Raw genomic sequence first — 72089 nt, forward strand, 5'->3', positions numbered from 1 at the left:
AATGTACAGTTTGCACATTAACAGCACTTTTCAATCTTTTTTTCCCCTTTTAAAATGAGTGAATATGAGTTATCGCTGTATTTAGTCCGAATCTGAGATATTGAATGTGACAAATGAGTTCATCATTAACTACATCCAACAACCTGACTTTTCACCTAAAGTGAATTCCAACAGATTTCCCTCCAAAACAAAAACTTAAGAGCAGCCTTCCTCCCACCAGAATGAACACATCAGTGCAGGCGTCCAGGCCAGATGCTGCAATCTGAGTTGGAAGGAGATGGCACGAGTTGGATGTAACTACAAGTAGATTATCATGGTTATTGAAAACAGGAGCATTAGTTTGACATAATAAAGAGACAGGAAAGATCTTTTTGTCTATCTTCTAGCCAGCCACATGTTATCGTTCTTTCCTGGATTAAACATCAAACTAGCAGATGCTGAGAGATTACTAATCCTCCACAAAACATGTATTTTTATTATTATTTAGTGATTGATTTTGAGTTTGATTCTCATGTCATGGGTGCGGCGCGGCTCTATGGGATAGAAAGCGGTTCTCCCTTTGGTCCTAAATGAAATATCTCAACAGTCATTGGATGGATTGCCATGAAATTCGTTCCCTTCAGGATGAATTGTGAGAATTTGGGTGATCTTGGACTTTTCATCTTGCGCCATCATTGGGATCAAATCAGATTTGCACAATAGTTTGGTTTATGCCAACAGTAAGGAGATTCAGCTGTAGTTGTTTTGAGCATCTTAACATTGCGAAAATGGTAAACATACCAATGAAACGTCAGCGTGTTAATATTGCATGCTAGCGTGCTGACAGAGTAAACCCTCAACCCTCATAGGGCTGCATGTCCATCATATAATCAATTCAGCTTTAGAAAAAAAAAAAGATTTCTCACAGACTACATAAGCTTTATCAGACAAATGACTTCAGGTGCATTCATTTGCATTCAGTCTTAACAGCAAGGAGGATTGAAGAAGTCTAATTTATAATCTATGTTTTTTTTTTGTAAAGAAATTGAATCGTTGCTGTTGATTTCATCTGAAGTTATGACAGTTATGCACAGCCACGTCTTCAGTTCATGTAATGCAGAGTGAAGAATGCAGTAAAATACTTTTCAAAAGCCTTCAGGGAAAAACTAAAACTTAAAGACATTTTTCTAAAGTTTACAAGTATAACCAAAATGTGTGGAATCAATCTGGAATTTTTTGTTTTTAGTGTTGTCTCTGTCTACCCATCTGCCAGTGTCTATGTGTTTGATTGTTTGCCTGTTTTTCCTTTCTGGCTCCCTAACTGTTTTTTCTTTGCCTCTTGTTTTCAGACTGTCAGCAGCAGGGAGTAACACAAGTACAAGAACCATAAAAACCAGGATCTGTCTCTGGTGGCATGCTTCAGTGATGCTCAACAATGCGATGAAGAGCTGAAGCCTGACAACAAGTGTGTGTAACGCTGAACACACACGCAGAAGAGCTGCAGACGCCAGTGTTATAGCTTAGTTCTGTGCGTGGCTGGACCTGTGTGTGTGTGTGTGTGTGTGTGTGTTTGTGTGCGTGTGCGTGCGTGCGTGTGTGTGCGTGCGTGTGTGTATAGACTTACTGTGCTCAGTTTAAAGTACTGTGGAGCAGAGGATTTAAGCCCAAGAGTATGGTCCAACTGTCCACTTCAGTCTGCCTGCTGGGAAGCCTTTTTGGTAAGAGACATCTGCGTGTGTTTTGTCTGTGTGTGTGTGTGTGTGTGTTCATATGTGTGTGTATGTGTGCGCTGGCCCTTGCAGGGATTGGCCCTTGTGCAAAGATGGTTTCTTGTTTGTATCACAGAACAGTGTGAAAATGTTTTATTATATCTGTTGTGTGTGTGTGTGCGTGAACATGATTTGTCGACGTGTCTGGAAGATGATGAAAAGGTTTCATCATCCTGAAAGAGTGAAAAGAGGTGATACACATACACACCCTCTCAGTTTTTGTTCTGTTCTCTGCTAACACGTCTCTTTCCTTTGCTCTCTCTCTCTCTCACTCACTCCGACTCTCTTGGCCTTATTTTCATGCACAATATTTGCTGTTTAGTGATGGGGTTTTTTTCTTCTTTATCACTCCTTCGCTTGTTGTTTTGGTGTCTAATCATGTACTAAAGTGGAAGAGAAGCTCAGTAGGGGAATGGGTCATTGGTAATCCAGTGTTGAATCACAGTGTTGGTGTCCAATGTGCCTAAAAATGGAGAGATAACAAGGGAGTGAGAGAGAGAGAGAGAGAGAGAGAGAGAGAGAGAGAGACAGAGAGAGAGAGAGAGAGAGAGAGAGAGAGAGAGAGAGAGAGAGATAACAGAGGAACTCAGCCAGATTCCTTTAAGCCATAGGGGGAATCCAAAGGCATTATGCACAGCAAAATACCATTTAAATCATGCTATCCAAAATGCCAGTTATCTCATCTCATCTGTGTTATTCACAAGTCTGAGGCAGGATTTTTATTAGCAGAGTGAATTCCTTCAGCCCCCTGCAGGCAGGAGCAGAAGCAGTGTGTGTGTGTGTTTCATTCGCAGCCTCTAATCTGAGGGTGTCACACTGTGTCAAAGCACAATGCATTGTGCACTGCGTTTCTGTTGTGGTAACTTCATTTAGTTCTGCACAAACAGCAGCAGACTGTTGCAAAGTAACCACACACACACACACAAAAAAAAGTCTTTAAACTCATCATCTCGTTATTCCAACTCTGTGATTTTATTCCATGCTGTATCTTTTCTATATAACTTGTTATTTTACATAGGTTTCCAGTAGAGTGTAGGAGCTGATGATGACATCCTAACAAGGCTCTTGACAAGCCGTTCACACATACCAAACACAGGCTGGCCTCAGTTGACACAAGCTCCTTGGCCGGACCATGTAAATGACAGCCTCAGGATGACAGGGTGTAGACACGGAGGAACTTTGTGCTTAGACATAAGTAGACTTGTTAATCAAAGTAAGACTCCATTAATCAGTCACTAGGAGCAGTTATTGACGACTATACTCATTAATTTTCTGTTATATCCACATAGTTTCAGCTTATTTTCCCACAATTACCAGTCAGAGATTTCTGCCACAACAGTCATTTTATGAAGGTAAATTGATTTCTTAACATCTCCCCAGGATGTCTGGTAATGGTTTGAAAAATAGTTATATAATACAAGTTGGATGTTTTAAAGCTCTGTTAGGAAAACAAAAAAAAAAAGACTTAAGAGCAACAAATGAACCAACGGCGTTATTTCTTCTCATTCGTGCTCTTGTTGTTTGATTTTCAAACTTGGTGAGTGCAAAAATGAAAAACAGAACCAAAGGGATGTATTGCATGAAGAAATCCAGACTAGTATTTTAAGGGTTTTTGAAATCAGGTCCAGGTGCACCATTACATAGAATGAATAGAATGCTTTTATTGTGAATGCATGTTAACGTACAACGAAATGTACTGTCTCTCTTAAAAGGAAAACTGTATCCCATTCACTCTACTCATCTGTCCATTCACTCATCTGTCCATTCACTCACATGCACACATATTCAAAGAAACTGTGGGTTGAATGAGTTAATAACTATAACAATAGAGTATAAAATAAATTAAAGTGCTTATGAAGTTATTGCACATTAGTGATTATGATTGCATTTGAGTTACACCACACTTTCTACACTTACGACACGTAATATAATGATATAATGATTTCCATTTGCGCCCATCCATTTGAAAACCAAAGACAGATCAAACAATAAATTAATTATATTTAAAATTATCTGTATTTTCACATATTTTCACACATCTGTTCAACTGTGATTTTGTCTTGATTTCAGTTTTCTGTGCGTGTTGCAGTTTTTGTCATCAGACCAGGACCTTTTTTAAGGCGGGGATCATTCTTGGACCAGTGTTTGTTGGGAACAATCCTGGTTACTGTGGATAATCGTTATCAGCAGTTTCCATTGGAACTACCTTCTGCTGAAGAGATCAGTCCGATATTTACTGCTGACAGTTGAATTTTGTGTAGTGTAATGTGTGTTTTGATCAGAAAAATGAAACGCCATTCACCTCCATGGTATTGTGGTGGAAGATATCTCAGCACACAAAGCCACGAGAGAGGAGAACATATTTTAATTATTTGTAGTTCGTTTAGGTTTACTGACCCTTTAAAGGTGGAAAAATGAAAGGACATATTTTACAATGGGAGTTTACACAGGTGCTTCTGGGTAAGTGCCAGGTTGCTGAGACTTTTGAGATTTCAAGCTTTGCTAAGCAGCCAAAGTCAGCCCAGATATGTGTGTTTGCTGGATCTGGTCCACAATCCACATCCTGAACAAGTCCCATTTTCTATAACCTTGAGAGAACAACAGTGGGAAGTTTGGAGGCAGACATCTTCCACACTGATTCACAGTGGAGAGGGTTACAGTTGTCAACATAGCAAATATCACACTGGAACAAATAGGTGTGGCATCTGGGTGTCAGTTTTGTGGCTTTCTGAGAAGCATCTCTGGCTTGTATAGTCTTATAATCAGCATTAATGTGCATTTATCTCCTCTGCAGTCAGGCCTGAGTCGCTTCCTTGTAACTGCTGGCAAGTTAACACCCCCCCCAGAGTCTCCAGTTGTAGATTGTAGACAGCTGGCTGTGTTTTTATGTTTTTGTTGTAATTAAACCCATGTATAAGCTTGCCTTAAGGCATTCAATTTCTCCTGTTTCCCCTGGGGAGCAAACCATGCTGCAGTCTCACTTGCTAACATTTTATAGACACCATGTGGTGCTGTCATGGTGCCTTCTCTTGCTCACTAGATAATTTAAGCTACCTAGAAATAAAAGACACTCGGCTTTGTTGGTCTTAAACCACACAGTCTGCTCTCTATATTTTCAACTATATAAATACAGAGGGAGGCTCTGTATGTTGACGATTCTTGATTGTTCTCTGTCATGCTAAATATACTTTCTTCACCAGACACATTTATATTTGGACTCTGACTTTTGTGAAACCTGACGAAAGTTGGTCAGAGCTGCAGAGCTGGATATTGATCCAAAATTAAAGCTGCAGCAGTAGCAACTTTTTTCACTAAATATAGCTTAAAGAGCTTCCAATGCTGTCAAATGGATCTAAACAGCTACCATGCATAAAACCAAGGACTGGTACATGAATAAATAAGGGAAAGGGCTAAAAATAGTTAATAAAAATGATGAACAAGCACATAATATGTGTGCGTGCATGTATAAAAACATGTGAATGAACAATGCTGCAATCCTCAGGTGAAGAAAAGCAGACCTTTTGGAAGATGAAGTAACTGCCTTTAAATATATCTTTAACTATGAGCACATCAGCTCCACAACTGTCATCACATATCCAAAGCAAAGCAGGGATTAGCTACACATGGATCATGTTTTTCACAAACATTCCCCACCGGCTTTTCCTCTAGAATACTGACCCTTCAAATCCTTTTGCAATCCAACGTGCTATCTTTTTTTTTAATATGTCCAGCACCTGCAGCTGTTTGTACAAACCTTAGAGCAATATTTAAAGCTTTTCTTCTGTGCTGAAAGTCAGTGATTGATATGCAGTCATCCTAATCCTCTGCAGACACAGTGTAATTCAATCTTTTCACTGATGATTGATTTCAAATTTCAAGATAACAGTCAGTTTAGCACAAAAGCAGTCAGACATCTGTTATGTATTTACATCAGATGTTGCTTCAGTGATAGCAGAACATCATCCTGTACAAAGAGAATATTTCCATATTCACTTTGCCAAAACTTGTTAAGCATAGGAAACTGCAAGTTAGCAAAAATAAAATAAGACATGTTCAGTGTGGCAGTTATTTACAGTAGGGTCCAAAAGTCTGAGACCACTTTCCCATTTAAGGGAAAGAGCCTACTGTATATTTTTATCTCCAGCAAATTTACAGTCTTGCATATTAAATGGAAACTTTCTCACTTCTCATAACAGATCGATGACTGCAAGGACGGTCATTTTTAAATCTACATTCATGATCATGCTCTAGCTTTAACTTGTTTGTGAATCTTCAAATATGAACTCCCAGGAGGAGCGTGGCCTCCTGTAGAGATGCCAAAGAGAGATGTGTGGCAACAGAGAGAAACTGAGAACTGCAAGCTCTTCATGTTACAGGCACAAATGTCATCATGTGAGAAGTTTTAAGGACAGTGGAATTTGGCTGTTCATCCGGTTACACGTGAATGCTTTTTAGTGGTATACAGTACAGACAGTCTGTAGGAGAGTGGAGGATATGTGTGTAAACTTCACTGTTTACACACAGGAAATCAATTAATCAATTATATCACTCCGATTCAGCAACTGTTCTGATCAAAATGTATCTTTCCAGTTTCTCAAATGTGATGATTTGTGGTTTGTCATATAAGACAGTGAATTGAGTATCTGAAGTGTTATTACTCAGGCTAATTGAAGACATCATTGTGGCCTCTAAGAAACTGTGAATGCAACTTTTCACTATCTTTTAACATTTCATAGACTACACAACTCATTGAGAAAAGAATCAGCAGAACAACCAATAGTTGCAGCCTTTCTGGAAAATAATTATTAATTCTTTATTTTTTTTTGGGGGGGGGGGGGGGGGGGGTATTTTTGCCTTTTTATTAGTTTAATTTGTGCCGCTAGAGGTGAAATTCTTGGACCGGCGCAAGACGGACGAAAGCGAAAGCATTTGCCAAGAATGTTTTCATTAATCAAGAACGAAGTTCTTTTTTTCATGCAAAATTAGCCTAAAATAAGTGAATAAGTAACTGAGTAAGTGATCAAGCTTTTGATATTTATTCTGCTCATTTACTCTTGCAGACATAGCCAGAAGCTCCAGTGTTCAAACTAGTCAAGGGTTGAGTGAGTTCTTTCTCCCACAGTTCACCTAAGACATGTATGTTAGGTGAACTAGAAACTGTAGTCTTTGTTATGTGTGTGTGTGTGTGTGTGTGTGTGTGTGTGTGTGTGTGTGTGTGTGTGTGTGTGTGTGTGTGTGTGTGTGTGTGTGTGTGTGTGTGTGTATTATCACTGTGATGACATGTCCAGTGTTGCCTCGTTATTAAATCATGCTGTGATAGAATCCAGCTGTACAGCAGCCCTGAGCAGGATAAATGAGAGAAGACAAATTATAAATGTCAGACCCAGCATTAATAACCAGGTTGTTGAAGTTGTTTAAGGTGACATTGTGTCATGCATAGATTAGGATTCTTTCGAGTTCAAGTCCTCGGCTTGTTTTCAGTTATTGCCAGAAGCATGAGAAAACTTGTAGAAGCATGAAGAGTTTTATAAGAGTCACCAGCACAGTGTTGGTGTGTAGATAGAATGTACTGTATGTTGATGTATCTAACATACATCAAATCCTGGCAGGTATTAAACCAACTGCAACGAAGCCTGCATGTGATGTAACAGCTTGTGAGAGCTTATTCTTGTGGCTCGGAACATGTAGTCTATTTAATATCCAGGAGAAAAAGAGAATTTTTTTCCAGTTAATCACAATATAAATGTAATGTTATTTAAATTCCCACTACCTGATGTGTGATTTTGAGAAAAACAAGTCTTCTTCAGAAAGTACTCTTCTTCTACCTGCACATTGTGCGTGATAAGGCATGTTATATATATATGTGGCAAATATAATACAATATAATACGATATAAAACAATACATCCTTTACATTCCACTGTATTCTCAATACTTTCATATCATGCCACATTTACTGTGTACACCAGAGTCACTGGATGTAGATGTAGAAAACTAAGTGCAAAGAGTTAAAAGTGTACTTATGCAGATATCAGGCAGTAAGTCTATGCCTCAGCTCTCTGATTTTGGGGTATCCCAAGCAGGTCAGCTGTCGCAGGCAATCTTATCTCACCTATAACAACCTAGTGCAAACACACTGAAGAGGTCCTGGAGTGCAGTTTTTCTCTGTGTCAGCATACTTTCATTGAGTATGTAATCTCAATGGAAGATATAATTGTAATGAAGTGCTGAAAGATGCCTGACTGCCACAATGCCAGTATGCACAGTATGCTCGACATCACAAATGAGATGTTTACACTGCAGAACCATATATATGGGAACTGGTTTTGTGTGTGTTTTAAGGACTACTTAGCAATTTTGGTAAGCCCTACATTGTTACTCCTGTGGGATTGGTTTCTGTGGGTTTCTCTACATTTGAATATTATAGTTTTCCATTCTTTTAACCCTCTCTCCTCTGAAAATATGGGGTTACATTCACTTTGGTAGATATTTAGTGTACTAATTGGCTGACCTAACAAGAGATTCGCGCTGTGTGTGTTTAGGTCTGGATTTAATCCCATTTTTAATTTTTTTGTGTGGGCATAGATTCCATTAAAAAGGAGACTACTCTTCTACGAGCATGTTAGAGCACTGTAGTTTCAACTCCTGACCAGATAGACTGGTCATTCAATTAGAAGATCGGGATTTTGGTGATGGTCTCTAATGGAGAAGTATACACTGATCCAACTCAACATCTGAAAATGGTGGTGTTTCTTATTTATTTACTTTAAGTGTTTACTTTTTCAGTGTTTTAATCTAGATTAAGGGTGGTTGATATGGACATCAGAGAAGTTAATAAAATGCCTATCCCATATTCCCATATTGTCTCATGATATATACCAAGGTTTGCTCTTAGTTCAATTGTAGGCTCTCAGGATCTATGAGAAAGACTGGTCCATTCAAGGAAGTTTGGCTGCTGAAAAAGGCGTTGCACCACAGTGTACTGGGTTAGCTTCAGTGGACTCAAGCCTCCACTGCATGTATAGCTCAACACAACATGCTCTGTTTCTTAATGACTTTTGCTTTTTTGGAGAAGTGATTTTAAACTTACCTACGTTCAAGACAGATAGAGAAGCAGATAGTCTGAAGAAAGGAAACTGAGGTTGTGTTTGGCTTTGACTACTAACAGTGACTAATGTCATCTAGTCTTCAAATGTGGCCTCAGGCAGAGATGAGTCCTACTAAATGGCAAGAAGAAAGCTCCCAAATGATCTGTCAGTACTCCGTTGGGTAATGACAGGGGGTAATAACCCTAAAGGGTCAGACATGGTCTGTTGAGTGCAAACTATGTCTACCAAATGGCTTTCAGGCACGTAATATAGGACTTGGGAGTCAACTTGTACTAATAAACAGTAGATCATTGGCTGTATATCAGCTGTCTGCCAGTCATTGAGGCAGATACCAGAGCGCTCTGCCTTTTTTGAGAGATAGGACAGACAATGCATGAGGTATAAAAAGTGAGTATTCATGTTTGTCTTCCTCTGCAGAGAATGCTGCTGAGATGCAACCTGGTTAAAGGGAATTCATTACTGTTAAGGAGTCATTTACACATTTGACACTTTATGTATCTTGTTGGAAGTAATATAAATATAAAAGTATTGTAGGAGTTTTTGGTCAACACTCAAATAGACAAATTGTGGACTATTTGCAGTAGATTTCAAACTAATGCAGTAGGACTCTACAGAATGTTTAATTTTTTCTATAGATTTCAATGTGGGTTGCACTGCTTTGGTGTCGACTGAAATTTCTCATCACCCATTAGATGAACTGCCATTAGATTTTATACAGACATTTATGTTTTATGTTCCCTAGATAATGAAGTCAACTTTTGTTATCCCCCTGCTTTTCCTCTAGTGCTACACTCAAAGGGCCTGGCATGGTCTAATAGCTTTGGACCGCCCCACCCCACCCCACCGCACCCCTGTTATCTTCACATTTAAACAATGTTGCCCCCGTTCCCTTCCCCGATAATGCTCCACCTTGGTTCCATTCTCATCAACCATAAATCACGCTTGTATCTTGTTCCTGATAGCTGACAGTCCTTCCCTTTTGTAGAAGGGTCAAGGGATCAAGCCAAACGAGTGACACAGCACTGCATAAGGTACATTAGTCAGCTTGTTGAGAACAATTGATCCAAGCCATTAACATGAAGCCAGTCACTGGTTATGTGTTGTACAATCAATGTTGGCTTTTTTCTATCCACTACACTAAGAAAGACCTGTTTAGCCAATGAAGCTCTCCTGCCAGCGTGTTTGTGGCTCAATCTGATCCAACGGACTGAATCACACTACGAAAAGCTCCAACTGACAATAACAAAACAACAAAATAATCTTGGTTATATAATACAAATGAATACATTCACTTTTACTCTCTCACTCATACACACACACACACACACAGGAATTTTCATGTACAAACATGTGCAGACATGTAGGTTGAGATACCGAAAACGCAATTAAACTCTCTCTTATACGTGAATAGTGTGTTGACTGTCAAAACGCACTGTATATGCTCATTTATGAAACTAGCTCAGTTAATCACTAGCTACTGAGATACTGTGCCACTAATTGTTTTTCAACATGAAAAGGAAGTTGTTCCATTCAAATCTACTAGAAATGCAGTTTATTTGAAACATTAGTAATATACTGTTCTGTATTTATCATGATGTCTGTAGTCAAGAATGACTATAATACAATTAAAACAGCTTTTGTTGTATAGTCATACCATAGTAATGGCAGTTTTTCCATGTGTGGCTTTTGCGTGCTTCACCTCACAGTGAGTGATGAGTCTGTTCATCAGTTTTCTTCTGAGCTCTTCACACACAACAATTTCCAAATGGTCCAAACTGTAGCACTTTCACTCACCTACATGTGGGAGAGAAGACTTTCTCTTCTAACTGGCAACTGCATGTTGGCTTGTGTGAAGGATCAGTCTCACACAAACACACACACACACACACACACACACACACACACACACACACACACACATGCATATATATTGCATACAAGAGGACATATGGTTATTTTTATAGAAACTTGCACTCATTTTATCTTTTTAAAATCAGTTGCATCTGTAGCTGTCAGAGGCTTCTCGCTTTGGTTTAAATGAGCTTGAATGAGCTGTGATTGACCGAGTGTGTTGCCATGTAGCTGTCAAACGTGACTACACTGCATTATTTGATTGACAGGTCAAATATTGTAGGTCATATATAAATCTGACCTTCTATTCTTGGCGTAATAGATAGAATAGAGTGATAGCTAATGCTTGAGCTTGTGGTAGAGAAACAGTGTTAGACAATGCAAAAAGTGTCATTTTTACTGTGACATTTTTTGTGGATAAGAAGTTTCAGGTGTGACGGGTCATATGAAAAGTCAGTGTTGAAGAGGTGGAGAAACATTTTAGAGAAGGACCATCTTCAGGATAAGAAGAATATACATTTCTTCTTGAATGGCTGTTAAAAAGTTAACACGAGTGTCATGAGAGTGCTGTAGTAGTGACCTCTTGCCTTATTCCTGTTCAACAACATTCCCACAGTGCCAAGCAAACTTTTTTTTAAAAGGGGTGATTACTTTTGTTTCTCCCTCTTGGAACAGCTTTATCGACCTGCCTGTTGTTGGCAAAGAGCCAATTACAACAAATTGAAAATGTGTCACCTCATGCTGAGTGCGTATTACACATCTGTGATTGTGAGGAGAAATTAGAGCTGGTGAGAGAACAGGGAATTGATGAGAAAGAGTAAAGCTGCAGTGCAAATAAAGATGTTTTCCTCATTAAGTTTAATATTGCAATACTGTTAACTCTGAACAGTATGGGGGATGATTTTTATGTTGCGTGGTGGAATTTTCTGTAACAACAAGATAACTGTCTTTCTGGTTCATTCACCTAGGTGGTCACATCTATCAGCTACACAGGTTGTGGCAAGTTGAGCTCATTCGGCACCAAGCTAAGTTAAGATAGATAGATATACTTTATTGTCCCCGAAGGAAAATTTGTCTTGGACTCCAAGTGCTGAGACAAGCTGCCGCCATGGTTAAAGGGAAGAAAGAAAAGTAAAAAAAGTTAAATTTCGCATTTGCACAACAATAATACAGTATAAATAACAGAGTTGCACATTTGCGCAACAAATACATAAACAAGTACATAGATAGATAGGCAACAAAGTTTCACATTTGCACAACAATAAATAAATACAATGCTACCTATTGCTGACCCACTGGTTGAGATTAACAGTGGTTAGTCTTTAAAACACCTAGAACATCTGGACACAATCAGGTCTTGATTAAGTTTAAGTGTATTTTTCAGTACAGTGTGAAGACTATTTGTTATGTACTAAACAACAGCAGATAGTTATGATGATCAGACCCTCATTATGGAGTAGAAACCATATTAAACCAGTCCAGCGCTTCCCTTTTCTCTAAGTTAAATCGACACGTGAAGAGCTGGATGGATGGCGCAAGACTTAATTTAGAGACTAAATCTAAAAAACAAGCTGGAAATGAGGCGCATCTGTGCAGCATTGAAATGACAGCTGAAAGCATCCCAGAATAGAAGTGCCAGTTTTGACAGCACCAGAAAGATGAGTGGATGTCAGAGGCCAGGGTGAAATCAGATAAGCACCAGAGGTGAAGAGTGGGAGTAACCAAAGACAGATTGAGTTGCATAAATAAGAATGAAACGTAAAAGTATTAAGTTTTATTACAGGAATGGTGTTGGACATTTTGGGAAACATTTAGGATGTGAGATGGGAAGACTGATACTACCTTAGTATCTGTGTGCTAAACATGAAGCAGCCTGTTAGCTTATCTCAATACAAAGAATGGAAACAGCTACTTGTCCAAAGCTAACAAAGTCAGCCTACCAGCACCTCTGTGATTTTACAGGGGGGTGGGGGTTGGATCTTGTTATCACTGTAAGATTGACGCACAACCAGCTGAGGAAGTCACATATCCTCTTTAACACTGCAACTTGTCATTACCTTGAGACATAGCCAGGCTAGCTGTTTCCTCCTTTTTCCTCTTGGGTTTGTGGGTGTGTGTTGTGTGAGGTTGTCCAAGGGTCTGACCTAATCATCTACCAGCTGAGATTAGAAATGACAATTAATGTTAAAACAATAGTGCTCAGTGGCGAATTTTAGGACACAAATACATGTTTTCCCTCACCATTTATATTGAATTAAAATCCTTTCCCTTTTAGAGGACATTTAAGCAAAGAAGGCAAAAAGAAAGAGAAGGAAGAGCCAGACCAATGACAGAAGTCATTGTGTGATTGCCAGTAGTATAGCATGGTTTCCAAAATATGTGACTGTTGAAAATTTGCTTGTTTGCTTAATTGATTAGTTTATCCTGAAGGGTTTAGTCAGGGCAACTTGATTTTCATCCAAAATACCTCTTGTGGTCAGATCTGAAGTACATCACAGAACTAGTCCAGCTGCCCTTAACTTAACTCTGCATAGACAATGGCCTGCATGACTGAGAATCCTCACATATTGATTTCTAGTGACAGGTTGATTAGTTGCAACTAGAGCAGCAATGATTATTCCTTTTTTTAAAAGGAGAAATGCCAAATATTGCAGTTGGTTGGGTTAGGGTTAATAAATGTGAATGAAAGACATCTATCCACCGTACGTTACCAATTTATTATCAAAACCACAGTGACCATACATCAAACTTAACATCAAGCACTTCTAGCACTAGAAGCCTGTACACAGAAACACACACATAGTACTCACACATATTTCTCACATATGCACAGCCCTGACTTAGTCAAACCATATACAGTCCAAACAAGTATGTCCTCTTTCTCTATGTATGGTAGCCTATAGCTGTAAGAAAAGACTGACCTATGCATATACTCTCCACTCTATTTTAGTAGAGTTTTGTGACATGCTCAGCATTCTGTGAGTGCAATGAGTGCAATTAATCTCATGTTCTGTTGCCCCTTATAGGCCTACTTCTGCTAGTGCCTGTTTTGATGGCCCTGACACCACCCAGCATGTGCACTCCCTTGAAGACCCTCAACGACAGCCTCCACCACAGGCGACGGTACATGGTGAGAGAATTATGGTTTGCAAGCATGTCAATGTGAAAGTGGAGGCACGTGCAAAGTCGCCTTGTGGGCGGGAGGTCAGTGGCCCGAATGTCTGGACCACCTGGGGAGGTTAGAACAGTGGAAGTCCATTAGCAGTACACCCCTGACCCTCAAAGACAAATGGCAAGGTTCAACCAAAGAGGAACATACTATGTTTTGATCTTTAAATCTTTAAATCATCATTTGGGGTCATTGAGGGGTCATTATCGGAAGCGTTGTCCACTTGTACATAAGGTAGTGACTTCCTGCTAGTCCTAGAATGACTTTCAATTGAGCAGTGCTGTCCCTCTATCCAACTATCCTGGATGCTGCTGAATCACTGTCATGAAGTGGTATTTAAAGAAAAAAAAAAGCTCTAATTGGCCTTACTCAGGGGTGGCTCTAGGCTTGGGTCTTACTAATCCAAAATTGGATTAGTAAGGTCCATACTAATCCAATTTTGGTATAACCCGAGGAAAGTACATCACTACTGAAGGGCCCAGATGGGAACTTAACTATTAATAGAACATGGCATAGTTATGGCTGCTTTGTGCATTATTGAACTTATGTTATTTTGGAAGAATTTGTTTAAATTGACTAGTTTTGATAGTAAATGTCACAGCCAATTACTCAAACATATGAAGACGTTTCTGATTTATGAAAAACATATGCTCATTTTTTTTTCTCTTGTTTTTTCCCCATTTGTGTTGCAGAAGCACAACTTCCCTATCAACTATACCATCAGGGTTCATCAGAAGGAAGTCTTTAAACTGTCAACCATCAACAGAATGGTAAAGATGGTTCAACACTGTCTCTTGATTTATTGTCTCTGTCTTTGAGGGCATAGTGGGGGAGACTCCTCGCATGATGCAGTTCATATGTACTACTAGTCTCACGAGTTTACCATCAGACAAAGGTCTGGCTGCATGAGAATATATCCAACTACACTTGAACCTCACCACAATGTATGTACTCCACTTCCTGTCTGTCTCTTCCCTCCCTACATGTACATGGTTTAGTGCAACATGGTGGTGCACTGTAGTGTACATGCTTGTAAAATACTGAAATAAATGTATCATCCTTTGCTCTTTAACATCCTTCTTCCTATCACAGATTCATATAATCTGATTACATCTCTCCTCTCCTTGACCCATCAGAGGTTACAGGTGGAGGGGTTGGAAGACTTGGTTCTCCAAAGGTTGTGGTTCCGGGTTAACCAAGGAGTGTTAAAAAAGGTAGGAACAGTATCTGTGTCAGGATGCAATTTGTCAAAAAACTAGGGATAAACATTTTCATTTATAATTATTCACAACAGGTTCAATGTTGCTTCAAATCCTGTATACCTGTACCGGTGTGCATCTCTCAAAGTGGTCTATTTGTCATCAGCCATGTCCACTTAACTTCATTTTGAATTTGTGAGATAGACAATTAGATAATTACATACTATGGGACATAAAACAATGAAATCACTCATTAATCATTTTACTTCAACTGCCCAAATGGGTGAAAAAAAATGGACCCTCTCCACAAAAGTTGACATACTGCCATTTTGTTCTTGTGGGTTATTGGATCTTGCTATTGCTACTAAAGCTATGCAGTTTATACTGTGTGTGTCATTGTTGTTACAACAAAAGTGGTTGATGGGTTCTGTTTCTTTTAACAGCAGCTGTAAAATGGTCATTTAAGTTGACTGAAGGTCATAAAATGCTAACAAACAAAGAGCGACGTACAACCGTTCACTGTGTGACACCAATCAAACGCTACTCAGATAGAAACAGGCTGCTTGATTTATAACTTTCTAAATTAGTCCTGTTTTCAAAGTAGTGTTAATCTGCTTGGGTCTGCTGTTAAACTAAATACAAATTGAAATTACAGATCATCCGGGTTTTGCCAGAGAGACATCCTTCGCGACCGTACTCTGCTGAGTTGGAAAGGCGCTTCAGGGATGCCGAAGGAGTCTTTGTAGGGTTGCATACCACTGAGGTAAGGCACAGTTCATGTTTCTGTACCACATCTGTATTCAGCAATTCAATAAGTAAGTTCCCTGAATTTCACTCAGAATGCAAGGGTCAGAGGATATTTGGCAGGAGAGGGATGTCACATTGATCCTATTAATCAATATTAGGAATGACTGACCTTATCATTAGAAAATGAAATGCCGCTTCTATTTATAATTCAACTAAAATTCAGAGTGAATTTAGACCTCACAGTGATCATTCAGCGAGTAGTGTATGAGGGATTTTGTGCACGGTAATGAGTACTGCAACGGTTTGCTCAATTTAGTTTTGCTCTGATGGTGTCTCATCAGTGCTGATATTTAACCAACTAGTCTACTGTATGGAAGAAACTCCATCCCATTTTATTCAGTCTAAATATGAGTCCTGAATGTTAAACCATGCTTGACCAGTGTCAAAAACAGCAATTTGAAGAAAACTTTGTAAACCAATCTCTCAGGCATGTAGCCAGTGATGGGCCTTGGCGGCACTGGCACACCAAGCCAAGTATGATCAAAGTACATTTTGTTACGAAAAATATAAAAATGTATGTAAGAAAGCAAATAAATATAAACTTGATTCATCATTGACATGTTGTGTCTGTTTGTCTCTGGATTTAAACATAACTGTTGAAACAAGTTGTAGGAAGCGTCTTGAATTGAATTGGTTATGGTTCAGCCAATGAAACGTTACCGCCACAACAATGGATAAACAAACTTATTTAATGTGCTATTTTAAATAAGCAAAAGACATGGCACTGCCTTCATTGACAAAGTCCAGCCAGTCCAGTTCTTCACAATCCACAAGAATTTTAGCCCGACCACTGGCTCCTCAGTGCCAGTGCTCTCACCTGGTCAGTCTGATGGCTGTTTACCTGCCAATTTATCTGCAACTGATAAACCACCTTCACAAACAAATTTGAAGATATTTCCCTGCAATACCAAGAAGGGTGCTTCAAAGTAGTATGGACAGTTTTCTTGGTTGGAATACAGTGTAAACGAGAAGCGTGCACTCAGTAAAGTGCAGATCTCCACCAGGTATGTTCACTCAAGATGGCAGTAAACACAACAAAAATGGGGATGTATTTTTCTTGGATCATGATTAACTTTAGTGGATCAGAATATATCAGGTATGGAATTAATCTGCACATATTCCAGTTGAGATGAGACCAAACTTTTCTATGGATGTCATTTTCTGAGTTATGAGAAGAGGCCAAAATGTGTCCTGCAACAGATTAGGCAAGCTTTGCTTTTAGTCTAGCTGATGGCCGGGAATGCCTTTTGCTATGTTGTGAGACATATTGTTGTATGACAAGAAATCTTGTCAACATTCATTTGAATTCACAACACAAGCTGATCTCAAGTCACCAAAATTTTGCATTGATTGATCTAATGTGGCAACAAGGCATGATTGGTTGTCTGTAGCAGAAACAAGATTCTAAACTGAAGTAGTTGTTAATCACTTGAGGCTGGTTGGAAGAAGTGAATAATCAGCAGTCAATGGCGGTATAAAACACATCAGTCAAAGGTGTTATAAAAGGGTTTGGGTGTTTCAAAAAACTGTAAATCACTGCAACTTATGGGGGGGGGGGGGAGTTAATTGTATGTTTTAAGTTTCTCAAATTACATGTTTTTCTGTTTTATGTAAAGCACATTGAGTTGCCATTGTGTATGTAATACGCTATATAAATAAAACTGCCTTGCCTTGCCTTACCCAAATAATATATATGGGTCCAATAGGTATGTGAGATTAGCTGCAGACAGATGCATACATGGACACAACCAAACGCACAATCCCAGGATTATGCATGGCGAAGATATTGAGGACACCCTTTTCTGTAAAATTTGCAGACGGTGAATCATTTCCAAGACAGAGGTTTGTGGACTGGAAGCACCTTTGTCAGGCAGTTTCAAAGCTGTAGAGCCAACCAAACTGCAGGCTGGGGAAATGTGTTAAATCAAATATACTCTACTATTCATTTATTCAGATGAATAAGGACCATCTCAAAATCATTTTGGATATTGTTCTGTTTGTGCCAAGCAGATTCCCCTACATTGACACAGGGAAAATGCAGATGCTCTCAATAAAGGAAACTTTATAGAACTGTTCAAGTTCATGTGCAAATATGATCCAGGATCCAAAATCATCTAGAGCAGCTGCCCAGAAATGGATCTTTGATGAGCCCAGATGTTAAAAATGAGCTGCTGGAGTCAGCAGCCTCCTTGCTGTTGCACAAGATCAAAGCAGAAGCCGTGAAACACCAGGCACCTATTAATTCCTCATGGCAGACTAATATAAGGATGAGTCAAAGTGTGAATGCGTAGCTGTTTGTGTGAGGTATGTTCACGCAGGCACAGACACAGACACAGACACAGGTGAACTGAGCAGAGAGTTTCAGAGAGGATATTACTGGTGATTGAACCACTGCAACTTATCTCTGCACGTTGGCTCTGGGTGTTGGCTTCAGTTTCAGACTGAGATTCTATTGCACAGGGTTCATACCAACATTGTCAGTTTCTGTGTATCAGCCTATTATAAGGACTAAAAGAGAGCTTTGTTTGATTTAGAGACAATGAGGTTAATAGCCGATGCAGAAAAATTAAATCACAACCTGGGACATCACAGCTGGGACCAGATGGGGAAGTCTCCCGGCAAGGCTCGCAGGACATGTGATCACAACTAGTTTGGGAAAGGCAACAAGTCTGAGAAATGATGATGACCTAAGACACATCTGGAATCATATTCTTGACAGACCACTGACAGAGCCGGACAGAAGGAGTCTCTGTGGACCCTGTGTGAACACGATTACGTATCAGTTTAGGATGCTGAACAATATTCATTGAGCAACTACGTTGGAGAATCGCCAATGGGCTGGAATTTTCACCCCTCATGGAAGTATTGGACATGAGGGCCGGAATACAAGTGCTCAAGACATTTTTCCAAACCTCAACAAACTTCTTTGAATCATCGTCACACTTCCAATGACTTCTTGTAGTGTTGAGAGACTGTTGTCCATTGTAGGTGTAATTAAAACGGACCTCAGAACATCCATGAGTAGTAGTTGTCTCAACAACCTGTCCTTTGAAAAGGTTCTTGGACTATACTGAGATCATCTCTGTATTCAACACTGAGCCCGACGACAATGGTAGGCCCGTTGTTTTACTTATTTTTAACTTTTCATATTTGCCCATGAAGGGGTTTCAGGCTTACTGTTAATAGGCTGCAATATTTATTTTAAATGAGTTCATTTTTTCGCACAAGGCTAAATTTCAACCAGTTTTCATTGTATGTGGTTGCTTTCATAGAAATTAAGGAGTGTGTTTTCATTCTTTATTTTCCCTTTTACAGCTGATTTGTGTAAAGACCTGCATGTACATTTGCTGTTATTTGTGAGCTGACCATGGTACTGAAGCAACGATGGCTTTAATGAATGCATGAGGGATATGCTACATGTGCAATGTCTGTCTCATGCATGCTATATCATGCAGTAATGACACCTTCTCTGCTGTGTGGGTTTGTTGAGTTGCCACGATAAATAAAAAGGTCAATTAATGTGCTATAGATCTGATGACCTGCTGGTGCATATATATTTTAGCCTGAATAGGATATAATAGATCATTTTTTGCCTATACTGTTGTGTACAGCCTTTATAGACTGGCCACTGTTGGTTGAGGATGTTGTGCAGGCAGGCTCAATGGCCTTGTGTTGACGCAGACAGTGTGTCTGATATCAGTAGACAATAAGTCTGCACTGATCACAGTCCGATCATATTCCTTTGATCCACATCTGGTTTCATCTTCTAGTAATTAGCTCAGTAATTAGGTTAAATGCACATCCCTGGGTCACATTCATAAAGTATTTTATCTCATCACTAGGAGTGATAACATTAGTGACTCTAAATGGCTAGTTTCCTTTCTAGTCCAATTACTTCTCAACCTTTTGTAACTTTAGGCTCACTTCTTATTGTTAAAAAAAAATCCCAAATAAGAAATGAGGAAAAAAAACATAACAAGACAAAAAGGAGAAAAAGTAAACTTGGCTGCAAATATGTTATTCCAGTGTCAGTTGTAATAACCAAAATAAATATTCTGCTTACCCGCAGTGAGACACTTGGGTTTGATTCTGGGAAATAAAGAGATCAAGTCATGGTGGGATGGGTGAGAGGCTGGCATGCAAAGTAGCATTCAAAGTTGCTTTCAGTATGTTCCTTGCCTTTGATTTTGGGACCTGTCACAACATATAACCCTGACTCGTATAAATAGGTGGTGGTGGTCAACTTGTGTGATGCAGTGGATAGAGCCATGTCTTCTGAGGCAGGATCCTCAGAGAACGGGTACAAAATCCAGAAGTTTCCATGTTATGAGTTGTGTGGGAAGTAGTCTGCAAACTGAGTCAAATGCTGTGAAATGGAGTGAAAATGTCAAATTTTCCTTCCGCCATTCCTCTTTTCCAAACAATACTTTTTTTTTTCTTGCAGCCCTCAGTTTTGTCTGAAACCAATAACACTGTGTTGTTTCTGCCTTGCTTTGATATATTGAACTGATTTAACTGGTCAAATAAATCTGATGAATCGGCCAGTTTCTCACCAAAGTTACCAAGAGGGGAGTGCTGCTCTTCCTGAAATGTGTGCACTTCTTTTCTCAGTTCAGAAAGGTGTCTAAACATACATCCTCTTGAAAGCCACCTTACGTCACTGTGGTACAAGACTTGCAAATGATCTGCATCAAGTCTTTCACACCTTAAGTATATTTTTCTTAATACAATCGACAGTTTTCATACAGTTCTGGTTACATCTGCTTTGTTGCTAGACTTTCCCTATTTAAAAAAAACAGTGCATCCACTCGGCGCCTGGCACCCTTTCATGGATCTGTTTGACAATAATTTGATGCATTCCTGTCATTGGTGCAGTGCTGTCTGTGCAAACACCTGTACAGTATTTCCAATCAAGACTTTTTTCAGTAAATGAATCATCAAGGCAGTGCATTGCATTATCTGCAGTTGCTCTTGTGGGAACCTCTTTGCAGTAGATCCTCATTTACAATCCCTGTAGTATCTTACAAAAGCTCATTTTAGAAAGCACACATGCAGTCTATCCTTGAAATGTTCAGGAACATTTTGTGGAAGGGATCATATGTGAATGGGAGCATGGATTAATATTTATCTAAATCTTTACCACTAATTTCCCGCCTCAAGAGTTACAGTAGTAACCTTTCAGGGAATATACTGCTTTGTTTTGCATGAAAGCAGTAACATTGCAGAGACAAGGCACATACAGAGTTATGAATGTCTTCCACGTGGAGTGAGCGAACCGATCACAAGACTCACTCATAATGTATTTGAATTTGTGACTTGTTTATGGTTGCCTTGCCAATGTTTTTGCAGGTGGTGTCTCAGACTTGTTGAATATCAAATACATTACAAGAGCATTAGACTGAATGTTTACTGGACTAAAACAGCTCATCTTCCCCCACGAACACACGCATCTGGCTTTGGCCTTCTCCCCAATCTTCATCTTCTTCTGTTGAGTTTTATGTCGGTTGGCATCCATAAATGTTGCATTATTGCCATCTGCTGGATTGTCCCTTGTGCTATCTATTCTAGCACTGGCATGGCATGTACTAAAAGGCACAAGACAGGAATGAAGGGATTTTGCAAATAGCTCAGGTTCATTCCTCCATCCTTTGATATGGGGCTTAACCTTTGAATAGTAACATCTATAAATAAAGTGTTTACCCAGCAATCCAAGTTTTTCTTCTTTATATGCACATCAACTTTTAATCAACATCACATTTAAAGGATTCAGTAATATATCTGTTGAATGAAGCCAGCTCTAAAACGAAAGCCGTTCATGCACAGGTTTACAATGAAAAAAACATGTTCTCTACCGTATCGTGACTATCTCTCCGCTCCGTTACATATTCCATATGTACAGGGAATGATCCCCCCTGCTGTCAAGATACGTGGATATTTCTTTAAGGCACACCAGCTTGCCCGGTCACGTCTTATGGTTCACCTATAAAGAACTTGTGTTAGTATGTTATCACTGAGTCTGATTGAACCATGTCTCTGAGTGATGTGGTTCCAATAATTCATGAAAGAAGTGATTGTATAGATTGCCTCTTCGTCTGTATTCTTGGAGAACATATTTTCTTTTCAGCTGATTAGGGTAGTATTGTGTTGATTAAATATATCTAATAAACATATCAGTGAATTGCTTGCTACTTCAACTGATACCTTCAGTACAGAGTGGCCTCGTTTCTGATACAATGTTAGAATGCACCAAAAGCTGTTGAATCATGTTTTAGGGGGACTGGAATGGTCATTGTTCATTCTGTGACAACAATGTGTGCAAGGGGCCAAAAACAAACAATATAGCGGCATTGTTAAGGTCAGTCAACTCATAACTGTTAAAAAATATATAGTTAAACACGGTGGTTGGACATGTCAGATGTAACATTAGCCTAGCTAACATAATACCAACAACCCTACATAACTCTCCACATAACCTTTTCATTTCAAAAGCAATCTGTTTTATGTTACTGCATCCAAGGGAACGCTAGCTAGCTAACAGTGGTAAAACACAATAACTGGTCATTGAAATTATGCATTTTGATTTGATGTTTTTTTGTGTGTGAATTCTTGAGCACATTTACACATAATACCTAGCTTTGTAAATTACAAAAGAAAAATTCCAACTATATGGCAGGACCTCTGCCTCCCACTGGTGGACCTTCTAGCAGCCCACAGTTCAGAGAAAGGCTGAAATAGAGAATTGGAATCCTGTAAAAATAATACAATGTCGACTTTGTTTTAGTTACAATGCCCTCAGTAACGTTGAACAAGGGGTTGGTCTCATGCTGGTGGGTGCACAAATATTGTTGCCAGGTGATTATGCAACTGAAAACAGAAAGCAAATAGAACCTAAAGACCAACAACTACATACACAATGTTTTGTAAGCTTTGTGGAAACCCTGGATATAGGCTGATGTAAGGCATCAACCCTCAGACAGACCATAGACTGCATAGTTCAGCCTGGGCACTTGACAGCATTATGTGCTAAAAGCATCTATTGGGCATCTATTGGCAACCAATCTTGCTTTTTCCACAGCACAGAGAGGCTTTGTGCTTTTTTCATCAAGTCATATGTCTTGTGCATATTGACCTTGTATAACAGCAATAAATATCCAGTGCTGGAATACTAACGTTAAATCTTTTTTAATGTTACATGTTTCATAAAAGCAATTTGCGAGCTCTACTTATACGTAGATCAAAAATAGTAGCAGTGTCACATTTCACAAATGATTGTGGCTTGCAAATTGCAAATAAATCTGTGAGTTTTGATTACTGAAATGTGTTAGAATGTCCAGGAGAAGAAATAACCACATGTTGCAGAGTTTATATGTTGCAGATTAGGTGTAAAAATAAGTTTCTCCTCAGATATTGACATGTTCAGATGCAAAGTACAATCAACTTACCGAGTTGTGTCTATGGTTTGTGTGTGTGTGTGTGTGTCCAGGTGTGTGACGACGATCTTCCAGAGACTATCGCAGAAATTTGGGATCATTTAACAGAAGAGCCTAACAGAGTGCCAGAGTCCAGCTGGCGATTTGTTACTCCAAAATTTCTTCTGGATAACTTCTGCCACACCATGCTCTGCCTCTTCAGTGACTGCTTTGACAGCACAGAAGCACACCAGGACTGTAAGTATAACATAGGACATGTGAAGAAACCCTCAGGCTATAACCAACAATAGAACAAATATAATATGTTGTATTTTATAATGAGACTATAATAGATTTGCAGACACTAACACACACACATCAAATGCTGTGTAAAAGCAAATACAATCAACAAAAAGGCCTTTTAAATATATGATTCATAGCTTTATAACATTAAGATAGTATCTGTTAGGTAGTCTAAACTCTCCACACCGGACATTCCAATACTTAGGAGTCCTGATGTTTAAGGGTCCATTAACATTTGTTTCTCATCTACATTTTGGAACAGCCATGCCAAGATACTCAGGCCATGATATGTCTCATATGGGGTTAAAGATTTTGTGAAGCAAGTGGTTGTGCATTTTTTCACGTCAAATGGACATTCATCAATCAGGAACCAAGTCAAGTTTGAAATGAGATGTGGCATAAGCAAAATTTAGTTGACAGGAGTCTAGACAGTTATACACCCATCATGTTTTCTAATTATTTATGTCATGTCATGCATCTATTGTCAAAGCATAGTAAAGCCTTTGATGCCCTGGGTCGTGCCGAAGCCTTTGCCACGGCATTTGGACACATTTTTGTGGCACCACTGATACTGTATCTGCATAGAGAAAAAAACCCCTCACATATACTTATTATTGAATTCCTCCTTGTCAAAATTGTTGCCAAACTCACAAATAGACCCACGCATACACACAACTTTTCCATCATAGCACCAGCAATAGTAAATACCAAAATGGCACTTTCATTGCTTGTTCCACGAAACCATCATAAAACTGTTGTAATTCATCAAAATCATGAGGATGGGCAAACTGTAAATGGCTGTAATAAATAAAAAGCAGTTAAATAAAATGTTAACCTCTATTTAACTTAGTAGAAGTGTGTTACACTGATGACACTGACACACTGTTAAATGAGACATTTAACAGGCAATTTAACTTTAATAACCCTTATTTTTAGTTGAGTGTGACAGTTGACATTTGTGACTTCTTCCAAACAGTGTGCATCACTACTTGTTGAGCAGGATTAAAACATCTGTCTTTCATTTTGTGTGCGTGTGTACTTGAAAGCAGGTGTGGAAGTGATATAGCTCCAGTTCACAAGAAGTATGCATTAGGTCTGATATGGCCTTGTTGACCCTTGTATCTGCTTTCAACAAAAGCAAATTTATGATCTTTTTAATATTGTACAGTCTCCTAAAAGAAACCCAACTCAGAACAAAGTTAGGTTTTTATTTACATTTAAAAATCCTGTCAGCATTGGACTGTGGTGATGTATTTTACATGCATTCATCTTCATTTCTGGATGTAGTCTATGATGCTTCCTTGTGGTATCATTATAAGTCATTTTATCTAATTTCACAGGGAGTTTGACCTGGTTGCAGACATTTAGAATAACTATATAGAAATAATCTTCCTGCTGATGGTCTATGCTTCTGTATGTTATATAGAGGCATCATGAGACTGTTCCATAAGTTCCCTGTGGTAACTTTGAGACAATATAAAATATCTCTTTGATTATGATTAATATTAAATATTGCCATTCAGTTAATGATTTAATAACAAGCCCCTAAAAAAATGATTCAAAGTAAGCAATATTTAAATGTATAGTGCAGCTTTGCCGGTTTTTGCTGTTTATAGATTGCTGAGACAGGCATATCTAACTTGTTTTTGAAGAGACCTTCCTCCACTCTGGACGAGGGGCCCCCCAGACATTGCTCTACTTAAATGGACAGGAACCTGAACCTTACTTTAACATGAAGGACATGGAATGTAATATGTTTGCAAGAGGGAAAGCAGAACATTGAGGTAGTTTAACACTATTATGAGCCTCATGTGGGCTTTAATCTAGACCAGCAGACCACCACAAGAAAGATTATCGCACTCAGAATTTAAAGCAGTTTCTGTCTTTATGTTGTATGTTATATGATTTATCTCCAAATATCACATGAAAACACAAACTGTGGCTAATCAGTTCAGCAGCCAAAACTATCACTACTGTCCTTCTACTCAGCTGAGAGAGTGGACTAAAGCTGTTGAGTTATTTGTTGTTTGGTTGGTAATTTAAGAGTGGTTCACCCTTTACAAATACTGCAAACATGTTTATTCTTGGAAAATGAATACCTCTCAGCAGACCTGCATGTTGTACATATGATATGCGTAAGAAGACAGGTGTGGAAAAAGGTGGCAACATGTGCCGATGTGCTGTGCATCACATTGCATTTCTTAACCAAAATTTAATCATACAGGAAACTGTCATGTGACGTGCAGCACTTACAGTCACATGTGTTCCCATGCCTTTCACTCATAAGTATAGGGCAGCTGTCAGATGACTGTTACAGGAACTGTGAAAGTCACCACTGACCCCAGAATTACATTACATCAGCTAAGTACCAAATGAAGTTAACTCGCTCTCTTTTAAGAATACTCCAGTGGTCCGCTACATAAATGTCATTTACATGTCAGTAAAATTAAAGAAAATTATCATCCCCAATGCAATTTCCAGTCCAGTAAAAACAGGCATTGTCCCACTGTGGTTAGGGTTGGAATACACAAGTAACTACAACACTTGCTGCAGTGCTCATGTTTCCCTGCTTATATTGTGCCAGTATATCAAGTATCAAGCAAATTAATAGTCAAGAGGAATGCAAGAAATGTGAGATGGACATCGTCTAGAGGCAAAGGGGACATATCATGCTTTCTGTGATTTTCTGCTATTTTCATACTGTCATGGGGGCCCCATCTTTTGGTCAGCGCACAGTGGATGGCGCGCGTGGCGCATGTGTCTCAGTTTCCCCTGGCGCAGTTGTCATTTTCTCGCCCTATGCCTACGTTGTCTAAATAGCAAATGCACTTGCACCAGTCTGTGCACCTATGGGCGTGTTGGTCTCAACATGAGGTGTGGTCAGGCGCATTAGTGGCGCATTGCTATTTTGAGGCAGAGGAAAGCGTTTGAGCTACTGACAAAAAAAAACAGGTCTAAAGTCACTGGTGCATATGTTACTGTTATTTAAGGGAGCATTATCAAGAGTCCAATATGCTCCTTTATAGACGGGTATATAGACGCAGACACTGTGCTTGTTACCACTCGGACGCGCAGCAGCACACAAACATGCAAAACATTACAAATAAAAGGACCACAACGTGAATTCGTATTATGATGTACATCAACATATTAAAAATACATGTCATATTAGTTAGTCATAATATTTATCAGATTTAATTAATTGTAAAAAAATGGAGAGCGCCGTTGTGGACAGTCCTAACAACCTATGAAAGTCTGTAGCCTCTGATGCTGCACAGAGCACAGTGCCATTACGCACAGCCACTCACTGTTTATTCAATCAGCTGATGACACCAGGCTGCTGCAGTATAACCACACACACCTCTACACTCATCAGACTGGTTGGTTATATGTCCATATTCTTCCTTTATATGAATTAAATGTGAGGTTAGCGGATCATCAGACAACTTTCCTTTCAGCAAAAGTAACTCATGCTATATTATAGAAACACATTGCTGGGTAAATGTGCTGTTATAATAGCAATCCACTAAAGTGACAGTGCTCCTGGATATGAAAGGGAATGGGAGATGACACTCTGATTGGTTTACCGCGTGTTACTCCCAAAACACGCCTATGATTAATGAGGGGACTTAAGTCCATCCCTTTTAGACCTCCGTTAAAATAGCAAAAGTGGATTTGGATAGCCCCAAAGGTACTTGCACCACACGCTTCACCCCATGCGCTATAGATCGTTAAAATAGGGCCCATAATGTTGGATGTTAGACATAGTAAAAGTTTTAGTAGAACGTAGAAGTATAGATAATATCACAAATAAAGCATGCAGGGTCATTTCTAGATGGTAACCCTTGATTTGCAAAACTCGACAGTTTTGCAAATACACATCACAACACTACTACACAACACTTTATTTATAATATTGCCTCTACTTCCTCCTCATGGTGACGTCAGATTGTTTGCACATGCCCACAAATGGCCACCTGTTGGTAGCCTTTGTAAGATTGTTGCTAAGTTTGCTTCACGGGTTGTTCACGCTTTCCAACTTGCGTATTTTGGATCGTATTCAGGCTCCAACATTTACAGATTTACAGACAAGAAAAATAAGTGGAATCCTGCTTCTACTGGTTGTTTATGTAGTGCTTTGTTTATATTTGCAGAGGGGCAACTTGCAGAAGCTAACCAATCAGAACAGAGTGGGCTCCACGGGAGGGGGACTTAAAGAGACAGGAACTTAATTGAGGAGCTACATAAAGGACCCATTATAGGATATTGACAGGGGTTTTTTGAACTGTAAATCATGTAAAGATATTGCAGTTGAGCCCTAGGATATAAATAGACTAAGAAATGTGCATGATACGTCCCCTTTAAAAGTAAATCTATTACATCTCTAAGTAGAACTGCAGACCCCAACCTGACAAGGACTATAGAAGAAGCTTAAATACACTTTTTAAGAGCAATAAACAGAATGAATCTCAAAGAAAGAATTTTTGTATGGAATTATTCATCAAAGGTTTTTATACTACACTTTAGTGTTACTTCTCAGACCTAAAAACCTATCTTTATACAAAAGCATTTTATTAAATGTCTTTGATAGGTTCTCATTTTAACTTTAAAAAAAAAAAAAGTTCTTCTCCGTAGCACTTTGAGATTGCTGAAATGTAAAGTGCAATACAAATAAAATGTGTTATTATTACATTTATTAAAAGTCCTAAAAGTGCACTAAGCCCTGCCAGACATATATCCTCAATGGAAATAAAAACACCTTTATGAAAAACTGAACTTGTAAACAGATTGATAAAATAATGGCACAGATGGGGAATGCAGTGTTGCAATCAGCAATGCTTGCTGGAAGTAAACCAGAACGTTTCACTAATACAGATAAGTGTTGTAATTACTCTGCCCTGGCCTTACGCTCACGCACACAACATAATCCATCATTATTAGTTATGACAGCATACAGTGTGTGCTGAATGACCTTCTCATCTGGAGCTCACAATGTCATGGCATTCCTCAAGGAAACAGTGCTCCGTTATGATGTGTCTCATATGGATGTTAAAGTGATATTGTTGTCAAAATCTCATCATCTTTATCCTTTGTGGTAAGCCTTGTTTTTTTTTTAATTGACAGAGGATTACAACAGTAAAAGTTATTATTCACTTCTCCTGTCTGTCCATGAGACAAAGCATTCAAACACTTTTAATTTTGCCAAAATATAGATAATACACTGATTCCATTTAACTCCTCGTGTGCAACCAAGTCAAGGCATTTGCAATGGTTCACTTCCTGCTCTTTCATTCGGTCACTGGCTTTCTTGAGTCTGGTGTTATTTTAGAGGAAATAATTGTTTGATTGAGGAATTTAATAAGAAGGGAATTTATAAGAACAAAGAAACCAGAGGAAAGTCCATCAGGCTCGAACGTGACAGATTGACTAGCTGGTTGCGGGTTTGATACGCGTGGGAGTTTATTTTGCCACTCAGTGGTGTGGAGAGGGTTGGTACCACATAAAACAGTTACATCTGTTAACAGCCTCATACAAACCAACAAGCAATGCAGACTTTGTAACAATAGTGTCGGATCATTACATTATCATGCAAACATGTTTTGGCAAAGCTCTCAAATAGGCAAATATGGTTAGGAGAATGCAATTTGGAGGCAGATTTGGCCAAACTGCAGTGTGTAAACTCAATAATAGTGGCCATATCATCCTCCTTACAGTAATATTTATTTTCAACACAAACATGGAGAATAATTTAGAGCAGATGGGATAAAAGAGGGGAGGTGATAAATGGATGGAATTAACTGAAATGTGTAGAATACGATGTAGTTTGTTTGAGGCTTGTTTTTCTTTTCTTTGTTCATTCAGCTCTTAGTTGTTTCAATGTTTTCGGCATAGCTTTGGGATTAGAGCAGTGAGAAGAGGAATAGAAAAGACAAAATGTTGAGAAAATGTTAAAAAAAAGTATAAAACAAAAACATTTGCGATTAAACGTTGCTATTCATCAAATCTCAAAGTAGAGCTAATTATACTGTTATCTAAGGGTATACAGAATAGTTTTCAATATAAATTATCTATACTTAATGAATTTTGAGTGGTCAAAAATGGCTCGCAGATCAAATAAAAACTGCCCATGTGATAAAATAGATGCTTTTTCAGGAAGTCTGCTGTGGTCTGGAAACTAGCCAGATAATTAATTAATGATAATTAGTTGAACATGCTGCTTAAGTGGTCTAAGTCTCTGTGGTGCAGTCACAATATTTAGTATACTTCAACAAGTACAGCTGCAATTACTTTGCATGTGAGTGAAAATGAAAGGTGAAACCTCAGAGCAAAACTGCGCTTAAATTAACTCTGGTCCCATGGGTCATTCTATATATCCATATGTAAAAGTGATCCACATTCATTATGTGACATGATAGTTTTTATAGTAGTAATTCAATAATCTGCTCAGTCAGTGAGGAATGAAGGTGTAAATGTTTAATGGAATTTTTTCTCTTGTCTATTTTTCAGACTGTGGTGTTGCTCATTGGAGGAAAGGCAGGAAGAAAGACTTACAGCCTGAAAGCTGAGAAGAAGCCAGCTCGGTGAAGTTGTCCCTGTTGAAACTGAATAGGGATTAGTATCATAATCTTCCTTGAGCTACAGGGAGAGGGGGAAAAGGACAATCCACCCTGAAACAAGAGAATTCAGTCCTGAAATGTGAACATCAATAAGTCTTTTCCCAAATCTACCAAAGAGAGTCAAGATTGTCTTGATGATATGCTGAAGACATAAACCCTGACGCAGCTCCATCAACAAAAGCAGAATGAAATTTTAGTTACAGTAGTTTTGTGGGGATTTAATGAGCATAGTTGGTTCTGCTAAAATTAAATACAGCTCAATCAGCAGTAAAAGCTCCAAGCTCCTCACATTTTTCATTATCTGCCAGTTAAGAAGCCTGATGTATTTGTCTCTTGATGGCATCTCAGCTTGATGCTTTGATACTTTGGTTAGTCTAGTTTTGGAAGACATTTGTTCATGTTCACATACAGTGACTAAATTGATGTACAATCAATATATTGGATAAATTCTTTTCTACGGTGGATTCTTTAAAAAGGAGGGTGCAGCGCAAGCTGCTTTTCCCTCTTCAGCAAAGGGTTAACTTCACCTGGAATGATTTGGAGTGTTGCTTTGCCAAATCTCTGCCCACAAAGCCTGCAATGTGCTCCCGTGGACCTGCGTGGTTCACCTCAGAGACCAACAAGAAGCAGTAAGAGAGACTACAAACTGGATTTTTATGAAGCGACGTCTGCGAGCTAGTTCAGGCAGCCCAGCTTGAGCTGCTGCTCCTCTCACATGCCATACTTCCTTCACTGTACCATATATCCAACACACCCTTATAATCATGGCGGTGTATCTAAGCCGTCAGTGCTGTGCTCAGACTTTGCTGCATGCCTGCTGCTACATTGCTCACATGCTTGCTTTCTGCCATCGTGGCTGCTGTTCATATAGCATTTCAAAAGTCTCACCTCCACTCCGGCATCTGCCTGTTGCCTCTGAGTCTATCTTCCCCTATCGTCACTCTCCACTCACTGCTGTGTGAGATCAATGTTTCCTTGTGGGGAGCGACGGGGTCAGAGCCTAGACGCCAACATTAATGCTGTACATATTCTACATTTAAATAATAATCTACTCCATGTGAGCTGGCTGACTGAAATTATATTGAGAAACTTCAGTATCCAGCTGACTTTGTACCATAGCCAGACTTCTATGAACGCCTCTTTCAGACATAAGTGAACTAGAGCAATGTACATTAACTGAACTTCAAACCTAAAGGCAAACTGATAACTACTGTTTTCTCTTCCCTCTTCAGTTGTTGGCTATGCATTTCTTACTTTACAAGTTTTTTCCATGTATTTCTTTCTAAATGTTTATCCTGCACAAAGTGTGAGTTGAACCCAGACAAACAGTGATATGTACAATCATCTCCCTCCGTCCAAGCTATGCATTTTTTTTATATTTGCTGTTGATCTGTTATGAGTTTTATTTTATTTTATTGTTGTTGTTTTTTTTTCACCTGGCAACTATTGATGACATTACAAATATGAAGTAATATCACAGTCAGCATTTGTTAACTTTACTATCGAGGCCCCAAATCCAGACGCATTTCCAAACATCATAGTTGAATAGATAAATAATCTGTAATAATGTAATAATGCTGTGATATTTAGCCAGAGGGAAATACATTTTGCTAGAAATGTGCGAAGTTATATATCATCAGCTACAAATCTCAGCATCTAAAGCTGCAAAGATGAAATCTGAAACTCAATGCAATTCATGTTTAAATGCCACGGAAAACATCACAGCTACACTCAGTGCTTATTATAAATATTCATATCTGTTGCACTTTCAAATTTTTTTGTTATACTTTGACAAATTCTGACTTTTTACCTCAAAGCAAATCAGTATTCCCTTTCATTTTTTTCTGTGTGCCTGTCAGGTTGTGTCAGCGTTACTAACTTCTTATGACTATTACTACTACTCTGAGATGTATTCAATTGTTGGTTTTTGAGGGACTAAGGCTATCTGCTAGATCTCATACAGTACTGAGATGGTACTACACTTAAATAGATGCATTGGGTTGGGAGACTCTTTACATACACAATGCAAATAATGCAAATGTTAAATCTGTGACACCTGAAACTGAAACATTAGGGCAAGTCGACTTCATGTTTTTAACGTAATATGACCAAAAAAATGTTTGAATGGGATATACAGGTACACAACAGCACCAAAAAAACGCATACCCTACATAATGCATGGGAGAAACATTAGGACAAGCAGTTCAAATAAACATAGCATGAGAAATGACTGAGAAAAAAATAGGATTGCAACTGATAGAACACTGATGTTATGGTATGGTATGGTCCTTTAGCTGGATTTTGTTGTGGCATATACTTTTATCCCTGGTCCCAAAAAAAATCAGCTTTGCAGCCCCAGTCAGTGCCATGTTTAAGGTCCATTGAAAAATCAGCCTTTATCACAAACAACATGGCAAACATACTTTGACAGTATTGCCCACATTGACAGAAGTGGTATTTTCCATGACTCTTACCACATGTTACCAGATGTTGTAGCCTCAAGCCCTTTTCAGTTCTATAATATGTAAAGCCATGATATTCTAACTCTAGCAGTTGGTATTTATAAGCTTTACCTCACTCACAAAAGAGAGGGGAGATTCTTAAGTTGCTAATTCCTAAAGCCGAAAAACAGGATGTCAGCTCTTTGATTTCATACTGCTGCATTTCATAGTCAGTGTGCTTTAGCTGAGCCAAAACAATGATAAACACATTGTTGCCCTAATATATTCTGACTGCGGTGCATGGTGGCCATGTTTCTGAAAGGGGTCAGTTGGCACAAGAAACAGGTAAATGAATAACAGCTGGGCTCAGAAAGCAGGGCATCTGTTGGATTCGAAACATAAGCGACTGTGAGGGATTGAATAATTGCTTCCAGACTTTAGTACGTCTCTGTGGCATTTTAATAACCTATTGTTTTCAGCACAAGTTATATTCTAAAGCTACTAAAGTAACCTAAACAAAGCTAGCTAGCCAGCAAGATAATTTAGCAGAGACGTGGGAGGCTAATGTTTTTTATTTTATTTTATTTTATTTAAAGATTTTCTCTGGCATAGACACCTTTATTTGAAAGTACAAAGACAGGAAATTACAGGAGAGAGAGGGGGGTGTGACATGCAGAAAGGACTCAAACTGGGGTCCGCTGCGTACATGGCATATGCTGTTAACCGCTCGACCACCTGCGCGCCCTGCGGCTAATGTTTTAATTTCACCTACAGGCAGTTGTAGCTACCAGCATCTCAATATAACCCAGCTTTGCATTTAGTTCAGCAAATGAATTCATTTCACACTTAGGGAAATACAGTCAGCTATGATTAGTCATTGTTGTAAAGAGCTGGTGATGTCCATGATGGCTGCTGGGAGGTGCCCCTGAAGGCCCACTTAAATCATCTGGGGCTGGAATGCATCCTTAATCTCTGAATGTTGCTGAAGTTTAGATTCATATGATCACACTCATGTATAATGCCTCCGACATATAGACAACACCAGAAGCCTTTCTGGGAGGCTTTTGAATGACAAACCTGTGAAACACTTGGCTTATTTAGACAAGTCATACTTCCTAATGGCCAAAAATTAAAACTGCACTCCTTTAAGTGGGTTAACAGAGGAAGTCTTCCAATGATGGTTGGGTAAATGCAGCTTTAAATCCTGTTCATGGTTCATGGAATCATGATGTATTTCATGTAATAATCCATTCATTCTTTCAATTTGGCCATTTTTTGTGAAATTGCATTCTTTAAGTCTGTGGAGTATGCATGTTCTCCTCGTGCCTGCATAGGTTCTCCAGCTTCCTCCCACAGACCAAAAATATGCAGTTTAGATTAATTGGTCACTCTGAATTGCCCAAAGGTGTGAATGGTTGTCCATCTACTATATGTTAGCCCTCTGATGGACTGGCGACCTGTCCAGGATGTACCCTGCCTCTGGCCCAATGACAGCTAGGATTGGGTCCCTGTAGGGGACAAGCAGTATGGAAAATGAATGAATATTCTTTAACTAAAAATGTAATTCTTGTTCAATAAGATATACGCCTGAGATAAGCAGTCATGCATCACCTCTGATAACTATTTTACCACAGACATTACATATATATGCTTTATATACATTGATAAACCCCACATAAGAGTGCAACAAATAGAAGTTTCAGGTGTGCAACTAAATGCACCATCTATGATATTTTAAAACATCATCTTAAAATGGACCAGGTGCTAAAAGATGACCACCTTCTGGTGTGCTGATGTAAGGATGTAAACAGCATAACTACAAGGATCAAATGGTAACCAGGGATTGTGCTCACACCAAGCCTCTCACTGAAAATATAGAAATTAGAGCTTTCTGAACTTGGGCAACTAGGGTGAAATATATTTATTTTCAGGTTTGTATTTGCTGCAACCTGTTTTCATGCAACTTTTTTTTTCTAAGACGCACGCGAGTCGCAGCGGTAGTGACTTCCATCTCAATGCACCTGATTCGTTGCTTGCAAATCTTGACTTGCTGGTTTAGTCAATTTATATTCCCTCATCCTTTTATTACTATTGGCCTAACTTTGAGGCTGTTTATTATAACAGGATGTTTGTCACGCAGTTGTTATTTTCAAAACACACTTGAAATTGTTTTGCATTTAAAATATGTGACATTGTAACTGCTATGCTTTTTGATTTATGGTCAAATAAACGAATATTCAATTAAAAAAAAACACACACACACACAAACAATATATAAAGTAACACTCAGTTAGAAATGTAATTTTTAAAATTTGCATTACAATTTGAAAACCTAACATCATGTTTGACTTGTTTCGGGTATTTTTTTTAATAATGTGTCTCAGAAAAACTTACTCCCAAGATTACATCAGGCATCTGTTTGCTCATTGTATGTATGAATGGTGCAGTTTCAGTTCATGCATTCACTCTTGACTTCATATATGATGTATGTTCAAGCCTTGCAAGCCTAATTGTGTCACACATTAGGAGGGAGAGTGATGATGTTCAGTGATTATGTTATGGGTTGAACCTGAAAAGAACTCGTTGACAGCTTACATATGTTTTTTAAGGGGCTTAAACTTGGTTCTCATATGCAAAAGAAGCTCTATCATGATGTAATAGATGAATGATAATTATTGGTGTATTTCTATAAATGCAGTAAGTGTATTTTTATTATAACTTTATCAATCATATGTAACGGTATGGTTGTCTTTTTGTACCCACAAGAGCGTTTTAAGGTGTATTCAAGGATCCCTTATTGTGAACATAAAGTGATATTTCCCACAGCTGACTGGCAACAACAGAGAGATGATAACTGCAAACATGAGGATGGTTGTTGTCTGTGGTCTGAAGATAGATTTTAGAAACAGATTTTTTTATACGCAAGATATTGAATTTATTTATTTTTTAGAAATGTATAATCCTACGTGACATACTTTTATGAAAGAAATATGAATTAAATCGCTATTTTTATCAACTAAACCTGTGTCCAGAGTCCAGTCATTATTACAAGAAAAAGAAAAAGAAGAATAAATGTGCCTGTGTTTAACTTTTCATACAAATTTGGTGTTGAGTATATTGAAGTTATTAAAGTATCAGGCTATCATATGGTGACTAAGAGAACTAAACAAACTCCAGCTGTATTATGGCTCCAGTTTTTCAGTACTTGACTTCCATAAAGTCTCACAAGAGGCAGATTTTTAAAAATAAATTCTATCCAATTTAAAGCTGCTATTTAGTCCTAAAGGTGAAGCTTGTAGACTTAATGGTCAAGTTCCAAAAACTGCAACTCAATAGACCCTTTAATTAGACCTCCTCCTTCACCTAAATACTTTGTCTTTCAAAACCCTAACCCTAACAATAACCCTAACCCCCACTTTATAAGGCAGGCTTACATTTAAAAACTCTCATTGGGGTTACTTGACTTGGGAGCTCTCCTTCCACAGATGATATTATACATTTTTTCCACAGCCTGAATTGAACTTCATGGGTAAAACAGGTGGAGTGCATCTTTTTAGGAAATACATGTGTTGTCATATTTAGCTTGTGTTTTCCATCTATTCCATTCCATCCATGTCAAATGAGACAAAAACACATGTTCATTTATTTACTGAGGAAAATTATCCAATGTTATATATTTGTGTGTGACAAATGTATGTGAACCTCTTGGATCATCAATTCACTTGGGCGTTTCAATCAATGGGATGAAAATCAACAGTGAGTCTGAGAGAAATCTTGGCCTTATCAAAATCTGAGCTTCAAAACACAGGTTTGTGAAAGTGCATCATGGCTCAAACAAAGCAGTTTTCTCATGACCTTAGAAGAAGAATTACTGATAGGATACTTAAAAAAACAGTTCTAAAGAGTTTGAACTCTCTCAGATCTCAAATGGAGGGGGTTCAACACTGTTGTACTTGTTACTGTCCCCTGGAGTGGTCAAACAACAAAGAAAACCCTAAGAACAAGGTGTGTACTCGTCTGAGAAGCCACAAACGACGCTAGAGTAACGACTAGGAAACTAAAGGCCTTTCCTGCACTGGCTACAACCAATGTTCATGAGTCCACCATCAGGAAAACATTGAACACCAATAGTGTGCATGGCAGAGCTGCAAGGAAAAAAGCTACTTCTCTTCAAAAAGGGGCTTGTATGGGAACCAAACTATTTACAGTATTATAAAAATCTTTGGAGTTATGGGAGGTTCTGCAGTAAAAGGAGATTACATTCATGTATTTGTAACCTTGGGTGTACTCTTGATTTTTTGGATCACAGATTGTGCCTGTAAAAAAATGTTCTGAGTCCTCCAAAATTAGGCTGCTACTTTGAAATATGCAGAAACATACAAACAGGCAGTGGTCGAAGTATCGGGATCTTTAAGCCAAGTGAAAATAGCAATACCACAATATAAAAGTAGTCTTATTTCAATGCCCCAGTTACTTACATAAAACATTCTAATTATGCACCACATTGGCTCCTGACAGTTATATCATTAAATATTATGATACTGTATAATTATTACTGATGCATTAAAACATAGGAAGTATCTCACTAGAGGTGGCCATGGAGAAGAGAGTAGGCAGGAAACTCAGTAGCATCCTGCACAATAAGGACCACCCATTGTGGATTGTTTGATTGATGTTGATGTGGTGCCTTGCACGTATCTTGTACTGCCTGAGTATGTTTCCTTGCTATATGTTGGCTGTCTTTGTGTGAAGGTGACATTCCATCTCCCCTCTAAGGGATTAATAAAGTACCTCTTATCTTATCTTATTTCAATGTTTGTATCTGGCCACGGTGGAGGTAATTTACCTCCTTCATATATATTGAGCAGTATATAATGTAGTTAAAACCACAGTAAAGGATCATCATTTATTATTTGACCATATGTTTTGTAGGAAAAAAATCGCTATGTAGTGAGATAAAAAAGTACAATATTTCCTTCTAAAATACAAGGGAGATATTGTACATGAGTAAGTAGCCTAAGTACTTTAAGATTATATTTAAGTACAATTTATCATCACTGAGTACAGACCAATACATAACACGCAGCCTGCCCTGTGCCTAACATAAAAAGAGCCGCACACACACCATACAAACTTTACCGCATTCTTTGCGGCAAAATGAATGTTATGCATAGACTGTAAAGATGTTATGGCATAATGTAGTTTGTCCCTTTCTACTGGCCGTTGTCAACCCAGGGAGCTTAGCTTTTTTTTGTGTGCCACCCGCATTCCGTGAAAACCCGCCCTTTTCTGCTTTAGATTGGCTCGTCTTCGGTGCCTTCGTTGTTTAGATTGGTTAGATCACAGTATGATCCCTGAGATGGTTGGGTTAGGATAAGAATATCAGGATCCGAGCCAATCAGAGGCAGATAGGGGCGGGTCTTCTCAGAATGCGGGTGGGAAAAAAAACCCAAAAGGCGTTGACATTGATAGACAGACTAGTGAGCGGAAGTGAGCGTTTGTTTATTAATGAACCGTTCAAAACATTGACCTGGAGCCTGACAACCCTCGACAATGTCCTCCGGTAGTGGAATTCAGATACCGAGCCGTCTCCCGCTAATGCTGACCCATGAAGGAGTGCTCCTCCCGGGCTCTACCGTCAGGTTCAGCGTGGACTCTCCGCGGAATATGCACCTGGTGAAGCACCGACTACTGAAGGGGACCTCCTTGAAAAGCACCATCATAGGAGTGATTCCCAACACCAGAGACCCAGAGCACGACACGGAAGACCTCCCCACCTTGCATAAGTAATAAATACTGAGCATATATCTTTGATACCCAGAGAGAGAGAGAGAGAGAGAGAGAGAGAGAGAGAGAGAGAGAGATAAAGAGAGTGTTGTTTTGCAGGTGTGACATGTCAGCTGGCTGCACAGAACCCCCAAACCTGAGGGTCGAGACCCTCCTAGAGGGCCTCCATATGAGTTATGGCATAAGAGGCCCAGACATAGTTCTATCACACCAAATGATCCATTATAAGGCAAGAATGTTGCCCCAGAGTATATGAATGTCCATTTATCATGTTGATGCACGTGTGAATTTTTGTAGTTATAACTGATCTTCCCTTCCCAAATGGCCATAATCTTCCTACATTATTGTGCTTCCTTTTGACGCTCATTTGTGATCTTCCACCTTCCCTGAACCGTGGGAGCAGCAGACCAGCAAATGGATTCAAATTAACATCGTTTTTCACAAGCAGATATTGATAATGACCCTAACCCTAACCCTAACCCATGATTTGCTTTTCATTATCATGCCCCAAAAATTAGTATTAGCTATGCACGCCATTTTATTAACAGGCTAATTGTAATGTTAATAAGAATGAATAATGTGAATAATGAATAATGTCTGACAAATGATGCTGTTTGTTCTAGAAAAGTCTACAGCTCAGCTACGGCCCTGCAGTCAAACACAGTCAGCCAAGCACAGAGAGATGGACTTTAACCTTTCCCCAGCAGTTAACCAGGCCAGTCTGGTTACTAAGTAGCATATATTTGTCTCTGGATGACTTGTCTCTCTATCAGCTCCAGTTTCTGGAAATACTGTACTGAGCACTCAACTGTTGCTTTCCAGTTAGTTATATGGATCAAACTCGGATAAATAAAAAGAGAGAAAAAGAATTGGACGTGTTTATCCATCGTGTTGTTGTGTTCGACCACAGGAATCTGGAGTGGATGCTTGGGGGAAAGAGGGATTAAATGTTTGGTTTCCAGTCAACTTTTCCTCCAATAAGGGTCTTTGATTTAGGGCTTCAACACCTTTAAACTGCATCCCAGATCAACCACCATCCACACACACACACACACAGCTACAGTCATCTACTGTATGTTGGGGTTGCAGCCACTTACACATCACATCCAGGAATATGTTGGCACCTGCAAGCCCATAATCAGAAACATATTTAGTGTGTGTATTGGGAGGGGGGTGGTGAGTCAGGTAATGTCTCCAGAAGCTACTGATTTGTATACTTGTGTGCTTTTTTGCCCTACTGTACTCGGTCATGTCATCGCATGATTCAAAGTGCAGACATTTATTTCTTACATGAAGTTGAGTTAGTTTGTCTTAATCTGCTCAACATCCAGACATTCCTCTGGGGTCAGCAGTGTGTCTCAGTGTTGCTTTGATGTATTGTCCTGCTAATGTACATTTTTACATTTAATTCAATTACACGTTGGTTGACTTTAAGGGAGACAGTAAAATCATCGTTTATCATTGAGGAATGTCCCTTTTAAAAATCAGGGGATGCTGAATTCCTCCAATAAGTTGTCTGTCTGTCAAAGCCTTCCTCCTCTGTTTCACATCACTCTCTCTCTCTCTCTCTCTCTCTCTCTCTCTCTCTCTCTCTCTCTCTCTCTCCCCCTCTCGGTCTGTCTGTCTGTCTGTAGAATCGGTACAGCGGGGATTGCAGTGCAGGTGGTTGGCAGTAATTGGCCAAAGCCCCATTATACCCTCCTCATCACAGGATTGTGCCGCTTTAGTGTGTCGAGTTTGCTGAAGGAGCGACCCTTCGTGCTGGCAGAGGTAAAGTTTATTTATGATCAGACTCTGTTTAAACACTTTAACAGCTTTAATACTGTGGATATTTGTGGCTACCTAATGTTGTCATCCTCTCAGTATTGCTCTTACATATTAAAGGAGAGTGAAAGTGAGTCAAACTGACTGCTGGAAGTAGAATTGGCCAATACTTTAAGATATTTTGAATTAAGCATTATTATCTGTTTGCTGGCTAGTCGTCTTCCTCAGGAGCTGAGAATAGGGACTCACTCATAAAAACATTGCTCTATAGTACTACTAGAGGTCAAAATCTCTGCAGTACTTTTAATTTGCTAATTTGGTTATTTTCAGTAAAGCATTGTAACAGCTGCCTTCCTGTTTCACTGACTGTATTAAACGTGCAGTATGTAGAATTTCTAATGGAATGAAGTTTTGAATACAATTTTCATAAGTATGTTTTTAATTAGTGAATAAACACCTGAAATTAAGAATCCTGTTTTTGTGCACTGCCGTGTTTCTACAGTAGCCCAGAATGGACAAACCAAACACTGCCCTTTCCTGTTTTTCACGAGTTTCATATGAAACCATATGTTCTCTTACAGCCTTTTAAGAGAAGGGTGAGGGAGGGGTATTCAGATGTTCAACCACACTACTAGATACCAATAAATCCTACTCACTGTATCTTTAATAATAGCTTCTATTTTGTTGGAAACATAGTGCCAAAAACAAAACCGAACTTCCAAATACACAGGAATGTATGTCTGTATCCAGTACACAGTATGTGTATGTGTCTAATTGCAGGTGGAGCAGTTGGATAAACTGGAACAATATACAACCCCAGCAACAGACGATGTAGCAGCACAAGATGGAGAGCTGGGGGAGCTGTCCCACAAATTCTACCTGGCTGCTGTACAGGTGTGTGGCGTGTTTGTGTGTGTACGACTGTCACGATAACTACTTTGATTAGACGATATATTTACTTGCATTATCAGTCACTTTTCTTAAAATGGATCAAGGTCATGTCCATGTATCATACAATAAGTCAAAATATATATATTATTTTGACAGGCTTAATGATGAGTGGCTTACATCAGGTTGAGATAGGCTATTCATTAAAAGTTTGTCCAGTTAATATAACATTTGGTGAATCTGAGTTAAAACATTCATATGAAAAAAGTCAGAGAGGTTTATGGGAAGAAGAAAAAGCTGGTTTAAAGGTTACCTTCTTTACCTTCTTTGGAATTTGTAACCATCCTCCCTCACTTTGTCATGGCAGTGGACACATACCATCCTCACAGCAGTTACTCAGGCAATAATGGAAGTGCCCTCTGTTTGTTTTTCATCCCACTAAAATAAATCTTGAGGAAATGTGGAGGAGAATTTAGCTTGACAGAGTGGCTTTTTAATAAATTACCATAAAAACTTCCCACCAGGGAACATATTCCAAAAACGTGAGAGCTATACATTTTCCTCTGATTTGTGTCACATTTTTAGTTGTGATGTATGTACAGCCCAGATAATGATGGTTCCTCTGGATGTGTGTGTATAAGTCCATCAACACACTGTCAGTGTTTGTGTATTGACGATCAGCAGGCATTCACGTGCAAGCTGGGAAAGAGTGGAATAAAGAAACAGTTTGACCCTTTGGGAAATCTTTTGCTTACTTGCTGAGAGTTAGATTAGGAGGATACATCACTTAACATGTAACTGGAGCCAGGAGACATTTACTTTTGCTTAGTACAAAGCTTAAAAATAGAGGCAGCATTTTTAAACCTCCCAGTGTTTCCTTATAAATATAAGAGTAGATTGTTTGTAGACCAGCAACAGTGCAACAACAGCAAAGTCACTATATAAAAACAATAATATTTCACTGGGAAGAAATCTAAAATGTCAAAAAAAATATCAGCAAGAAGTTAATTTTACAAGAATTTTGATTTGATTTGCTTATAGTTAGCTGTTAGCTTAACCAGTGCACTACAGAGAGACTGTGGACAAAGCAGATGAAAATATCACTTCTCCAATTTTTTTTTAAATCAACATTTATGTTTGTTGTGGTCGATTAAATTAATCTTTTTACTTGGGAAGCAGTAGTAGAGACTCTTAGCATAGTTTTGTTGGAAAAAACATAATCATAAATGCACATAGAAAAGCAGTTCTTTGTATTGTATGTCTGTACATTGAGCTGATAAATGAGATAAATAACATGTATGCAGCCCATTTATTTTCTTTTAGGAGGGAGAGATATAATGTGGTGCTAAATGGCAGGTTTTGTCAGCTTTGGTGGAGACAAGCTAGCTGTTTCTACCTCTTTCCAGTATTAATGCTAGGCTAAGCTAAGCTAACCGACTACTCGCTCAAGATACTTATAAGATAAGACAAGATAAGATATTCCTTTATTAGTCCCACAATGGGGACATTTGCAGTGTTACAGCAGCAAGTGGACAGTAAAAATAGAAGAGCATCAATAAGAATGAATAAAGAGCAATAAATAAGTACCAAAAACTAACAGTAATAGTAGAGTGTATATAATAAAAAACTAATAATTGTGACATTATTTACATTATTTGCAACACAACAGTAATATTAGTATTGAGTGGTAATGTACCAGAGATTATATTGTTATTGTCGCTGAAGGAGCTCTCTGGTGCAGTTAGGGTGTCTTTCATGGGAACATGAACAGACAGATTCAAGAGTGGCATCAATCTTCTCATCTAATTCTAAGCAAGAATGTGAATATTTCCCAAAATGTCAAACTGTTTCTTAAAAGACTTCAAAAGGTACATAAACAAAACACAAAATGGTGTAAATATATTAAACATTTATTCATTTGAAACACCAAAATAAGAATTGGCTGTGCAGGAAACAAAAGACACTCATCTGTGGGAAGAACAGTCTGCATGTGTTCATCATTGCTGCTTTAGCCTTAAGATGTTGCTTTTGGCCATTTTATTTTGTGTATATTTTGCACAAAAACATCCTTCACAATGAGCAAAAGCTTTATTTTAAGTACTTACCAGCTGGCTCATCATTCACCAGTTAATCACATGACGGGTGTGTGTTTTCATTCACAATTTATGTTTGAGCTGGTTTTTACTCTCACTGGGCAAACTCTGAGTTTTCTGAATGTCAAAACTGATCAAAATAACAAGAAACAGACTGTGCTGTTGCAGTAAACAGTGATGACAGCAACAGCATGCTACAATGAATTTGACTTGAAAACGCTCTTAATGGTGTCAATAAATCTAATCCTACTGTGTTTGTTTGTGTGTGTGTGTGTGTGTGTGTGTGTGTGTGTGTGTGTGTGTGTGCAGTTGTTAGGTATGTTGGACATGTCTGTTCCAGTGGTGGCTAAATTCAGGCGTCTGTTGGACAGCCTGCCCAGAGAAACCCTACCTGATGTAGTGGCCTCCATGATCCGCACCTCAAACAAGGAGAAATTACAGGTGAAGGGACTGTTTGGGTCTGTGTCTCCCAAACTTCAACAAAACACTTGGGGCCTGATTTACTAAAGGTCTGCGTGTGTAAAAATGTGCAAGCTGATCTACTTGCAACTGTGCAAAATAAAACGCGTTGTCCATTTAGTACGTTTGCCATAATAAATATGTAATATGGGGCGTTTCAACCCCAGTGTGCAAAATACAGGGAGGAGAAAATGCAAATATGTTATTTAGCATACGCATTGTGATTTACATAACCTGAAGGTAATTTTTCTGACACTAACTGTGTCTATAAATGACACCTTTTAAAGGACAGGTATTAACCATCTGCTCACTGTGCTCAGATGACTGCTGTCACTGTGGAGAGGAGGAGAAGGAGGCACAATGACAGAATACGTACAGGACAGAGTTTTCCACCTGTATTAATAATTTTGGAGTGGAATATTTTTGGTTTTTCTGTTAATATTTGTTTGTTTTTTTATAACTCAATATATTTGTTAACCTTTTCCACTAGAACCTGATCACGTTTCATTTTGTGCTTGCAGCTTTCTGCTCGTCCAAACTCTCCATTCAGACACGCAAAACCCTCATTTAAATACTGCTGTCTGTTTCCATGTATGCAGTTATTTTTAGTATATCACCCACAAAACTCACACAAACGAAACGCGCAATCTATAGCACTGTGCACACAATTTAGTACCCACTATTTGGGATCTTAGTAAATCAGGTCCTTGATGTGACAGAGTATGTAAAGAGACAGAATTATAGCATCTTTCCAATTGATCTGGTCAGTTTGGTTTGTAGAAAAATTAAATGATCCGGTGAATACCTGTATAATTCATCTTGGTGGGCCCTGGTTGGTATCATCTCACACAGTACACACACCAATATCTCTCAGTTTGGGTTTTTTTATGCTACCCCCAAATGTAGGGCTGGGTATCGTTTAAAGAATTATGATACCAGTACCAATTCAAATACCCTTAAAGTGATACTGATACCAACTGAGTGCTTCATGCGATCCCCATCATATGAATAGAAGCATTAAATTGCATCAAATGCCACCGCAGACGGGTTGTAGCTGCTGTGGCAGTGGGCCAATCACATATCGCATTAAATTGAAGAATGCTTGTGTTGATTGGCTGCGAGCAAATAGTCCTATCTTCTAGCTCTGGGTGCAAAAAGGACTGATTGCAGACATCGGTCAGTAGTTGGTATCGATTTTATTTTGGTTGATACCTTAAAAGTATTGAGTAGTTTAACCTGTCCTAACCAAAAGCCACCAAAGAGCGCAATTTAAAGTTTGAAATGAACTTTTTATAACTCCATATGTGATGTGAAGGTCCTGGATGCAGTGAGCTTGGAGGAGCGTTTTAAGAAGGCTCTGCCCATGTTGACCAAACAGATAGAGGGACTAAAACTGCTGCAGAAAACCAGGAAAATGAATCCCGACCACGAGAAGAGGGTAACAAGTATTTGTGCTTCTCCCCTTTGTATTCTTAAAACATCTGTATTTATATGACTGTAAACTCCCCTCGGTGTCCCATCTGTTCAGGTGCTGTCGGTGCGTAAAGGCGGAGTGTTCCCGGGACGGCAGTTCAATTTGGATGAGGAGGATGAAGATGACGATGGAGATGACACTGCAGCTTTGGAGAGGAAGGTCCACGGGGCCAACATGCCTGAGGCTGCGTTCAGGGTTTGCCTCAAGGAGCTCAAGAGGTGAGCTTTCCTGGGATTTCACTGAGGAGTCCTGCCTGACAGTCAGACGCGTATTACATTTAATCTTGCTCATCTGTACTCAGATTGAAGAAGATGCCTCAGTCCATGCCTGAGTATGCCCTGACCAGAAACTACTTGGATTTGATGGTAGAGTTGCCATGGAGCAAAAGCACCAAAGGTAAACAAAGCAACAACCAATGTTTAGCAGAGTCCAGTCCAGCTGCGTCAGATACTGCATATCTGTATATCTCTCATAGTCCTCAGCTATGTCTTTGCACCACAGCCAAAGAATTAAAAGTGTAATGACATGTGACAGCTTTGGCATCATCAGAAACCAAATGTTTTGACTTTGATGGAGCTCAGCTAAAAGTTTTCTCCTGTGTTTCTATGTTTTAATTCAAGGCAAGGCTCAACATGTGGCGACTGTGCCCAATATTTCAATGTAATCAGTCTCATATTTTTCTGTTGTGCAGCTTTTTTATTGAATTGAGCAACTGAAAAGATTTGAGTTCTTCTCATTGGAATATGGATTGGACAAATTTCTCTTTTTGATGAATGTATAATTCAGTCTTCATATTGCACTTAAATTGAAAGGTGCATTTTAGTGTCAGCTCATTGTTTTGGTTTTATAACTCACAATTTTACTCTTTGGTTCACTCCCACTGCTCTCATCAACTTCTTTTCCAGAAAACAAAGCTCTCATAAATGCACCACAGTTAGCAGACAAAGTTAGCAAATAGCTGGTGAACACTGTGGAGCATTTAGCAGCTTAAGAGACAGATGTTTTTCTCAGGAGTTAATGGAGAAGAAAACACAGCTAAAAAGAGAGTGAATATTGGACTTGAGTTCATGATGCAACGTGAAACATGATCCTTAAGAATGCTAACGTGGCTCCATATCTGCAGGATGTGTAAATTGGCAATAATTGGCTAACATATTAGCTCTAACAACTTGAGAGTTCACAACTTGTTCTGCTGCCCCTAAGTGGCCCAAGTAACGCTATTAACTCATTTGAAAGTCTCTAAAATTTAAGTCTAAAATTCTTTTGTTTCTTGGTATACTGTTTTGTTTCTCATTAATATCAATTTATTTCAGTTTTGTCATCTCCAAGTTTTTATTCTACTTACTTGGTATCACTCATATCCAAATGTGAACCCAGACTCATTTCCATCAAAATTCAAAGGCAATCATCTTCCTGTTTATGGTGTATCAGAATGACACGCTGCCAATAGGTTTCAGAAAGTGATATAATAATACGCACAGACACAGAGTTGACTGCTTTGCTTTGTTCTTGCTGCGGACCACAGACTGTCCCTATAACAAATAACCTCAGATCAGTGGAGACTGCTGATTCTAAAAGTGGATCACATCTTTCATTCAATTGGAGAGTCAAAGGTTATAGCTGAAGCATGTGCTGCAAATAAATCTGTTTAACTAATCAGTTAGTTGCAGTGCCTGGCTTCAAAAGGCCCACCGGTGCAGCAGAGTAGATACCGCTGTTATACAGCGTTTTAACTCAAAGGGATTCTCACGCATTTTGGACAACTTGTGGGAAAGTTCTCACAGACACTCTTATTTCCTGCTGCCCTCTCTTCACTCAGTTTCTGCACCTTTCTGTCATCACATTCACTCAGTAACTGCAATGTTTTCTCTTTCTTCCTTGGGTACATCAATCTCAACCATGTCCCAATCTGCACACACACACACACACACACACACACACTCTCTCTCTCTCTCTCTCTCTCTCTCTCTCACACACACATACACACACACTCGTCAGACTGTCTTGACATCCAAGCTGCTCGTACCCTCTTGGACAATGATCACTATGCCATGGACAAGCTGAAGAGACGTGTGCTGGAGTACCTGGCTGTTAGACAACTGAAGGCTTCACTCAAGGTGGGTCTTGTAGATCAGTTAGTCCATTAAACATGTAAATCTTTATAATATACAGGGATCTAATTTCTTAAAGTCATAATTCTGTGGATTTCATACTGCCGCTGTGTCTTTAGGGACCCATTCTGTGCTTTGTGGGGCCCCCAGGAGTCGGTAAGACGAGCGTAGGACGCTCCATAGCCAGGACTCTGGGCAGAGAGTTCCACCGCATTGCTCTAGGAGGTGTCTGTGACCAATCAGACATCCGTGGACACAGGTATGATCATCTACACTGTAGTTTCACAACCACAGAGTACATGTTGAGTTTGCCCTGTATGGTTGTAGTGAGGGTCTTTGACAAGCCACAAGTAGACATAAGGCCAGCAGTTACATGTAAATGTACTCCTGGGATACCTCAAAGATATGAGTTTGACTTTGCGCTCACGTTGGAGTCAAAGTATTTTTTACTGAATTTTTACTGGTGGGTCAGATCATAATCTAGTTTCAGGACTTGGGTAATTGGAAATAATGTGCCACAGCAGTATGAGTGCTGTTGTTTTTAAAGAGGAATCAGTGTTGGACAAGCCAAATATTTGGATGACATTTTAAACACGATTAATCTTCCCCATGATAAAAAAAAAATCAAGTTATTTTTAAAGCTCATTTTTGAAAATAATCTGTTTTAAGTTTGTCTTAAGAGACTCCTGTCGCAGGGGAGATTTGAATCTTTTTTTAAAATTCAGTCCATTCAGATCAGGCTGACAGATGGGATGAATATGTAACCGAATTACTTGATGAATCCTGCCGATATCATTCCAGCATGCCTTGGAGTCCACCTGTGTGTGATTTTTAAAAGGTCAATGATGTGATTAGAACACACATGTGCATTTTAAGGTCCTACACATGAAAGGCAGCAGAATTTTGTAACATGAGATTGGAAGACATTTATAGGCTTTGGCGCCACTTGAGGAATCAGACCTTAGTTTCTCAACATGTCTCATTTTGGTGCTATGGAAATCATCTTGACCTCTGACAAGTAATTGTGAAATTACAACATCAAAAATAATTATGTCAAAAGCTGATAAATCAGTGATGCTGTAACCTCAGATAGACGTCGCCTTTGTTTGACTGTAAAATAGTTCAGATCTGTAATCTGAACATTGACCAAGTGGTGTTTCTCTCAGATCATGTTGTAAGGTTTTTTTTCTTAAATTACTATACTTGGTGTATATATACACACTCACACACACACACACTATCATAATGAACTTCAGTACATTGATGTGCACATGACTTATATATACAATATCCTCAGTAATTTAAGTCAATAAAAAGTCATTACAGTTCAGGAGCCATGACACTGAGGTTGCCTTTGACCAGTCTGTTAAAGGTGCAATATGTAAGAATCAGAAATTCCTTCTCTTTAATGACACTGGTGGCCATTAATTTAGTCGGCATCCTGTTGCTCAAACTCAAATAGCACTAACATCAGCTAAAACCACAATTTCACAATATATTTCACATACTTGGCAGTAATAATATCCTGGAGTACCCTGTATCCGAGTGGTTACAGTGCATGCCACATACCAGCAATGTTCTTGGTTCTAGTCTGGCAAGCGACCTTTTTTGCATCTCTCTCTCTGTCCCTTTGTTTCCTGTCAGCCTCTATGCCAATGATAAATAATAAAGGCAAAAAATATCCAAAAAATTATGTTAAAAAAACTAAACAAACCTAAATGTCACATTGTTTCAATTTTCCCAGCAAAACCATTCCTATCAGTTGACAGGCTGTTATTGGCAACCCAGAAAGTCAGGGAAGGTCTCTTTTTAGTATTTCCTCACATTCTGCTTAATGACATAGTACTTACATCTTTAACAGCCTCTATTAGGAATGATTTGGAGCTCTGTAAAAACAAACACAGATCAGCATCTCATACATTAGCTCTACTTGAGGAAGGAAGTGAGGAATAGGAGGCTTCTCTGTGTAGCACTTAGGGGATGTATGTAATTTATAGTATGATGTATGTAAATTTTAGCTACAGAAAATAATCCAGGTGACATCGCCTCTCTGAACTGCTTTAAACTCTGCATTCTCATGGGTCAGATGCCATGCCACCCACCACCTCAACTAGATTTTCAACCTGTGGGAAACACTGCAGACGCAAACCACAGAGTCTAAGGTTCAATTGACAGGCACAGTATTGGAGTCTGCCTCTGTGCCTTTGTGTGTGTAGAGTTCATCTCAGATTGCAGGCTGATCCAGCAGGCTTGGTATTTTAAAGGTAGAGTTTACACCTACTCTAAGCCAGATCAGAAACATGTGTCCAACATACCAACAGCAGGAGGGCAAGAGATAAAGATAAAAGTTCTTTAACCATCCATTATACAATTTGTTCAACTAAAAAACTACTAACTTCTCAGAGAGCTCGACCATTCCAGTAGTTTCTTATTAACCATTTTGTTTTTGTATTTTTATTTACTGTCTTTGAACCACATTTCATGCTCTGAACTTGTAAACATGGGAAACTTGCTTGAATTAGCTCATTTGTCATGGATTACATTATGTCTGCTCTCGCTTTTGTAAAGTTATACTATTGTTGAATGCTAATGCATTGCATATGTTTAAAAGTAGTGGATGGATGCATGACTGTGCAACAATAACACACTGTGGCATGACAAGACATGATGTTCACCTTGACATGTATATTAATATAATATAATTAATATAATATAAGATTATTATAATTATTTTAGGTTATTATAGTGAACTAAATACTCTAAATAAAATACAAATATACATAAAATGTCTTTAGTTTTATTCTTTGTCAATTTGGCCAAATTTGTCAACTCAATAAGCATGAGGAAAAAACATGCCCAAAGATTCGTGAAAATTTAAACATGTACCAGATCTGGTGAAATGTAATATTTTATGCTTAGCAGAAATGAGCATGTCAAAATGGCTCAAGGGCACCCACTTGGCCAACTTAAAATTTGAAGCCCCTCCCTCCAGATCGATGTAGACAAATTAAATTTGGTATACATATGTATCATCATGTCAAGATTCACAAAAAAAATTCTTGGAGGCATGTCCTAAGCTGAACAGGAAGTCAGCCATGTTGATTCAAATTTGCGATTTTGGCGCCCTTTTCCCCTTTATTTCGTCTTATACACCGGTGTGTCCTATACAGCAGTAAAATACAGAGAGAGGTTGGATCTGGATATGATTATAGGTATATAAAAGGTCGTCCATACTAAGAACAGTAACAATAACTGTAAAGATAGTGTCGGCAGCTAATGAAAATAGGCTATTGATGACTCATTAATGCCATATGCTGTACGTAAAAAGAAACAATGAAAACCAGGCTGGTTCACTGTTGGGTGCTGATTCTATGTGTTGATCAGAAGTATTTCAGACACCAGTTGCTGTGATGTTTCCGTACTGACCCGACTAACAGCAGCAGATGTTGAAGCGTGATGCGCAAAAGTGCACAGATAAGTAGCTTTTACTGAGCTGTGGTAGAGACACACAGTATGAGCACAGATCTGAAGCCTAAGATTCAGTAGCTTGTATTTCCACTGGATGGAACAGAGGATGATGCTTTGTTTGACTCTGGGACTGACACACAGTCTGAGGACAGTGCGCTTGGTGAACCTTACTGTGACTTGGGCACACTATTTGCGCACAGCGACAGCTCTGATGAAGAGTTTTTGGGACTCAGTAAGCACACAGATAGACACTGTATCAAATATGTAAAGTTACTGTGTTCTTTTAAAAGGCTTAATTTAAACTCATAGTCTAATCCAAACCCAGTCTGATTTAATAAAGTGGTCTAGTTCAGTTAAACAAATCATTATCGAACCATTAACCATTAACCTAACACACTGTTTCAGGTGTAATATGTGTGTGTTTTGATTGTGTTTTAGAAAAAAGTAAATTGAAAGGGTTTTGTAATATAAACGCAAGTGTTTATAAATGAATATCTACTGGTGCAATCAAATAAACCAGTCTTTAATAAAAGAGAGACTCATACTCCGGTTTTTACGATATGTGTCAATAGACTGTGCTGCAGTCCAGCATGCACAGTGTTACGAGGGCCCATTCAGTGCTGCTTGCAGCTTTAATTATTATTATAACACAAAAACTAACACTAATACTGAAAGTCAAGTAAAAGCAAACATTTGTAAACAATAAAAACTAAACTTAAACAAGTAAACTCACTAACTGAAACGTAATAAAAATAAAAATTGAAAAAAAATCCTGTCCATTTCTACAGACGTACATATGTGGGGAGCATGCCCGGCCGCATCGTCAACGGTTTGAAGACGGTGGGTGTCAATAATCCAGTTTTCCTCCTGGATGAGGTGGACAAACTGGGGAAAAGCCTGCAAGGAGACCCTGCAGCTGCTCTACTAGAGGTCAGCTCTGTTTCTCTATCTCTGACTTGTGTGTTTGTTTTTTTTTTTTATTAAGACGTCGTAACTGCATATAAATCCTCTAAAGCAAACCATAACACACTCCCATGCTTGACCTACTGCTTAACCTTTGCTTAGACTGCTAATAAGTATTTGATCTGCATCCTTACCAAGCTTTCTTGTAATTGATTCTGTGTGTTGGTCTTCTTCAGCTAGCTAACGCAAAACACACACACACAAACAAACACACATACTGGAACATTCTCTACATGTTCCCTTAGGTCCTGGACCCAGAGCAGAACCACAGCTTCACAGACCATTACCTTAATGTGGCCTTCGACCTCTCCCAAGTGCTCTTTATTGCCACGGCGAACACCACAGCGACCATTCCCCCCGCCCTGCTGGACAGGATGGAGGTGCTGCAGGTACCAGGTGGGTTTACAAGTAGTGAGTGTCTCGCAGGAAACCCTCTGATCAGTTTCCATTTGATCTCCGCTCCAAAATCCTGCTGTGCTGTGGTGACAGCTAATCATAAACAGAGGGTACTGAATTTACTGCAGAGTAGTCAGGGAAACAGATGAAACGACTCCATGTCCGACTGCGTATCCAAACGCACTCACACACGCACACACACAACCACACACACACACACACACACACACACACAGTTCTTTATCTATGCACTTTTATTCATCTGTAGCCATGAAGTTCTTTAAACTTGAAGCTGAGGAGGACACCTGTACTATCACCACAGTTTGATTCTCTAAAACAAAGGCATGTCAAAGATAACAAAGGCTGGACCTTTGAATATATTCATGTGTCTCGTTCCAAGATCAAAATAAATCTGGATTCACTCTCAGCCAGAGTTTGAGGTGCTGTTGTTTGTAGAAGGATGGATATCCGTTTAGATCTGCATGCTGACACAATGTAACTGTGTCATAAAGGTCCTACCACTATACTATCGGTATGAATGGATTAAGCAATATGAAGGTGTAAATTGATAAATGGAGGGCACAAATTGAAAGAACAACTTAAGGAATGTGTAATGTGCGAACTGGAAATGTGAGAGAACCATGATGTAATTTCACAATATGGTATAATATGAGGCAATGATTTATTAAAGTTAGTGTGTGTGTGTGTGTGTGTGTGTGTGTGTGTGTGTGTGTGTGTGTGTGTGTGTGTGTGTGTGTGTGTGTGTGTGTGTGTGTGTGTGTGTGTGTGTGTGTGTGTGTGTGTGTGTGTTCCAGGCTACACTCAGGAGGAGAAGGTGGAGATAGCTCACCGGCATCTGATCCCAAACCAGCTGGAGCAGCACGGTTTAACACCTCAACAGCTGCATATACCACAAGACACAACGCAGGATATAATCGCCGGGTACACACACACACACACACACACACACACACACACACACACACACACACACACACACACACACACACACACACACAACCCTAAGCCCCTTTTACACAGCCTGTTAAAGGTGGGAATGCTGCACCCTTTATTCTGCCTCGCTGCTCTGTATACACATTGCGGGACAGAGTTGCTACACCGATAAGCTGGATGAACGTCTGTGCAAAAGCTACACCTCTGATTCTATAGTACCAGCACACTCTGTAAAAGCACACACATACATACACACACACACACACACACACACACACACACACACACACACACACACACACACACACACAGGGGCAAAATTATTAGAGGTTTGTTTGGCTCAGTGTATTAAAGCAAAGGAGGCTTAATGACAGATATTCTGTACAGCTATAATGAGGGATCTCTGTTGAAGAGCCTACACACACACACACACACACACACACACACACTCACACTCAGATATAGACATGATGAAGTTGATTATTACATTATTGTACGATAAGTTGATAATTATCGTGACAGGCCTGATTTGAGGTTTTGGGAAATAGTGACATTTTTCACCAATTTATGAGAAGTTATAGACCAGGTGTCTTTTGTCGATTTAATGGATAAAAAAATCAACAGATTAGCTGATGATGAAAATAATCATTAACTGCAGCCCTACTGCAAACCTATGTTAGTGCCTCTAAAGCTCACTAGTAGACATGTTCTATTGCTATATTTAATCTGTGAATAAACAGAAGCATAGAAATGACAGCTTGTGGTTTTACTGGGGTTTATGTGTAGTTGGATGCAGTGTTTCCCTGCACTGGTCATGTGGCAGCCTCACATTGACAACAAGATGCTAGGAATATTATAATATGTGATCAATTTCCTGTCAATCAACAAATGATTAACAACTAATGTGTGATCAAGGTGGTTTAGCACTGTTGTGATATTTCATAGTAATCTTTATCCATAGAGCTGGATCAAACTGTCTGGCATGTTACTAAAAAAAACATACAAGTGCTGAATGCAGAGGCTGCTGTTCCTTCCAGATGGTGAACAGTATGTCGCCTGCAGACCTGCACAGCCTCTCTATAATACTCGCTGCACTCCAGTCTGGTTACTATAGAAACAGCCAACAGCACATACACACACACACACACACACACACACAGCTTGGTGCTTGTCCTCTGAGGGGATTGTTCTGATTTTATTTGCTAGATCTTTAAAAAAACAAGAAAACACAGGAGTGGTTGGAGCAGTTTGAAAAAAGAAAAGAGGACAGGATTCAGTAGAAACTTCACATGCCATTTCTGTCAACTCCAATCAGCTTTGAAAGGGTGTTTTTGCTTGATTTTCCAACTCTTGTTGATTCATACATTCATTCTGTGCCCAAGAGAGGTATTATATTTACAGGTTGAAACAAGGTGGTAAAGCAAGTAAGTTTTAGTTCCTGGCTGGTGGTAATTGTGGGTTCCAGATCACATCCTGAGACATTGGTGGTGAATATATATAGCACACAGTGGTATGTTGTTATACACTGAAAAACATACACAACAGTACTAGTGAAACCTCATCTCACAGTCACATCATTTTATTCATTTATGTGCATGTGTGTGTTCTTTTAGGTACACCCGCGAGGCAGGAGTGCGCTCCCTCGAGAGGAAGATCGGGGCGATATGCCGAGCTGTGGCGGTGAAGGTCGCTGAAGGCCACAGAGTCACCAAGTCAGAGGCTGCGACCCCCGAGGGAGCAGCACAGCAGGGAGGTGAGAACCTGAGTTTAAATCAACACGTCATGTGTTCTCTATATACACATCAGAGAAATACAAAAAAACAGCATGGCTTTATCCTTCTTCTGAGTCTTCGCCTTTTAATATGAAGAGGTTCATTAAGAAGTTGTTAATAGGAATCAAATTATGCCTAAAATTCGGCTTTTATGAGATAATTGCATAAAAATAGCAGAAAACACCCTTTCTGTAAGTGTGTCACTCTATTTAAAGTGGAATCAGAGTTATCATAAGTCTTATCTACTCAGATCTGCTATACAAGAGAGTGTTAACATATGCATCATCATCATACACTAAATTACAGTAACCCGCTGGTTGTGCATTATTCAAAGACACACACACACACACACACACACACACACACACACACACACACACACACACACACACACACACACACACACACACACACACACACACACACACACACACACACACACACACACGAAGGTCTTATGAAGATTTGAAGATCATGACTGAGCTGAAATAAATCACTAGCCTGTGGTGCCAGACAATGGCTCCATAATAGGTGTATCCATGGCTACACCAAAAACAGAAATGTATCCATGGTAACCTCAACAACTCAGTGACATCTCCCAGCACCCAGGATATGTTTGCCTGCAGAATTTTATTAATTTATTAAATTTTTGTGACCAAATTTGTATTGAATGCTTTTTGTTGTAGTGGATGTGTGGACAGACGTGGTTATTTTATGTGTCACAGTCACATATAAGTAGAAATAAATAAATGGATATAAATAGAGGCATAAGCACACACACAGATACAGTTCAGGACATATACCTTTTACAAATATTGTCAAATATATAAATAGTTGTAGAGTAATAGTGAGATAAGTATATTCAACTTCTTAAGGTGGAATTAACAGAGTCTGAGCCGAACAAATTTAAAGCAATAAAGATAATTGAACAATTGGAAGGAATTGGAAAATATACTTTAACCTTATCAATACTATATTTCCCAGTCAGTTCTCGTGGCTGATCAGATGTCTACTCAGGTTAACGGTAGATGGAGCTGTGCTTTGAATCACCTGAGGTCACTAAACTCTGTGTACCAGTTGGTACTTTTTCACAGTAGGTGTTCTAACACAGGGAAAGTTGTAGCAGGGAAAGTTCAGATGTAATGAATATGAACAGTATACAACAGCCACAGGTCACTGGGACAATTTCATGCACCAGAGTCATCACTAATACTATTACTTAGACCTGCTCTTCTCCCACCGTGACCAATCAAAATATCAGAGATGTTAATCTCTGCAACACAGCGTGCAGTCCTGAGGAAAGCTCTGGTCAGGCTCCATAAGTGAAAACACCTGTGCAGTTGTGGAGTTGCAGCAGTTCGGCACTAGATGGCACTAGTCTGAATTGGAACCAGCAGTCTTATGATGTATAATCTAATCTTCACACCTGTCATTTTTAGCCCAAACTTAACTATGAATCTGAAGTTGATTACTTGTAGATTTAACTTTTTTTTGTAGCAGGATGAATTCAGCCAGACTCTGTAATAAAAAGACAAGATATCATCAGAGTAGTTTTGTGCTTGTTTGTCTGTATTTTTTTTAAGTATTTAAGTAAAAGATGTCACTGACATGAACATCAGTGTATGTGTGTGAATGATGTGTGTTAAATGCATTTTCCTAACAGGACGGTGTGTGTTTGCTCTATGGGGCTGTTAAAAAAAAAAAAAATGTATTTGTTTTAATGTTTTCAGATTTAGTTTTACTTTATTTTATGTTATTTTATTAGTAGTATTATCATTCTATAAGTTTGATCTTCTTCTTGATTTTATTCATGTTTCTTTCGTCTGTAATATATTTTTAACCTTCCTCCAACACCCTCCTGTTGTCTTCTTATGGACCGTGCAACTTTTGTCTTCCAGGGTCAATTTTGACCCAGTCTAATTTGATTGTTTATAAAGCATAAGGTATAACTCTGTGTTAGACATTTTTAGCCAACTTCATTCCAGTTTATTACAAGTTTTACACATTTATGGAAATGATGGTTTAAAGCACTTTGAACTACATTAACCTGTATGAAAAGTGCTATGTAAATAAAGTTGGATTGATGACCGTGTGTTTGCAGCTCTACATCGTCAACTCTTCTTTCCTTCCTTCTTCTTTCCTTCCTTCATTCTGAAGAGTGTAGAAAAATTCATGTAAATGAGACATATTCTTCCTCTTTTAGTCATGTATTTGGTTACCTAACACTTCCAGTGGGACCACACACACACTCACAACAAGAAGGACATTTGTGTTTAAAGCTTTTAGCAGATGTTTTGCTGCATGATGAATTACCTTTAAGACCAACATCTAACAGAAAGTCTCTAAAGGGATATGTGTGTTACGTGGTTTTCTCTCTGGAACATATTTAGCTCAGTTACTCTTCACCACAATCACACAGTGACATGAATCTTTCATTTTCTTCCGTGTGTTCAGACAAGGCAGCTCCCCCAGAGATGCCCATAGTGATCGACCACATCGCCCTGAAAGACATCCTGGGACCTCCGCTGTTTGAGATGGAGGTAAGCAGGAGAAGGGGGAAGAGCTAGGTGAGGTAGACTGACCTGCATCTGCACATAATTAACAGTGTTCATGATCCACATGATGAAAGGAAAAAAAGAAAGACAAAACATGTAGTGAGTTACAGAAAGCTGCATCTCCTCTTTTTATGCGACTTGTCAACATCGGTCCTCACGGCTCATGAATCTTTCAGCTTCACAACAGCTGCAGTTGATTAAGTCCGCGTGGTTGAAAGCACAGTAGTGGGATGCAGCAGCCACTGGAGGTGTCATCATCATACAGTATGATGTGAAACATAACAGTTTGTCTTCTGCACTCATTTTACTTTCTCTTCCTGTCTCATTCTCTCCTCTTTGTTTTCTTTTCTTGTTTTTTCCCCCCATCCTTTTTTTCTTTTATCTTCTTATCCCTCCAACTTCTTCCTTCCTCCTTCACCTCCTACCATTTCTCCTCCCCTGTTTCCTCCCTTCCTCTCACCAAGGTCATGTTGGCCTCTTCCATCATTCCTGCATTTTTGAAGCCTGATTACAGGCCGCTCGCTGTGTTATCTCTTCATCGTTATATCAAATACAGCTTTACAGGTGTGTGTGTGTGTGTGTGTGTGTGTGTGTGTGTGTGTGTGTGTGTGTGTGTGTTGGAAGGTGTCGGAGCGCCTCACCCTGCCAGGTGTGGCTCTGGGTCTGGCCTGGACCCCCCTCGGCGGAGAGATCATGTTTGTGGAGGCAAGCCGGACAGAAGGAGAAGGTCAGCTCACTCTGACCGGTCAGCTGGGAGACGTTATGAAAGAATCCGCTCATCTGGCGATCAGCTGGCTCAGAGCTAACGCTAAAACCTACCAGCTTACTAACAGTAAGTACACACACTTACATATGTACTATATATATATATATATATATATATATATATGGCTTTACAGGTGTGCAGACAATATGCATGTGTGTTTGTGTTGAACAGTGGTCGGGGGTCCAGATCCGTTAGAAGGGACAGACATCCACCTCCACTTCCCCGCTGGAGCTGTCACCAAGGATGGCCCCTCTGCCGGTGTTACCATAGTAACCTGCCTAGCCTCGCTGTTTAGCGGCCAGCTAGTCAGATCAGACGTTGCCATGACGGGGGAGATCACGCTAAGAGGACTTGTGCTGCCTGTGAGTTATCATATCCAAACACACGCTGCCAATATAAATCCGTCTAACCATTTTAACCAATTGCACCGCTCTGTCCTCCTCAGGTGGGCGGGATCAAGGACAAAGTCCTGGCGGCCCACAGGGCAGGAGTGAAGCGCGTCATCCTCCCGAAACGCAATGAGAAGGACCTGGAGGAGCTTCCGGCCAACGTCCGAGCCAACCTCGACTTTATCACAGCAGGAAATCTGGACGAGGTGCTGAGCGCCGCCTTCGATGGAGGGTTCCCCGGGACAGCCAGCACACACACACACCCTCAGCTGACCAGCAAGCTGTAATGATACACACACACTGACAATATGAAGATTAAACCAGAGGAGGCAAACAGAGTGTCATCTTTGAGCTTGGACAATGTGTTGACTAACAAGTATTTCTCTGATATGCAATGACATGATTAATAGTTTGCACATCTGTCGTCCAGGCATGTATGTTATCTATCCGTAACCCTGTTTTAAGGAGCTGAATGAAGCTAACACACAACCTGTAGGAGAGTTTACTTACATGGACAGTGCACAAACCGGTCTGTGTTACATAAAGTTACATCACGTATTGGCGTCGACTCACAGCCTCTGGTGACCAGCCCGCTTACTGGCTGCTGTTTTCTTGGCTGTTTACATTATATTAATAGCATTGTTGTAGCCAAGTCAAGGGGATGTTAGCTTATTAATGTCATAACACACTAGCAAGCACTGATTTAGCTAGATGGATTTCTTGTTTGTGCTGTAAAGTGTGAGTAAAGCAGTAATGATGGTGATCAGATAGTTTCAGATGACAAGCTTTAATTTAGTTTGACTCTCTTTGGGTTCGCTGGCTTCACATTTGTGATCCTGGATGAACCCTAACATGAAGATGGGTATCAACAAGCATGTCCATGTGAGACTTCTTAATTATAAGCTACATAAACACAAGTGATGCGTTTATTATACAGCAACGTGACATGAAATGGTGACAATTTGATTGTTGCAGTAGCAGTAAGTGATAATCAGAGTGAATGGAATTGAGACTTTTTCAGTAAAAGATAACAGCTGGTATAATGATTTATTTTGAATTATTATCACAAAGTGGCCTCATGCTATTCTGATCTGCATAGATGGAATAAGTTTGATTTAAAAATGCAGATATTCGTCTTTCTTTAAACCCAAACTGGAATAAGAATAGCTTCATTTACTTGTAACCTTATTGACTATTTTTCTAGACACCAACAGGTTTTGATGGGACCCCCCCCACAGTCACACATTGTAAACCAGTGGAGCCAGATTTCATCCAATTTTTGGACAGTTTGTGTAACTTGCAGATGTTGGTTCTGGTGATTAAAAGCAGTATTGAATATATGACAACTAACGTAAGACTACATTTAGTTTGACTGTATTGGAAGTATGTATAATTATGTCTCATCAGAGATCCTACATTGTCTTTAATACAAAATGCAGTTTTTTTGCATCTTTTGGTATCTGGAATGATGTGTGTTTCCAGTGATGTGCTGACAAAAGGATGGGTTGCAATTCCTTATTAATATAAAAGCAAACTTTAGCATTAATGACTTTTAAATACAACATGACTGGTTATTTTAATACTAAAGTCACAACTGTAACAGCACAGCAGAGCTGAATTAAAGATCCTTGAAATCATTTGGGTTTTTCAGATGTTCTTTTTTTTTTTTTTATTGAGTGACTGTGTCAAATTCACTCAAATAGTACCAGTGTGTGTTTGTGTACATGGAGATGCAGCTGAATTCACCCCCGAGGGACAGAAGAAAAAAGGAATATTTAACTCTGCGCCACAGATGGGATTTTTCTTTTTCTTCTCACCCTGCAGAGATCTGATGTGAAACACCAGCGTGCAGTGTGGTTTATCGTCCCCCCCCCCCCCCCCCCCCCATCCCATCCCATATGTAGACAACCATGAAAGGATTTATGGACCCGAGCAGAACATTTTGCACAGACACATTCATAAAGGCCACACGCATCAAAAGAACAATGTGGGTTAAAAAACAAAAAAACACTTATATGCATATTTAACTTTGTGCTTTGTGCATTATTGAAATCCACTTTCTTACTGCAAAATACGCATATGTTAGCAGTGAGATGTAAAACTAAAGCTGAATAATGACTAAAAGATATTTAAAAGGATTGACAAAATTTGGCAAAAGGTGTGACGATGCAGGATTCAAGTGTAAAGAAGCCATTGCAGCTGTCAGATTAGGATGCTACCTCAGGGTGTGTGAAGGCAGAGTGTGAGCTGAGTGTGACATGTGACAACACTTTAAGTATCAGATCTGTTGGGCCTGACTTTTTTTTTTTTTTTTTACCCAGTTGCTGGAACATGCTGCACATTCAATTAACCCTCCTGTTGTCCTTGAGTCAAGGAAGGAAGGATGGAAGGAGGAAAGGAGGGAGGAAGGGAAGAAGGAAGAAGGACAGAGGAAAGAAGGAAGGTAGGAAGGACAGAGGAAAGAAGGAAGGGAGGAAAGAGAGAGGAAGGAAAGAAAGAGAGAAGGAGGGAGGAAGGACAGACAGAAGGATGGAAGGGAGGGAAAAAGGAACAGTCAAAACAGACCCGGGAGGCGACACGAAGGTCAACAGTGACACCTGCAATGATGTCATGTATGAGCCCCCCCCCCCCCCCTCCCTCTTTCCACACGTGCTCATCTAAATGCTGACTCACTTATCCTGCCATTAAAAGCTCCTACATACATTAATCAGCTGCATTCTTGTGCATATAGGTAATATATGCTATAAAGTGAGTTTTCATAGCCTGCGCTTTGCTCACTGATAGAGACATTAATGAACCATGTGTGCAGGGATGGGCGGGAAAACAAGAGCACTTTGTACTATAATGATGAGGTTGTGTTTTCTCTAAAACATTCTGAGAGTTAAATCTTCTCTATAACTGACCAGACTGCCATGAATTGTATAATGGATGCACATTATACACATACATTGTCTCCTAATGTCCTGATCTTTTGTCTGGTGCCACCATTCAGTTCATATTTGACTTCTGATCAACAAAGTATCTGACAATAGACCTGTGTCACATTTCCACACTATAAACTTAATCAAAGCAGTTTTGAGGGACTAAAAAAAGGACGCTATTTACTCACAGCTCAGTGCACATAGATGATTAAAATGAGCTGCTCCCAGTTTGAAGAAATGAATAAAATATTTAGGGCAATCTCAGAAAACAAAACAAAAATAAAGTATTGGTGAGGTTTAACTGGCAGCACTGTTTCAATTCCTTTCATGCTTACAGCTAAAACTAGATACTATGAATATCAGTGTAAAGTATAAATACACAAGAATAAATTGATACTTTTAAGGAATGTGTGAATTTTCTTGTGGCAAAATTCCCACTCATACATAAGAAATATCAGTAATCAGTTATTACATCTGTTACAACTGTTATTACAGCTGTTGTGCTGCCATCGGGCCAAAAATGTCAACTTTCCCCAACAGACATTTATTTAAAACAGGTGTTAACATTTATTGAGCTCTCTCAGCCGCTTTGATTTGGTTTTGGTGGTGTAGTGAGAAGTTTCACCTCTAGAGGCTGCTGTTTAGCCTCAGAGGATCAACTAAAAGAAGCTCTGCAGACTCCTCTGAAGCAAACGCCCTGCCTGTACTTTACCATCACATATATAACGTGCTTTAATCCATCACATCCCTCTTTCTTGGTCACATATTTAAAAAAGTAAAAGGATTATATGTGGCTTTTTAAGATGCTTCTCTGTGAGGTCACAGCAGACACACCCAATCCCAGTTTAATCCCAGTATCAAGGCTCCGTCTCTCAACCTTCTGGATTTTACATTTCCCCTCAGCAGTCAGTACATAATTACCCTGAGGCCGTGTGCTGGCAGTGTGCCCACTTCACATGAGACACACACACACACACACACACAGCTCATACTGTATGTAATTTTAGGTGTGGTCCAGAAAAAGGTGAACTGTAGAAAGTTTGTTTTTAACTTAAATCTCGATCTTGAAATATATATATATTTTTTTTAAATCAGGTAACAAATGAAACCGTCCTTATATTAATATTCAAATATTTTACTGATGAAAATGTATCTTCAATTTGCTGAATATCCAGTAACTGCTCGCCTCACACACAGCTGATTTGGTTTTGTGTACAAGTGTCACAGAATATATAAATGAGTCTGTGTGTCTTGGCTAACTGTGGAAGAACAGATAATTAAAAGTGTGTGTGTGTGTGTGTGTGTGTGTGTGTGTGTGTGTGTGTGTGTGTGTGTGTGTGTGTGTGTGTGTGTGTGTGTGTGTGTGTGTGTGTGTGTGTGTGTGTGTGTGTGTTTAGCTCTCCCTTGTGGACTGTTAAGAACTGATCATACTGGCAACATTTTAAACACTGTAAACAGTCAGTGTGCTTCATTCCAAAACTTAATGTGTCCAAGAAATGATTAGTTTATGTTCTACAAAATCATTTTCCAGTATGACATTTTATTTACTGCAGTCGTGCTTTTTGTTACAATGTTAAATAAACTGACTGTATGGGCGGGTGCAACATGAAGCTACTGTAGAGCTAACAAGCACTAATGAAATCCACATATATAGTTTTCTGAAAACTGATAGATTGCAAATTCTCAGATGCCCTTTGCATGTGGCAGCATATACTTTTAAGATCCACAAAAAAAAAAAAAAAAAATCAACAAAAACACCATACCCTCCCTCTTGACTGACACCCCCCAGCCATCCCAAATCATTTCCACACAGTCCCTTACCTCCACATTGTCATGGCTCACTGACAGGAGACTGGCATGTCTGTATACACCTTTTCCTCAGCCTTACCCTGATTTTAAGCAAAGTGTTGGTGCTCATGTGCTTTCAGAAAACTATTCCTGCCGGTCTGATCTACCTATCTGACCTCACAGGCTGCCCTACATCCAAAGACCTACTTAACAAAGAGAAACTCAGGAGATGCATTGAGGACAATATCACTGGGCTGTGTTCTACAGCTCAAACTTTGTGTATGTGTGTAATATTAAGAAGCTCACTGTATGTCTTTGTGCATTAATTTGGCCACAAACAGCAGTATTTAGTTAGAACTGCTCGTGCTGTGATGTTTATTTGACATTGGTAAGAAGCTGAAACGTGTGTGGATCATGATGAATGGCCTTGAGATGTGAATTAGCATTATCATCATATTAAACCAAAGATTTTGCTGAAACTTTATATTTTCCCCTGATGCAGTCATAAGGATGCACGGTCACACCTGTGAAGGGGGTGGGGAGGGGGGTGCTGAGGGAAGTCACAGTGGGGAAATGGGCCGTCTTGTTTCAGGACTTACCTGTATCATTTATGTTCCTTCTAGAGTCTAGACGGAGAGTCATATTTTGGCCATAAATGATTTCCTACCTGCATGATGACACATACTAATGTTGTTCCTGTTCAAATGAGTGTGTGCTGCCTGCTTTTAACCTGAACAGCTCTTTGTGCTGCAACCCTCACCATGAATCTCTCTGGATTCAGTAACTAGTTTAGTACACTGATATGTACTCCTATAAGACAGATTCCTGACATTTCTAAGATGCTTTCATCACAAATTGATTTCAGCGTAAATAATTGGAGATAACAACATTTCATTGAGCTTCAGAGTTCATTCGTGACCTTTAAACAGCTGTTTTCTGCAAGTCCACTAATCACGTGATTGGCAGATTGATATTTAAAAATATATCTCAAACCTCAAAGAGCTCCTGATGGTAGCTTGCTGCCATTGGTATGTGTGTGGATGGGTGAATGAATGACAAAAACCTGTGAAGCATCCATTTAACAAAACACTCCTACCTCCAGGTCCATTTAGTAGCTGTTCTGGGCCTTTCAGTCCTATCGCTTGGTCTTCAGCTTTTCATGGAGTTAACCCTGCTGTCACAGAACTGTAGAAGAAACATTGACTTAAAAATAAACCCATGTCTAATTAAATCTGCATTGGTGTATTTTTTTTGGCCACCTGGGGGCAGCAGAAACAAGCTGTGAACAGAACATTGACATATTACACACATACTGCAGGTACAGGGGAGAAAATTTGCATTCATTTGAGGTCATGTTCATGGCTACCTCAGGAATAAAAGTACAATATGCACACTCATTTTAGCTTCACCAACACCTGAGGACAATTTCTGGCTTTTTCAGCTGCTAAATGCTCCACAGTGTTCACCAGCTAGTCGCCAATTGTCTTGTCTGTTTGGTGCTGAGCAGGAAGTGTAAAGTGGGTGTTTAGATCTTCCTCTCTGCAAACAGTGCTGCGGAGTCAGAGGTTCATAGCTATACAAGCAGTTACATCATCCATCATCAATATAAAAATAAAGATTATTGCAGCAGAAAAATTTACAAGTGCACAAATATTGGTTACTCCCATCTTGCTGAGGAAGATCAATGTAATATGGTAAAAGCTCCAGAATTGCTACTTAATAGACTTTGAGGTGAGATTTCCATGTGCATATTTTCAAATATAAAAATATATTAAAAACAACAGTTCTTTAACTTTCTAAATACTGGCCAGTAGTGGAATTTAAAAAAACAAAAACAAACAAAAACCCAGCAGTGATTAGGATCTCAGGTCTAGAATTAAAAGAAAAAGGAGAAAAGGCCCCAAGTATGAAAAAGATAGATTTATTTAATGACAAATTAAACAGAAAAAAAAAGTCAAGGAGTTTGAGGGAGAGCAGCAACATTACTGAGACTCCACATGAAGAGGAAGGGAGAGATGATTGGCTTCACCTCCCTCCCTCCTCATAGACAAAAAAAGAAAAAAAAAAAAAAAAAAAAAGAGAGAGACTTACCACACAAACAAAAAGAGGACAGAGACAAATAGATGAGGGAAAAACAATCCAACTCGAGGGGGAGGACGAGGAGGAGGAGGAGGAGGAGGAGGGGAAGGTGGAACAAACTTTTCAGAAGAACAATACAACTTGCTTTTTATCTACAAACACTGAAGTTTAGCCACGAGTTTTACAACTGCCTTTTTAATTTTTGCTTTTTAAAAGTCATTACAAAAAATGATAATTATGATAATCTCCATTTAATAATAACAATAGCAACATTGTAACGGTAGAAACTGTCCCTCATTCCTGTTTGGGTAGATCAGTCAATCAGTGGTTGAGGCCGACGCTGGCAGACAGAACGAGATGGAGGCAGAGTAGAGTGAGAGCGGGAGGGGTGGGGGTTGGGGGGGGGGGGGGGGGGTGGTGGGTGAGGAGAAGTGAGCAGGCTTCTTGCCAAGACGTCCATCCCTCTCACACACACACACACACACACACACACACACACGCACCAGAGTTCTTCTCTCTCATACAAAAGAAACAGAAGACAACTACAATAATTAACAAGAAACAAGACAAATTGAAGCATAAACCTGGAAAGAAAACACTTTGACTCGACTGAAATGCAGTGTTTTTCCTTCTTCCTCACAAACAAACAGAAGAAAACAAAAAAAACAGACCCCTCCGTTTCTCCATCACACGCACAATTCATTCACCTGTGCACACACAGTCTGAAACTTATACAACAGGTGTGTGTGTGTGTGTGTGTGTGTTTTCATGTGCGTGTCAGAACTCCGCTGATGTTGCAGCTTCTTGACCAAAAAAAAAAAGAAAAAAAAGAAGAAGAAATCCAGGGGCTGCTTGTAGCGGAGAGCCTTCTGAAATCCAATACAGTTGGAGGAGCAGCATCTGGTCTAATATCTATCAACGACAGTCAACTATTTAAAGAGCGTCCGACGCACAATCTTTTAGCCTTTGGAGTGGACTGATGTGGGCCAGATGTTTGGACCGGAGGGAACAACCAGATGAGCCAGACGCCTGATGCCCCCGCTTTGGGCCGAGCTCCTACGACTGCAGATATCCGAGGTGTCTGCGAGTACCCCGAACCAAACGATAACCATGTCGGTCACAGGTGAAAATAAATACCGGAGTCTGAGGGAGGTAAAAAAAAGAAATGTAAAAATGAAAAAACAAAAAAACAAAAAAACAAAAAACAACTTCATGGAGGTTCTGGTGTCCTGTTTGAGCCGTCGCACCCCTGCAGGTGTCAGAGATGCGCGTGTTAACCGTTTGATCCAGCAGGTGCTGCTGAGGTGGAACATAAAGAAGGAGGAGGTGTGTGTGTGTGTGTGTGTGTGTGTGTGTGTGTGTGTGTGTGTGTAGGGGAAAGGAGGAGGAGGGGGGGGGGGGGGGGGGGGGGCTAGATAGCTGGCTAACTGCCTAGCACTGACCAAGAGTCCATGGTTGAAATACATAGCTTGAGTCTTCCTCGGTGTGTGTAGCTGTCAGGTTCACAGAGCTGCTCCTCTGACCAGCCTCCTGCGTCTCTGTGGGAGTACAGACTGGAGAGCTGTAGTGTCTGAAATGTCTCAGGGTGAAAGACGAAGTTTGAAAGAGAGAGAGACAACTAAAAAAAAAAAAAAATGAAATAAGAGTGGGAAGAAGCAGGAGTGGTGAGGGGGGCGGGGTCACTGAGAAGAGACGCTGACAAAGAGACGAGAGTGTTTGACTGAACAGCTTGTCAGTTTGTGTCCGTGTTTATGACCGAAGAGAGAGAGCGAGAGAGAGAGGGCGAGACGGCGTGAGCGTGCACGTGTCTCACATATATATGTTTATATATGTGTGTGTTTATAAGGCTATAGCCATCACTACAGTTATGTCCTCGTGTTTTTTTTTTTTTATTCTCCATTTCTTCACTCATCCGTCTCCATCCATCCATCCATCCAATCATCCATCCATCATCCATCCCACCCACCCCCTGGGCCTCCAACGGCTGCCCCATCAGACAGTCCGAGTTCCATGTCAAAGTCTATCTCAAGGGGGTGAGGCAGAGAGAGAGAAAGAGAGAGAGAGAGAGAGGGCGCTGTGAGGTCACAACTGATTTGACCCCTCCTCCCCTCCCGCACTCTTAAAATGCACCCCCCTCCCCCCTTCGCCTCCCCCCAACTGGGAAACAATCTGTAACTTTTTTTTTTATGTTGTTGTTGTTGTTGTTGACCCCCTTCTTTCTCTCGAAGTTCTTAGCACATGGAGATGGTGACGTTGATGCCCAGGTTGCCGTTCTCGGCGAACAGCTGTGCGATGGACGTGTCGAACACCAGGCAGTCGCTGTTCATGATGGCCGTGGCGATGCCCTCGTGGATGGAGCGCGGCGTGGCCTCCCAGGTCAGGCGGCGCCGGTGGCCGTTCAGCTCCAGCCGGTACGCGAAGTTCTCGGCCTGCTTGCGAGTCCCAATGAGCTGCACGATGGCGAAGAACTGCTGGTGGCCGTCGTACTTCTCCTGCTTCTCCAGCACCAGCATGAAGTGGAAGCCGAAGCACGACTGCATCATTACCCAGTCCACGGCGCCCGGCAGGTTGATGTCTGTGGCCAGGAAGACGATGTCCTCCCCCTAAAGAGAGACATAGCTTCAGTCATCATTTCTTAAAGCTTCCATATGATAGTAGGATACACGCAGCGTGACATATTTAGGATGCTGTAGAGTATAAACTGAATATATGGTGCAGGAGTCAGATTGTTGGTGGTGCTGGATGTAATTTAGTGAAGAATTACGATCATTCTTGGCAAGCGGTGAGAGATTAAAGTGAAGCACAGACTCATTTCTGCAGAGTAAAGATGCTGTTATTGAACTTAAAAAAAAAAAAAATGCATTTATAACAGAAAAAATGTGATCAGATAGTGGAAATATCAGGTGAACTGCACCTTGTTACAGCAGGGTAAATGACAACATCTGCAGCATCTAAATAGAGTGGAGTTTTAGTGGAGCTGCATGCTTGTGTTAAAGCTTGTGTTTCTAACCCTGCTCATTCAGTCTAACTGTTTCCCCCCCCCTCAGGGATTATTTATCATCCGAAACTCATTTGTGGTGCATGGATAAACGGAGGGAGAGGGAGTCTGACCTGCAGCGTGGTGATGGACTTGTGCTGGTGCATCAGGTGAGGCATGACGGCGTCCAGAGAGCCCTGCCACTTGCAGGATGCGCCGGGGCAGGGGCAGGAGTACGGTCGGAACTCGCACAGCTCTTCGTGCTCCGTCTTGTCGGTGTGAGGCAGGGTGACTTCGCAGCCCGATGAGGCATACTTGCAGGGGAAGAGGACAGAGTTGGCCACCTTCTCCATGGCCAGGTTCCTGATGGAGCCCAGGGGGCCTCGGCAGGTGGGGCAACAGGTAAGTTTGGGCCGACAGTTGGAGCATACCTGGGGAGTGGGGGCGGGCACGGAAGACAAGTCAGCGTTTTTCTGAAATGTCATCAGGGTTGAGCAATGTGTGAAATGTGTTTATGCATCATAACTGGATTTGTTTTGTCCTTCACCTTGTTTTGCACATTAACTGGATATTGTGTTCACGGTTTGTAGTGTGTGACAGTTGTTGTCTGTTTGTTTTGTTTGTGTTTACTGTTCTAACATTGTTTATGCTGCTATTTTTAATAAGTCACTCTTGAAAGACATTTTGATCTCAGACAGACTTTTACCTGTTTAAATAAAGGAGATACATACGTATGTATGTATAGTAGACATATATACACACACACACACACACACAAGGAAATACAATACTGTACAAGTATAGTATAGTACAGTACAGTATAGTGTTAGTATAGTACAAGTATAGTACAGTACAAGTTTAGTATAGTATGATATAGTATAGTATTAATATAGTACAAGTATAGTATAAGTATAGCACAAGTGTAGTATAGTATAAGTTTAGTATAGTATTAATATAGCACAGTATAGTACAAATATAGTATAAGTATAGTACAAGTGTAGTATAAGTTTAGTATAGTAGGATATAGTATAGTATTAATATAGTACAGTATAGTACAAGTATAGTATAAGTATAGTACAATATAGTATGGTATAAGTACAGTTCAAGTATAGTATAGTATTAGCATAAGTATAGTATAGTACAGTACAGTACAGTACAGTATAAGTATAGTACAAGTATAGTATAGTACAATGTAGTATTGCTATAGTATAAGTATAGTATAGTTTAGTATTACTAAAATACAGTGTAAGTATAGTACAAGTATAGTATAGTACAGTATAGTACAAATATAGTACAGTATAGTATTACTATAGTACAAATATAGTAGTATAGTACAGTACAGTACAGTAATGCACACATGGGAAAATATTCTTAACCATTTTATGCACTATTATACATTAGATAAAATGACATATACAAATCACATTCATTTAAATGGATTTAATGGGAAAAGTAAAAAAATGATAAATAGTTAATACTGAGTGAGACAAGTTAGAAATAGTGGTTAAAAAAAGCTTCACATCAAGTAGTTCCTATTGATGAGTGGAAAACAACAATGGCAAATGTATATTGATGTAGAAATAGATGTTTAACTGGGAAGTTAAGATTAGTTTATGATTAATGAGTGAATAATAATATATAATACTCATTATACAATCAACTTTATTACATCAATTAAACAGTGATCTCTAAAGGTACTGTTGAGCTCAGTAATAAGACTGTTCTCTCCCATGGGGAAAACTCTAGAACAATGTTTATACATTTAATATGTGCATTATGTCTCTAACACACCCACACAATACTTTTTCACTTTGAAAGTTTTTCATTCAACAGGACACTGAAGCTCACATATCAGACGTAGTGCATCCAATAAAGTGGACTGGGTTACTGTACATACCAGGTGCCCCGACTGGCATTGCAGGATGGGGGGTAGGACATAATCGAAGCAGACAGGACACTCGAACAGGCTGGCCAGGTCACTGTTGGAGGCAGTGGTGCCTGACAGGGTGGGTACGCGCTGGGAGGGGGGGCACTTGGAGGTTCCTGTGGGCAGCGCGGTGGCAGTCTGGCGACTCATTTCTGGTACATAGAAGAGAGAGGGAGAGAGAAGAAGAGAGAGAGAGAGAGATGGGGGGAGAGGGGCATGATAAAGCTGTCAGCGAGGTCATGTGTTGCTCAAGTCTTCGTATCAGAGACAAGTGTGGCTGATTTTCTAGACGAGTCCTTTTCCTTGTAACTCGTCTTACTTACCCGCTGCATATCTATGAGTAATGACTGCTAGGTCTCTGGCTGTATACCTCTACATCAAAGCTGAGGGCCAATCCACTAAAAAGCGATGAGGATGATAGGCACACAGAGACACAACATGCTCAATCCTGCTCAGACTTTATGGCTGGCGTGAGTCAATCTGTCATCTTAACTTCCTCAATAAATTAAACAGTTATCTCATGATTTGTTTTTCTTACCCTGGTGAAAGGCTGTGCAGTATATAGAGTTTAGAAGATATTTGGCTATATTTTCAAACCAGATAGGATAAGATGTAATCATTTATATTGATGTAGTTTATTCACACTCTTTACAGCAATATTTGTGTCATTTGGAGTCTTCTGTCGGGTGGATTACATTGTTAAATTACTGAGTTAAGCTGTCAACAATACTCCACTGCTGTCTGTGTCTCTGCTGCACACAGAGGCTCAGCCCCACCCCTGCTGAGAAAGACAAGCCACAACTACACTCTTTGTGTTACTGTAAGTGCAATAAAAGGCTACCAGTAGGATGGACAGTGGGTTAGGGGGGCTATATTGGGATATGAAATGACCTATATTGGGATTTGAGATTTTAGACATTTAGACTTTCATTCCTCATCTGTTGAAATATTCACTAGCTCATTTTATTTGTAACCAATATTTTCAGTGTAAAAATATTATACTCACTAACCAAACTTTAGTGTATTCAATCAATCTGATTATCTTACTCTATTTTTTTTTAGTCCCAATTTAACACATTTTATTATATTTAAATGCTTTTACATCCTGTCTTACATTTTATGTTGTATGCAAAGCACTGAATTGCCTTGTTGTTGAAATGTCCTATACAAATATATTTGCCTCACCTTGCCTAAGCTGTTTTCAAAGCAGTGACACAAGCAGGTGAACAAACTTCTCTTTGTATGTTTATGCACTAGTCAACGTCCATGACATGTGGGCACAAGGGTGAGTTCATCTCTATTCCTAAGTGGAGTATGTTTGTTGTAAACAGGGACGATGCTGCTCTGACACTTTAACTGCTTTCAAAGTGTCTGTGACTCAATGTGTTTCCATCCTTCATAGATCTGCTGTGTGTGTGTAAAGATCAATTATCAAACAATACCAAACAGATTCACTGTTTTACACAAGTCATTAGTGCAGTTGGCCACTTGTCCAAACTCTGTAGTCGTCCTCCCACGCTTAACAATATGCATCACTACTGGAAGCTACAAGGCGCCTGGAACTACAGTCAATTTGTGCTTCAGACAAATAAGAGGAATATATGATCTCTACAGGACTTTAACAGTATCTTCACTTGGAAAAAAAGAAAAGAAAAAGAAAGACAAAGAAAGAAAAAGTATAGAAACATGTCTGTAGTCTCTCTGTGTACAACAGATCTATTACTGTCCTGGCAACAAGTCAGAGCCGCTCTCATTTTCTTCGTCATCAGATATATATAAAAAAAAGAGCGACCAGACAGTAAAGTGAACTCAGATGTGGTGTGTGTGTGTGTGTGTGTGCAGAGCTGCTGTTTCCTATCGTGCTGAGCGGTTGCCTTGGTAACAGGTTTGTGGTTAAGTATGGGAT

The 72089-nt window shown here is 39.5% G+C and overlaps 3 protein-coding genes across 3 annotated transcripts in view; 2 read left to right on the plus strand and 1 right to left on the minus strand.

Annotated features, from left to right (window-relative positions):
• Positions 1–1467: 1467 nt before the first annotated feature.
• Positions 1468–32372, plus strand: il34 (interleukin 34). Its single transcript, XM_053319055.1, has 7 exons — positions 1468–1697; positions 13734–13837; positions 14569–14646; positions 15013–15090; positions 15731–15838; positions 23366–23549; positions 30102–32372. Exons 1-7 carry the CDS (start codon positions 1652–1654, stop codon positions 30158–30160), a joined length of 657 nt encoding a protein of 218 aa, XP_053175030.1. The 5' UTR covers positions 1468–1651; the 3' UTR covers positions 30161–32372.
• Positions 32373–38142: 5770 nt separating this feature from the next.
• Positions 38143–60361, plus strand: lonp2 (lon peptidase 2, peroxisomal). The gene is made up of 17 exons (XM_053318555.1): positions 38143–38438; positions 40074–40209; positions 40984–41097; positions 43494–43625; positions 44959–45081; positions 45172–45335; positions 45419–45513; positions 47116–47234; positions 47348–47487; positions 51485–51626; positions 51905–52055; positions 52871–52997; positions 54623–54762; positions 57236–57321; positions 57961–58168; positions 58274–58464; positions 58548–60361. The coding sequence occupies exons 1-17, from the start codon at positions 38206–38208 to the stop codon at positions 58776–58778; spliced, it is 2532 nt and encodes an 843-aa protein (XP_053174530.1). The 5' UTR covers positions 38143–38205; the 3' UTR covers positions 58779–60361.
• Positions 60362–66679: 6318 nt separating this feature from the next.
• Positions 66680–72089, minus strand: part of siah1 (siah E3 ubiquitin protein ligase 1) — a 25561-nt gene continuing 20151 nt past the window's right edge. The window contains exons 3-5 of the mRNA XM_053318556.1: positions 70154–70335; positions 68391–68687; positions 66680–67882 (exon numbers count right to left, since the gene is read on the minus strand). Coding sequence (XP_053174531.1) covers positions 67511–67882; positions 68391–68687; positions 70154–70335 — 851 coding nt within the window. The 3' untranslated portion in view covers positions 66680–67510. The remainder of the gene's footprint in view (positions 67883–68390; positions 68688–70153; positions 70336–72089) is intronic.

This window comes from Scomber japonicus, chromosome 5, assembly GCF_027409825.1.
Source record: "Scomber japonicus isolate fScoJap1 chromosome 5, fScoJap1.pri, whole genome shotgun sequence".
NCBI classification, from domain to species: Eukaryota; Metazoa; Chordata; class Actinopteri; order Scombriformes; family Scombridae; genus Scomber; species Scomber japonicus.

Bases quoted from the DNA above. Each gene is read 5' to 3' on its own strand.
- il34 (XM_053319055.1), top strand. From the start codon at position 1,652: ATGGTCCAACTGTCCACTTCAGTCTGCCTGCTGGGAAGCCTTTTTG. The intron at 13,838-14,568 runs GTGAGAGAATTA...TTTGTGTTGCAG, and splicing joins ACCACAGGCGACGGTACATG to AAGCACAACTTCCCTATCAA. The intron at 14,647-15,012 runs GTAAAGATGGTT...TTGACCCATCAG, and splicing joins TGTCAACCATCAACAGAATG to AGGTTACAGGTGGAGGGGTT.
- lonp2 (XM_053318555.1), top strand. From the start codon at position 38,206: ATGTCCTCCGGTAGTGGAATTCAGATACCGAGCCGTCTCCCGCTAATG. The intron at 41,098-43,493 runs GTGTGTGGCGTG...GTGTGTGTGCAG, and splicing joins TCTACCTGGCTGCTGTACAG to TTGTTAGGTATGTTGGACAT. The intron at 47,235-47,347 runs GTGGGTCTTGTA...CTGTGTCTTTAG, and splicing joins AACTGAAGGCTTCACTCAAG to GGACCCATTCTGTGCTTTGT.